Source organism: Hibiscus syriacus, unplaced genomic scaffold (genome assembly GCF_006381635.1).
Source record: "Hibiscus syriacus cultivar Baekdansim isolate YM2019G1 unplaced genomic scaffold, ASM638163v2 tig00110391_pilon, whole genome shotgun sequence".
Taxonomy (NCBI): Eukaryota; Viridiplantae; Streptophyta; class Magnoliopsida; order Malvales; family Malvaceae; genus Hibiscus; species Hibiscus syriacus.
The window spans coordinates 816800-888888 of NW_024062719.1; the positions used below are offsets into that span (position 1 = coordinate 816800).

At 34.4% G+C, this 72089-nt stretch overlaps 3 protein-coding genes and 2 pseudogenes across 3 annotated transcripts in view; 4 read left to right on the forward strand and 1 right to left on the reverse strand.

Moving 5' to 3' along the window:
• Positions 1-7068: 7068 nt before the first annotated feature.
• LOC120123148 lies at positions 7069-9956 on the forward strand (annotated as a pseudogene).
• Positions 9957-10561: 605 nt separating this feature from the next.
• Positions 10562-12918, forward strand: LOC120123151 (partner of Y14 and mago-like). Its single transcript, XM_039142108.1, is given in 5 exon segments — positions 10562-10733; positions 10735-10855; positions 11255-11371; positions 11748-11993; positions 12574-12918. Coding segments are annotated over 5 exon segments (696 nt in total). The 5' UTR covers positions 10562-10665; the 3' UTR covers positions 12718-12918.
• A 1077-nt stretch (positions 12919-13995) lies between these two features.
• Positions 13996-17484, forward strand: LOC120123150 (annotated as a pseudogene).
• Positions 17485-29206: 11722 nt separating this feature from the next.
• LOC120123186 lies at positions 29207-31228 on the reverse strand. The gene is made up of 5 exons (XM_039142132.1): positions 30948-31228; positions 30101-30702; positions 29915-29961; positions 29364-29763; positions 29207-29226 (listed from the first exon to the last, which is right to left on the reverse strand). Exons 1-5 carry the CDS (start codon positions 31226-31228, stop codon positions 29207-29209), a joined length of 1350 nt encoding a protein of 449 aa, XP_038998063.1.
• A 39529-nt stretch (positions 31229-70757) lies between these two features.
• LOC120123202 (kinetochore protein NDC80 homolog) overlaps positions 70758-72089 on the forward strand; it is a 3301-nt gene continuing 1969 nt past the window's right edge. Inside the window, exon 1 of the mRNA XM_039142141.1 lies at positions 70758-71959. Coding sequence (XP_038998072.1) covers positions 70875-71959 — 1085 coding nt within the window. The 5' untranslated portion in view covers positions 70758-70874. The remainder of the gene's footprint in view (positions 71960-72089) is intronic.

Genomic DNA, 72089 nt, shown 5'->3' on the forward strand with positions numbered 1-72089 from the left:
ACATACTAAGTATAATAGATTACACCCCTATAGTTTCCATTTCAAATACTCAAAATTAGGAAAACTGGTACTTGAAGGGTTTCTTCATTTATTTTCAGATAAAAACATTGTTTTAGTATAAATTTTTATTTTGAAAAGGGAAAATAAATATTTTAAGTCGAAACTCTAAGTACCAACTATAATATTAAGTGTTATCTTTTGTAGATAATTCATATGACACCTCGTAATAGTTTTCATTTAGTGACCAGACAAGGTCTAGGTCATAATGTTCCTGCTAAAGTTAACCCTCCACCCCCATCAGGTCAGACCTAGAACCTAAATAAGGTTAATGAGATTGAACGAGATGAGTATCTTGTGTATCAGAGTAGAGTTTAGTAGGTTGAGAATAAAACTCGCTCGCACATCTGACTTAGGGTGATGATTTATGGGAATCTGAGGGTGGTGAAATTGTTGAAATTGATAATGTTGCTTTGAATCGGGAGTTAATACTCTACCTTCGTTGGAATAAGTGTGTTAGGAAACCCATATCTACTGAGTTCTTAGCTGTTGAGATGATTGTATTTGTGGGTAAAAACTGGATCTAATCCTACTAATGTTGAATATTGGTTGAAGCAGCTACAACGACTGTTTGTGAAAATGGACTACCTGACTAATCGTATGTTGAGGGCTTTTATATCATTGTTAGTAGGTAAAGCTCGAGACTGGCAGGAGTCTGAGTAGGATACTATATCTGTCGGAAAGTTCACTTAGGAGTACTTTGATAGGTTTTATAAGATCGCTATGTGGGGACTTAGTATTTGACAAAGTGTCAGGAGGATTTTCTGAATCTAAAACAAAATGATATGTCTGTGACCAATTATGAGATTGAGTTCCTGAGATTGATCAAGTATGCTCTGGGTTAATTTCAAATGAGAAGGAAAAATGTGATTGATTCCTGAAAGGTCTTCATCCCTCGATTCAATCAGGTGTTGCCTTACACCGTGACACATTGTTTAATAGTTTAACTGCTCGAGTCAGGACTGCTGAGAAGATTACTAAAGCAGGGTATGTGAACCAATTTGGATAAAGATAGAAATATGGTTATGATTTTCAAGAATATACTTGAGTTAGACCGGTGACATCTACCATTCCGACTATTAGTGCAGAAGGTTCGACTGATACTCGAGGGGGTACCACAATGTTTATATTGTCAGAAAAGGCATGTGGGAGAGTGTTGGAGGAAGACTGGAACGTGTTTCCATTGTGGATCTCTGGAGCACCATTTCAAGGAATGCATCTTTTGCCTACTAGTGTCTATGTTCCTAATCAGTCACAGGTTTAGTTCAGGTATCGAATCGAGTTAGGGATCATGTTAGATTGACTAGTTCTAGTTCAACTAGTAGAGGTAGACCGACTCAAAGTAGAGGTTCAACTAGATCTATAGTGAGGTAACCTAAGTTTATATATGCTACTTGGAGATATGAAGATTAGGATGAGCCAAACAATTTTGAAGTTATTTACCTTACTCATGTTATTTCTATTCTAGTAAATTTTGAGGTTGAAATTTTATTTAAGAAGGGAAGAATCGTAACACCCCAAATTTACTCAAATCTTAAACCTTAGAATTTGAGAATTTCTCTTTGAATCCCTAAATTGATTTCAAGGATTAAATTGAATTAGTAGTAAATTCGATAACTAAATCATAAGAAAGTTAAAAATTGAAGTCAATTTTGAAAACCCTAGGAAAACCAGGACTAACCCTAAAGTTTACCCATGTTTTATTAGAAATCAAATATCACATTGTTGAACTAATTTTTAATTTTGATATAACAAGATTTTTTAAATGATTTAAGTTGTTAAAATTTGCATTTCATAATTTTATAAAGAATTCATAAATGATTTTAAAATGTTTTTAAATGCGAAAAATAATCACAAGTGTTCTTAAATTTCACAAATTGTAAGTTTTGTTTTAAAGCTCAAAACACTTGTATTTTAGACAAAACACCTCTCAGTCTCCAGACCAGTGTGCTAGTCTCAAAACCAAAGTCCAGAAGGCTTTTCAGTCTCAAGACCATAGCTCTAGTCTCGATATCGGTGGTTGAGTATAGATACTCATTCAAATAGTATTGATACCAAAGGTTCAACGACTATAAATTTGATCATTAGAATGCTCTGTCTCGATACCAACATTCTAGTATTGATACCAAATATGTAGGTGAGCATTAAATGCGCAAAATTAATGATTCAAACGACTCAAATAAATCCCCAATGGCTCCAAATGACTATATTGATGTTAGAAGACATAAAAGGTCTAATATTCAAATAGAGAAAAACAATAAAGTCAATTAAAAGATCAAACCAATATCAATAGAGTTTAAGAGCAAAACTTGTCAAATTCTTTGTAACACACTTGTAAAGGTTTAACAACCTTAAGAAGGTCTCCATCAACGGTTTAACAATTGGTATCAGAGTGGGTCTCTATAGATGGTTTAACAAACTTGAGAAGGTCTTAGGAGAGCTCTATCAATTTCCTCTATCAACCGAGAAAGATAGCTTCAAATTTGAAGATTCTCAACCGATCAACAAGCCACCTTATTTCAATGGTGCAAATTATGCCTATTGGAAGAATAGGATGATACTCTTCATTCAAGCATATGATTTAGGAGCTTGGGAGTCTATCATGAAGGGTTATTCTACTCCAACTAGAACTTTGGTGGAATGGAGTGAAAAAGAGAAGAAATAGTTCCAATTAAATGCTAAGGTCATGTACATTTTGTTTTGTGTATTAGGCCCGAATAAATATGGAAGAGTCTCATATTTTTCAATTGCCAAGGAGATTTTGGACAAGCTCCAAGTCACTCATGAATGAACCGATGGAGTAAAGGAAACAAAAATCAGTCTTCTCAACCATAGTTATGAGAATTTCAAGATGAAATCGGATGAAGACATCAAAGCTATGAAAGATAGATTTCCCGTAATTGTCAATGGCCTTAAGTGATAAGGATAAATTATCCCTAATGAAAGCTTGTGAGGAAGATAATTTATTCTCTTCCAAAATCTTGGCAATCAACGAAGACATTAATCATCGAAGCAAAGAACATATAGTCACTCAATATTGATGGTTCCTTACTAACTCATGAGTTGATGGTAAAATAGAATGAGCAAGAATAAGAAAACAAAGAAAAAGGAAATAATGAGAAGAAGAAAAAGGATGTTGGTATTGCTCTCAAATCTACCAATGAATACAAAAAAGATTTAAGTGAAGAGGTGGATGATGAAGATGAAGAGATGGCCAAGATCTTCAAGAAATTCAAGAGATTCATGTCACCAAAGAAAACAAATGAAGCATGAATCAAAGAAGGAGAATGATCCTATCATATTCTATTCTCAGGTCGTATGACTTAGTACTACTGATCGTGGGAAGCGTATGACTTAGTCAATATCGATTAGTTGTTATATGTGTGTCCCTTTGACCTGTTTGTTACCTTTAATATTGTTTGATGTTATGTTATATGATATTATGTGTACACATTTATCTATTATGGTTATGTGTATTTGAGTTATGACTAATATTTTATTATTGTTGCATCATTTTAAATCTTTGCATTATTGTATTCCTGTTTTTACATGTGATTCTCTATGAAGGGCATAATCGTCGTTCTGATTCTGCATAGAATTATTTCATCGTTCTGATTATGCATGAGATTTTATCCTCGTCCTGATTCTGTATGTGATTATGTCCCCATCCTAATTCTTCATGGGATTATATCTCCATCCTGATTCTGCATGGGATCCTCTATGGAGGGTAACATCTCTGTCATATTTCTGATGAGTTCCTCTTGGAAATTAACTCGAGCTCCTTTTCGAAGGGTAACGTCTTTATCCTGATTTATGTTTTCTACTTTGGGTCCACTTTGGAGGTCTCAGGTTCCTTTTAGTAGATAGTGTTTTTCATTCTGTTCGCCTAGATGAGAAGTAAGGTGTTGAGAAACTCTGTATGATTTTCTGGTAATAAATATATGATTCTATTGTTACTTAATTATTTTTTTATTTTTATATCATGCGTGAAGTATCTGAATTATTATTTGTATTTGTAGGGAACATTGAGCTTTATAGCTCACTCTATTTCTATTTTTATTTTCAGATTATCCAGATGTACAACCAGTTTGGCTATCGGAGGAGTAGTCTTAATTTCATATTGTGTGAGGTTAAATTTTTGCTTTCAACCTCTTTAAATTATGGCATGAGTTTATTCTGATCTCGTATTTGGTAAATCTTTTTAAAATGGTTTATCAACAAAATTTCACTTTTAAACTAATTCTAGGGTCAGCGTGATTACTCTGATTCAGTTGTAGCTCATAGCACGAGTCTAGGGGTTACATCGATGATATACAAAAGGAGATTATCTTTCGAGATTGTAAATAGTTAAAGAAGGGAGGCTGGGTCTCAGAAATTAAACATACATGGAGGAAGGGAACTGTTGTGCCGGATCATCTTACGAACCTGACCTTCGAGAAGGAAGAAGGAATCCACACTTTACTAAATCTATCAGAGGAGCTCATGAGCTTGCTTCAAGAAGATAGAATATGAATAAAACTTGGGTAAAGTATAATAATGGTCACTGAATTTTTCTAAAGCTTTCATTTAGGTCCTCTAACTTTTAAAACTTGCAATATAGTCCCTCAATATTTAGTCCATTTACAATATGGTCCCCGACGTAACCAGCCATTTACAATATGGTCCCTGACATAACTAGCTGTTTGACGCCGTTATACTGTCGTTAGTACATTTGCAATATGGTCACTGAGCTTTTCATGCGCTTGCATTTGGTCCCCCAACTTTTAAAACTTACAACATAGTCCTCAATTTCATTCTAAACCCAAAGTTCATTTTCAATCTCAAATGTCCTTTTTCACTTCTTTCTTCTCATTTCCAGCGTAACGTTTTAGTCGGGGATGCATGGGAAATTCTAATCTAAATTTGAATTATATAGAGGTGCTGACTTGAATAAGGGTTCATTGATAGAAGACCTGACCAAGGGACTATCGGGACCATCAACGATTCAAGGTGTTATGTTAGATACAGGTCATCTCAGGTGAAGCATAGATGTTCGATGAAATGCTTGTGAGAAAAAATATGGTTAGAAATACAAAGTTGATAAATACAACTAAGATAAACTAAGTATCATTGTTGAAAGTCACCAACAAAGCTGGAATTATTTTGTATAAATGGCATATAATAATTTCTTTGTTTAATCCTTGTGGTTAAATATTTTCCAGTAGATGATCAAATATAATGAAATCCCAAACAACATATTCACCTCTCAGTCTCTTTCGCTCACATGCACTCTCGTTTGGTTTTTCTTCTTCAATTTTCCACCATGTAAAATTGTAAACCCAATCAGTGCTATGTCTTTCAGCTTTTTATTTACAAAGAAAAAATGGAGGAAAAATTGTTGGAACGCAACACCGATTGCGTTTATTTCTTATCCTCTCCCCTCACTTGCAAGAAGGTATTTATTTTCTCTTTTGGGCTATCTGAAAGTAAGCTTTACCTCTTTCGCAATTTCCCATTTTCAGCTCACATTGTGTGTTTTTTGTTGAAATTTTTATGTTTCTGGAACTGCATATCAATGATCTAGATATTCAGTGTTAGTTTTTAACCAAAACCATATAATTTTCTTTTTTTTCTTTTTAATCAAAACTTTTAGTACTCATTATGAAAGATATTTAGTCCATCAGAATAGAAGTGAAATAGGATCCTAGGCTAATTTTTTTTGATATTCTTGTTTGGTTGTTCTTTAAATCAGGGAATTGGTTGTGAGTATCAACATAGTGAAATCGCCAGGCTCAATCCGAGAGACTGTTGGTATTAGTTTACTGGGAATTGTATTGATCCAACCTGGCGTCGTGTGAGCTCGTATTCTTTTTAATACGTTCATGTTGATTATGAGACTGATATATCGTGAACAAATTGGATTTTTTACATGTTTTGGAAATTTTACAGTTGAATTGTATTGAATTATAGCTTTAGAAGACAATTATGCATGAACGCAACTCGAAAGACATCTTGACATGGTAGTATATTTAGAGCAACTACTTGACCCTGTCATGATGCCTTTCGAGTTGCGAAAGAGACTGAGAGGTGAATGCGTTGTTTGTGATTTCATTATATTTGATCTTATGTTGGAAAATCTTTAACCACAAGGATTAAACGAAGAAATTATTATATGTCATTTATACAAAATAATTCTAGCTTTGTTGGTGTCTTTCAACAATGATACTTAGTTCATTTTAGTAGTATTTGTCAACTCTGCATTTTTAATCCCATTTTTTCTCACAAGCATTTCATCGAACATCTATGCTTCACCTGAGATGACATGTATCTAACATTACACTTTGAATCGTTGATGGTCCCGATAGTCCCTTAGTCAGGTCTTCTCTCAATGTACCCTTATTCAAGTTAACATCTCCACATAATTCAAAGTTAGATTAGAATTTCTCATGCATCCCTGACTGAAAAGTTACGCTGGAAATGAGAAGAGAGAAGCAAAAAAGGAAATTCGAGATCAAAAAGGAATTTTGGGTTTAAAATGAAATTGAGGACTGTGTTGCAAGTTTTAAAAGTTGGGGGACCTAAATGCAAGCGCCTAAAAAGTTCAGTAACCATATTGCAAACGTACTAACGGCAGTGTAACGGTGTCAAACGGCCGGTTACGTCGGGACTATATTGCAAACAGACTAAATGTTAAAGGACTGTATTGCAAGTTTTAAAGTTGGGAGACCTAAATGAAAGCGTTAGAAAAGTCCAGTGACCATTACTATACTTTACCCATAAAACTTTTAAGATGGTAGGCTACAAAACGTAACCGTTTCTGATGTACCAAAAAATAATAAATAAACTAGAATTAAATTTTAATAATGTTATTCTTTTCACTAAATTCTAAACTCTAAATTTTAAATTGACACACGCGTTTCTTGGCACGTTAACCATACTTCCCTCACACCGACAGTGTAAAGCTGTGTTTACTTGTTTTGCTTTGAAGCCATAGCTTCAATTTTACTCACTCTCTTCCGCCCCTTCGAATTCTCCGATCTGTTTTCTCTCCGATCAGTGCGGAAGATTAGTTATCCAAATTCTTCGCCATGGATATCGCTTTTCGAATAGACATAAAATGCGCCTGTATTTTAATCTTTCTTCTATTATCAACTCTATTAACATCGATCGATGCTTCGATTCACATATACCAGAAACAACTCTTCAATGAAGTCGGCAATGCTTACCTTCTTCCCGGAGGAAGCGAAGGCCTCGACGCTTCTCTTTCTTCCGATGACTCCGCCACCGACGGCCGATCTTTTATTTGGTAAAATTAACGAAACATTTCGTCCTCTTAAGAGTGTGAATTGTTTTTGTCTTTTTGAGAGTAGAATGTTATAGTGATTTTATCGATTTCGGATTAGATCTGTTAGAAAGTCAAGTCATTGATGCTTACCGCGTTTGGTGATTTACTATTATCTAAGCCTTCCTTGTGTAGTTTTAGTTATGAGGATCAATGAATGATGCATTACTCTTCTGTTTTCTTTTTTTTTCTTTTTGAAATTAATAAATGGATTTTCTAAATATTACTATTGTTAATTGCATATTGAAGTTAAAATGATTACCTGAGCAGATATAAATTTTCTGTGATGTTGTCACTTGATAAAAATATATAATTAATTTTGCAATTAGAAAATTGTTGTAGCTGTAGATGTGAAATAATTATGGTTTTCCAGAAGTAAGATTAGAATTTTGGTAATGAATCACGGACTCCATCTTCAAAATTCGATGCCTTGATTGTGAACTTTATATAGGTTCGAAAATATCACATTCTGGAGGACCCAGGATGCTGCATATGCACACAGTGAGATGGAACATAGCACCGGATTGATACAGGTTGTAATTTTTGAGGCTGCTGATAGGAACAATATAGGTGGTTCAGCTTATGGTGGACAGAGGTCAATATGTTGCACCCCTGATCTTGCTAAGCTGGAAGGTTGGAAGCAAGGTGAAGTCATTAGGATACCTTCTGCAACAGAGATTGATTGGCCAATTGTTTTAAATATACAGTTCAGTGGGAATGATTTATCAACAGATAAGGCGAATGCAGAGGTACCCATCAAGAAAACTGGGATGTATAATTTGTTTTTTATAGTATGTGATCCGAAACTAAAGGGAACAGTTATGAGCGGGAAGACAGTATGGAAGAATCCTGACGGCTATTTACCTGGGAGAATGGCTCCATTGATGAAGTTCTGTGTACATGGCAGTTGCTTATTTGTTTCTCAGTGCACTTTGGTTCTCGCAATACGTGAGGTTTTGGGAAGATATCCTACAACTTCAGCACTGCCTCGCTGCTGTCATTGGTCTGGGTTTGTTCGAAATGATATTGTGGTATTTTGATTATTCAAATTTCAATAAAACAGGAATGAGACCTGTTGTACTTACAGCTTGGGTTGTAACAGTTGGAGCTTTAAAGAAAACACTTTCTCGACTTCTCATACTTTCAGTTTCTATGGGCTATGGTGTTGTACGCCCTACTTTAGGTGGTCTTACCTCAAAAGTGCTTCTTATCGGAGCTACTTACTTTGTGGCATCTGAATTGCTAGACATTACTGAGCATGTAGGGACCATCAATGACCTATCGGGAAGAGCAAGACTCTTCCTAGCCCTTCCTGATGCCTTTTTGGATGCTTTCTTGATATTGTGGATTTTTACATCTCTTTCAAAAACACTAGAGCAGCTACAGGTATTTTGTAATTTTAATTTTTTTCCTGATTGAATGGTTGGAGATGTTAAGTTTATCCTTTGAGATAACCGTGGTTATTCTTTTCCATGACATTCATTTTTCATCCAGGCCAAGAGAATATCAGTAAAGTTGGACCTCTATAGGAAATTTTAAACTGCACTAGCTCTGGCAGTGATTGCTTCAGTTGCATGGATAACTTATGAGGTTTGGTTTGTCTAGGGTTTGATTTCTTTCTTGGTTGAAACTTTGTTTTCATAATTCATCGATAAATAACATTTGTAAATTACTGTGAGAAAGATTGTACTAAAAAACTGGTTTAGTAAAACTAAAATGGTGGATCTGATTTGTTTGTTATCACAGGTATACTTCAAAGCAACAGATTCTTTCAACGAGAGATGGCAAAGTGCTTGGATCATCACAGCTTTCTGGGACATACTTTCATTTGCACTACTCTGTGTTATTTGCTACCTTTGGGCTCCATCTCAGAGCTCCCAACGGTGCGTTTTATTCCTGTAAAAGTCTATTTGTGTCGGTTGAATAGGGTTAACCCTTTTTCCTTTATCTCGATTTAAAAAGGTATATCTGGCACGTCACCTAAGAAAGGGCACCTTATGGCCATACTTTTATTTGTGGACTAACCTTTTGTAGTGAATAGGCATTCATAGACATAAGCTTACCTTATAAATAGATTGTCATGGGCCATATGGTTTGAGGGGTATCATGTAGCTTCAATTCTTCTGTCTTTTTGTCACTTCTTTTCTGCAACATACTCAGTACTACTACTTGCTCTCAGTTATGCATGCTCGGAAGATGTGGGGGACGAATTCAACGATGAAGAAGCTCAATCTCTAACTAGGGGGCAGTCGAATGGGGATGTGAGTTTAGTCAAGCAAGACCGGAAGAATGGAAATGCCGGTATCTCTGACGAGGAGGATGAGTCTGAAGAGGATAAGAGGGAGTAAAATCTGTGAAACCAACACGATCAGAGCCCACGCAATGAGAAGCATGTTATCCTCGGCGGACGATTCCAAATTAGCATGCAAAGGGAAAAAAAGTGTTGCCTAATATTTTTTTGTCCAGATTTTGTAGCATTCTTCAATTGTACATGAGAAAAAGGGATCCCGGTTGGGCACGTATTCTAGCTTAGAATAAAACAGGTAAATCGAAATGTCATTATAGATCTCATATGACGCCTGAGCTTGGCTGTAATCTTTATTTATTTTTTTCTAGTCGAATCAAATCAAGTTGGAGTTTTGCTAACATTTGGTGATTTGAGAAAGGATTATAAAAAAATTGGAAATCAGAGCTAAAAGTTTTAGGTTGAAAAGGATTAAATTAGATTATTAATATTTTAAAGGGGTCAAAAATATTTAGTGAGTTAAAAATAAGGTATTAAATTATCAAAGGAACTAATAATGTAAATTTTTTTCAAAATAAGTCATCAATATTTTATCTATTTTTACTTTCTGGTATTCCTTGAATTTAATACGGCTGCGGATGCACTTGCTAAAAAGACAGATTAGACTCTCTTCACTTGCTCTCCATCAAGGTTCCTTCAAGACCTACTTACTCGATATTCATCCTTATTGTAAACATGCTCTAGCTTAACTTCTTAGCTTGACTCCTTTCAATTAAAAAAAATCAAAAAGAAAACAAATCAATAATGTAAATGATTGAGACATAATTTTTCAAAATTTAGTGATCAAAATACGATAAAATGAAAATAAAAGTGACATACGAGTAATTTACCCCTTTTAGTAATTTCTTTAGGGTTTTATCTGATCGGAAGGTGCATAAGTTAATAAGTTTTGATTGATTTCGGCCAGCTAAAGCATTGATTACTTCGAATTCACGAGGATTATAGCGGAACGAAAACCATTAGTTTCAAAATATACAAATCAATGGCTGGAAATATCGGTGGAGGTGAAGAGCAATTGAAGAAGACGACGGAATTGGGCACCACCCTAAAAAGGAGAAAGAATTCTAGCGCCCACTCGAAGACCCGATGGTACCTTTCGAAAACCCGTTCGAATTCGGGCCGGGTATGTTCCCCAAGAGGAAGTAGCCATTTACCAGTCCAAAGGTGCCCTGGTATGTCAGTTGCCCGTATATGTAATGTATGAATATATGTGCATGTAATTCCTCACCTTTTGCCTTGTTTTTAGTAGTTATGATATGAGGAAGAAGAGTAGGATGGCATTTATTTTTATGTGTATGCTATGCGTTTGCTTATATATGATGCTTCATTGTTTATGTTTGGTGTTTGTAAATGTGGAACTTTTTGCTGTGGTTCTATGGTTGGGTTTTGGAGTTAAAAATTTAATGTTAAAGTGACTCATTGTTGATATTCTTTTGTTGAATGAGCAGAAATTGAGCTTATAGTATTGCGACTGTCTCATTCAATTCAGCTAAAATTCGATGTTGTTTGCTGTTATCGGATTCTAAGATTGCATGTTAAAGTGATATTGATCTTTGTTTTATGTGACGCAGTGGAAAAAGGAGATGGCTTCCCAATTAGGGCCTCCTGGTTATGATCCACCTATGGATGCGAAACTGAAGAGTAAGTCGGCAAAGAGAAATGAAAGAAAGAAAGAGAAACGTCTACAGGTACGAAGCTTGTTGCTGCAATCTTGAATTAGTTTTGGTTTAATGGTTTATGCTATTTTGTGAAGACATATATGGTCTGCCAACAGCTTCCCGGGTTTTTATATTTCATGCAGGACTGTAGTTTATCATCTCTATTTTGACTAGTTTGCTTTGTAATTGAAAAGATAAAAAGACGAAGACTTTTACTTTTGTTGTGGTTCATTTTCACTTGCATTGTTGCTCGATGCAACAGCGATTTGTCGCACCTTCAAATTTATCTGAATGCATATCTACTGAATTAGCGAGCTGATATATTTAAACTGTTCTATACATTAGGCCGACAAGATTCTATATATTAGCACTTATCATTTCATATACCGATTTACTTATATGGCAGGCTGCTCTTGAAAAGGAGCAGAACTCAGACGCAGCGGGTGATGATGAGACCAAAGAAGATGATTTAACCGATGGGAATTTGGATCGCGGATCAAAATCAGTTGAATCATTGGCTTCTCAGATGACAGATCTCGCTGTTTCGCAAAATTCTATTCTGGCCTCTCCTTCCTCAAACTCAGTGGAGGCCTCAGATGCTGGAACAGCAGCTCAAGATCTCGATAAAAAAATTCGGGCGCTTAAAAAGAAGGTATGGTTCATTACACCTTTGTGTTAACGTGCAAGTAATGTGGTTATTCAGCAATTTTGCAACCTTTGTGCACGAGAAACAAAAGACTTGCGCTAGCGAATGTGACCATTAATTAAATCATCTGAAATGGGAGAAGGGCAATGAACAATATCCTCTCTTATTATTCTTCTCCATGTTCCAATAAATCTCGATTCCCATTCTTTCATTCTTTTTCTTGGATTCAGATGGGCATTACCGTGTACTCGAAAAGAATCAAGGTTACAACTGAATGTTTAAGTGACAACTGGAATCTTTGTTATAATATGTTGTTTATACGAGTTTCAATTTCGGGTTGTTTAAACATGTTTGAGGACTTTGAGTGACTTAAGCATAGAATTACTTCTTTACTTGGCACTGCAACATGGCAAGTTAATCGGTTACTTGAGTATCTATCCCGTTCCTTGTACTGTAGGGATGGTGGTTTTATTCTTTTCCCAAGAATCGTTTTAAATCTGACATGCTTTCCGTGCATAAAGCATCTGGCATACATAAATATTTATGTAATGTTTTTTATTTAACAAAATGTGGTTTGCATATCTAGATCCGGCTAGCAGAAGCTCAACAGCAGAAAACTCCGCAGCAAGATATGAAGCCAGAACAATCGGAAAAATTCGCAAAACTAGACAGTTGGCATGAGGAGCTAAAGCTTTTGGAGGACAAAAAGGCCGAACTGGCAGCATTGTAAGTTCCGTCTTCGTCTCCGTGAAGAAACTGTTTGGCTGATTTAGAATCGGAGAATTTGTTGTAAAAGTGGCACGTTGGTTCCGATCCGGATTCTTGCATATCGCCATGTTTAAGTACTACCTTTGTAGTTTTAAAACCTGTACGTTTGCCAACTTAGATTAGTAGTTTTATCAGCATAATTTGCCTATCATTCCATTATACCCAAATTGTGACAAACTTGCATTAGATATGGGTAAAACTAACATAACAGTTCCTATTCATTACGTTCTATTGCATTTTGATCCCTATTGGAAAATGGACATTTTTTAAAATTTTGGTCATTTTTTTGTCGAAGTGCTGATAAAGTAATTTATCATCAAAGCAATAAACAATAGTCTATTTAAAACATTTTTTTTGTTTTTTATTAGTAAATTGGCGCTTGGACTACACCTTAATTTTCATATTGGTAATATCTAATTATCTTCTTTTACTAATTTTACTCGAAAGTGAGTGAAATCCAATGAAGGCATGCTACATATTACGTTCTTATTGGCTTGTATGTATTAGTTGGGTAAGCTAGGATCAAATTGTATGTTTAGAGATAAACTAGAAAAACATGAGAATCGAAGTATAGTTTAGGGACCGTTTTACAATAAAACTATTTACTCTTTAGAATTTAGAATAAAGAAAAGCATAAGGCCGCCCCGCCCCCTTTACTCAACTGTGATAGGCACGTGAACAGTTAATAACCCCATTTTTCATGGCAGGCCACCGGCGTGAACCGCCAACCAGGCTGGCGTCATCTACACTTAAACTTACCGAGGGCGCGTCATTCAACAACCACCCCAAGATTCACGTAAAACCCGCGAAAGCGTGATCTTCAAGCGCGCGTCTACCAAGCGCCTCCCGCAAGTGTATTTTTGAAGAAAAACAAATTGGAGCGTGAATTCTACAACCTTTTAACGACACGTGTGAAATGCCCATTGACCCGACCCGAATTCGGATTCCTCGAGTCATTTCTACGCTACTCTTTTCCTTTTCTCTGAAAAATCATCCTTTGGCGCTTATCGCCCCCTCTCTTTCATTCCATTCCATCGATTTCGTCGCTAATTCTTCCGGTTTCGTTGCTAAAGAAACAAAACCCTAAGTTCATCTCGCTCTCTTTTTCTGACCCTAATTTCATTTCAAAATTCTCAAATCCATTTCCCTGGTACGTCTGTCGCTTTATCTTTGCTTTTCCCGTCGAATTTTAATTAGCTTCACCGGAGAAGAAAATAATATAGGAAGCTTCATTTTTACTTTTTAAGCTTTGAAGATCTGTTTTGGATTTTTTCCACTTTTTAAATGAAATTATTTGTAACTTGAATACTTCCAAGTTCCTTCTTTTTTTGTCTTTTATTTTTTTTAAATTAAATATCGAATTCGATAATTGCAGATCTTAGATGGATCAAGTCTAAAAGTCCCATGTGGGTGAATTGTAGTTTCATGTTCTCCTCTGATTATTTAGTCAGATAATTAACTGTATTATCGTGAGAATCTATTGCTAAAGCACGTTGTTTCGATTCATTTAAGTTTATCTATCTATATAAAGAAATATATTAACTCTGGGTGTTCTGTTATCAGATGAGACTTGGTATCTTCAACTAACCCGTTATCTCGATCTAGATTTGCACAGCTTTTTTCCCCCCGAAAACAGGTGAGATTCTGTGAAATCCATCCTTCTGAATTATGAATTTTCCCGTCGTATTTGGGTTGGCCATTGATTAGGGTTGTTCATTTTTCGAAGTTCAATGAAGGATGATCTAGTTCACGTGGATGATGGGACATGTATGTCAATTGTATCAAGGAATTTCTGTTCTGTTGCTGATTTGATTGATTTGTTATTTTTTTACGGTGGATGATTTAATTCACTTGTTTGATGAGAACATGGGATGTGAATTTTTATCAAGGATAAGGTGCATTCTGGGTTTTTGTTATGCTTACGGTTTATGGATCTTGAATTTTCTCATTTTTAGACTTTGCTTTAATCTTTAACTTTAATATCAAGTCATTGGTGGATTGCTCTTTAGCAATTTGCAGGCATAGTGAGCACAGGGAGGTCTTCATCCCCGATGATGTGAGAATATCTTGTGGTTTGGAAACGAGGATTTACAGTCCTCCTAGCCTCGGTTTTGTTTGTTCAATGTTAGTAATTTGTGTCTCAATTACAAACATTTCATTATTAGAAAAGGGCGTATCAGTGTAATAGAGAAGAGGCTTAGGGTATAACGTAGCTAAAGTACGTTTTGATAGATTTGGTCATAGACTAATTGGCTGGGCGCAGGGAGCTTTTGTTTCCTGATGGTGTGATAATAGCTTGTGGTTTGGAAATATTGATTTACAACCCTCCTGGTCGCCATGATTTAGTTCCTTCAATGCTAGAAATTTGTCTCAATTACAAACATCTATTACCAGGAAAGGGCATTCAGTGTAATAAATTAGAGGATTGGGGTATAATGTAGCTAATTTTTTTTGTATAGATTTGTCAAAGTTCGCTCGTAACTGGCATTACGAGATTAGAATAGGGTTACTATTGTATCTTATTTGTGTCGTGCGACACAAGGTACTTAGTGTTAACAGCTGGATATCGTTTGTTTTCTGTTAATTATCAATTTTTGTGCTCAATTTAGCAGCCAAAAGGTTACTTGCAAGTAATTCAGAATTTTTATATTGATCAAGATTGCATGCCACCTTCGATTTATCTTTAGATAGCCTTTTCTATCAAGTTTGGGAATGTGAAGCCACCTCTTATACCAATTCCCCCTTTAGTGTTGATGAACATTGTGTGGGTTGGGTACAAAAGAGAGAGAACAAGAAAGAAATGTCCCTGTCTGCATTTTATGCGAGAAAGAGAACTCAGGGTGTCTGTTGCCTCAATAACCATAGTATCTCATTTTTCTTTTAGGACATTGCTGGGAGTGAGTTTATAAGAGAGAGAGAGAGATTACCGTGAACATGCATGATCTGTTTCACAAATATCTTTGATATCTTCAAACAGAATGGCCCGATGTGAAAATAAAACTACTGAAATGACTCAGAGGGCTTTTTTCTAAACCATAACAGAAACTACGGTTTAGATATTGTGTTTTATTGGCCTTAAGTTACCATTAGTTTTAGAAAAATTACAAGCACACTTGAGTAATTGATATGTTTTTACCAGTATATGTTGATTTAAAGATTATTTCTACTGTCGAGATTTTTTTATTGTGAAATATTATTTTGAGGTGTAGTTTGCAAATGGCAAAAGGAAGCAAAGGACAACGTAGAACTGCTTTCCGGCAAATCAGGGCAACCCCATACCCATTGTCCTCACATCGTCGAGGGATCTACGGGGATTTGTACCACAAAAAATGTTCCAAACCTTTGGATAAGAAAGATTGGGAAGATGTAACATGTTCTGTTTGCATGGAGTGTCCTCACAATGCTGTTCTTCTTCTCTGTTCATCTCATGACAGGGGCTGCCGTCCCTACATGTGCGGAACTAGCTTCCGATACTCAAACTGCCTTGACCAGTACAAGAAGTTCTACTCTAAAGTAGTCCCTTCCAATCATGAAGAATCTTTGCATAGTTCCATTGACAATCCAGTTCTAGCACCAGGGGGTTGAGAAGTGTGAAATGACAGAACTTGCACGTCCACTTTGCAGGGGTCAAGTGAAAGGATGGACTGTGGTGGAACCTGCAAGGGAATATTTAAATGCCAAAAGGAGAAGCTGCATGCAGGATGACTGCACCTTTGTTGGGACTTTTAAGGAAATAAGGAAACACATGAAAGCAGATCATCCTTGTGCTAGGCCACGCGAAGTGGACCCTACGCTTGAACAGAAATGGAGAAGGCTCGAACGAGAGCGTGAGAGAGAGGATGTGATCAGCACAATAAGATCAGCTATGCCAGGGGCAGTGGTTTTTGGGGATTATGTTATAGAAGGAAATCATCGTCACTTTGAGACAGATGAAGAGGATGGTCTTGATGCAGATCCTGCAGAAAGGAATGGGAGTTTTGAAGTAGGCTTAGATAGTAGTAATTTTGTAAACTTCTTTCTTCTGCTGCATGCATTTGGGCCATCAGGTAATTACGATCTTGCTAGACAACCAAGGCAACCCACACATGCAGCAAATGAGGATGCTGTTGATATTTGCTACACCTCTCCTGTTGGGGATCCAGGTTCCTCTGGTCAAGATGATGATGAGGATGATGGCGGCGATACTTCTTTGGTTAGCCGCCTTCGCCAGCATGGCAGACTTATTTTAGGACGATCAGGTAGAAGACGTAGACGTAGAGAAGCCACCGGAGGCCAAAAGAAATTTATACCTAAAAAAGGAGGGGAAACAAGAAAGGTTACACATCCTCATAGTGTTGGGAAAAAAATTAGGTAAAAACACAAAAGAATAGACCTTGAATTCACAGCGATGTACTATCTCATTCATTTTAGAGGGCATTATCACAAGGTTGGCTAGGAAAGTAAATGGTGGAAGGAGGATGTTATATCATTTGTTGTTGTGTAATCATTTGGGTGTATTCATAATTCCTTTCCCTTATGTTTAGTTGGAAAGCATGTAATTTGTTCAGTTAAACTTCTGCTAATCATCTGATCTTTTGTATATAGACTTGCATTGTCAAAAAAAAAAAAAAACCTCAGGCCTTTTCACAGGATGGGGATGCAGGGAAGACTATGCACAGATTGAGAAGTCTTCAAATGCAAGTTAACATTTAATTGTACTTTTGGGTTCATTGAAATGCGCCCTCTAATTTGTTCAAACAATCTTTCTATTGTTGTTTGTTCCCCTCTTTTTACATACAAGGTTGTATTCGTAGGTTTACTATGACTTTTGGTATTTAATTTTGGCATTGATACGGTGCTCAATTCTTTTTGTGCAATGAGGTATATCTAATTTTTTAATGGTGCAATGAAGTATTTATTTATTTTTATTTAATTAAGAACTTAACTTTTTATGTGTGATGCAATTAGATATCTTACATTTTTAATTGCATATGTGCAGTTCTAGTTGGTTTAACTTATAAAATTAATTTCATTTAGTTAAAAGACTAATACATGTCATATATTTTAAAGTTAAGCGTTAAATTTCCAAGCATGATTATCATGAAATATAAGAAATATAATTTTTAATACTGTTTATCATGAAATATAAGATATATAATTTTATTAAAAATGAAGTTGGACACTTATTAGTTGCACTAAAAAAATTAGTAGACTTAAGCGATCATTAAAAATAGTAATTATACAAAAAAAAATATTGAGGACCACATTGCACGTCAATGCTAAAAGGAAGTACCAAAAGTTATAATAAAAAAATCGAGTTGGGATCCCTACGCCTAGGGTTGTAAATGAGACGAGATAGATCGTGAGCTACTCGAGATCGACTCGATCAAGGCTCGATAAATACTCGGATCGAATGGACTCGACTCATGCTCGAGCTCGACTTGAATTCTTAACGAGCCGAAACGAGCTACTTGATACTTGACTCGAAAAGCTCGTGAGCAACTCGAAAATATAATATATAAGATTATATTTTTTTTTATAAAAAAAAAAAAATTATTAAAAATATTAATATTTATGTATTGATTTTTTAAAAGAGAATACATTAAGATTTTCATCCATTTAAGGTTCAGGTTCGAGTTTGAGGCTTCAATCGAGTTAAGTTTAAGAATTTTTTTTCTTCATTTCGAGCCTTTTCAAGCTGCTCATGAGCTTTAGTTCATGATTTCGAATTCGAGTCGAGCTTGAAAATTTTAAGCTCGCGAGTTTTCGAGTCGAGTCGAGCTCAGTAATACTCGAGCTCAACTCGACTCGTTTACACCCCTACCAACGCCGCTATTCAGCGGGAAAATGAAAAGCTGAATAAGTGTGCATTCCTCACAAAATTAGGGTATTCGCTATCAGGGAATTGGTTAAATTTTTTTAATATTCAATTAACGATTAATTTGATTCGAAATCAATTAATTAATCAAATTAACCAAATTAATAAAAATTATTAAATATTATATATATTAAATCTATATTTTAAGTTTGAACCATTAATTTTTTTTTGAAAAGATTGTTTTGTATTAATGAAGTGGATTTAATACAAAATGGCCATCGACTCGATATCATTGAAAAATCTCTCTAATCTTAAGTGGATGAAAAAGAATGTCAGAACCAATGACAAATCAAGACTACAAAACCATAAGACGCACATATACCGGAGACTGAAAAAGTCGGCACTTACACCACCCTGACTATTCTGTCGATTCCCCATCCAAGATCTACAACCCCACTACGGTATAACTGGCGATTTGACCAAACTGACACATATTTAACGAATATTTACCTTTTTAGCACCGTTTAATATATATTTCCCGAAGTGGCACCCTTTCGGCTGAGCTGGCGAAAGGCGCGTCCCCGGGGACGCGCTTTACCTGTGTTTTCGCTGAGTTGGATGCCACGTGTGGAAGGCGCATCCCCGGGGACGCGCCTTTCGCCAGCTCGACTGCCACGTATTTTGTTTAATAATAAATATTTTATTTTTATTATTATTATAAATTAGTAATATATTATGTAAAGTGTTTCGATTATAATGTAAGAATTATCAAATGTATTTTGTTAATGTGTGTTAAAGGTGGAGTGAATTATCTACATTAATATGATAGAACAATATATGAAAACCAGTTTTGATTTTATTGTAGTTATAGGAAAAATGTATGAAATTATAATATAACACATATGATTATATTATTATTTTTGATTTTGATTATCGATCTATTAATTTTATCAGTTAATTATTTAAATGTTATCAATCTAGTCATCGCTTATCAATATTTAACGAAAATATTGATGCATAAGTTAATAAATTAGTATAATTACATATTTACTCTTTAAGACTTACATATTTTATGAAATTAGTCTTATTGAAAATTTAATTTAATAAATTTAATCCTCCAATCAGAACATGAAATGTGTCATCGTATACATAATTTTTTTAATAACTTTTAATTTGTTTAATTTAATATTTTTCTCTACTTAGAAGGTGGAATTATTATTATATTTTAAAAAATTTAATAACTAATAATATTAATTATTATATTAAATAAATATATTAAAAATATTTATGTATTTAAAAGTTAAAAAAAATTATTTAGGTGTACATACATTGACAAATTATATAAATGCAATAACATTAAATTATTAGAAACAAAAACATTCATTTTAATACAATATTAATTACATAAGAGTTAAAAGTTATATGATGATAACAGAGCTGGATATTTTTTTCTATTGTGCCCGATGTTTCTACAATGTCCACATCGTTTTTGTTCTGTTGACTTCTCCCGAATATCCATATCACAATGTATTCTAGTAGATTTTTGGACGACCAAAGTCCCTCAATAGCAACGGATCTGGTACAATTGTAAGCCAAGTTTGAATCTCATTTGGGTCTCTTTCGTTTCCTATGGGCGGAAACTCAAATTCATATACCTTGAATACTTGTGAAAGTTGGTATACGGGATCAACATAATTTTTGTAGTCCAAATGCGAATATGAGCAAGTTGCAATGACATGAGAGCATGGATATTTGAGTGCTTGAAAGAAACCATTGAACTTGAAGTCGAAAACATTGGCAGATGAATGTCTTCCCCTTGAAGTAGAAGAGATGTTGCCATATGGATTATTGGTGAAGCCACGTGGGTTGAGATCATAAGCAGTTGCAGATGAATGCCTTCTTATTGAACTTGATGGCATGGTATCTGGCGTTGGATCCGCCATTAATGATGTGAAATCATTACAGATCAGTTGTGTCGGGCTATCAACTTGATCACCTTGACATGCAATGCCAAAGTGAGAGGAATATGAGAGACAACGAGTTGCACGAACCTCAATAAATTTCAATAAGAGATTGTGAACTCCCCATATGAGCATCAACCATCATAGAAACATCATCATCGTTTGAAAGCTAAAATGATGTATACATGAGCGGAAAAAGTTCAGTAGGAAATCTGTACTGAAGTGAAGATAGTCTTCTCTGGCCTGCTACACGAATCCTTAACGAAATTTTTGTGATTAACTCCTCAATTGTGATGTTTCTCTTCAAGGTTAAGGGGATATAATGATCTGACTCAAAAATAACCCCCTCTTCAACTTCCTTAATTTCTCCATCATACAAAACAACAGCAGAAAGACGACTCATTTTCAGAGAATTTGAGAATTTAGAGTTTGGGAATTTGAGAATTTAAAAGCTTGTGAACTGAAGTTTGTTTTGAAAGTTTATAATACGTTGCATATAATAATGTCTATAATCGGAGTACTATTCATATCAGTACCTATTATTTCTCAGGGGACTTGAAGACGCGTTCCCGGGGGCGCGCCTTCTATTATTTTGTCAGAGAATATGTTATCATTGCCCTATTATGTCACTTATGTCCCTCGGGGACACTATTCATATCAGTATCTATTATTTCTCAGGGAACTTGAAGGCGCGTTCCCGGGGGCGCGCCTTCCATTATTTTGTCAGAGAATATGTTATCATTGCCCTATTATGTCACTCATGTCCCTCGGGGATACTATTCATATCAGTACCTATTATTTCTCAGGGGACTTGAAGGCGCGTTCCCGGGGGGGCGCCTTCCATTATTTTGTTAGAGAATATGTTATCATTGCCCTATTATGTCACTCATGTCCCTCGGGGACACTATTCATATCAGTACCTATTATTTCTCAGGGGACTTGAAGGCGCGTTCCCGAGGCGCGCCTTCCATTATTTTGTCAGAGAATATGTTATCATTGCCCTATTATGTCACTCATGTCCCTCGGGGACACTAGATGGATTGTGAAATCATGTAAATTATAACCAAAATTTAACTTCTTTTGAAAGTTCAGCAAGTTAAGAATAAATTATACATATAGATTAATTTAAGTTCATAACTTAAATTAAAACGTTATGTGAAGTTTGAATAAATTAGATAAAATGTTATGGATAAATTGAATAAATGTGAAGTGATAAGTTGATTGTGACATTGAAATTGTATGGAATGAGCATCGAGATGTTTTTACGAATAAATGTGAAGTGATAAGTTGATTTTAATGTATACGTTTTAATATATATGTTAATGATAAAATCATATGTATGGATAAATTTAATTTCAATTTAAGTATTGTGAATTATATTTGGAATATAACTTTTAATTTCGAATACAATTAGAATATTAAGTTAAAATTTAATGTTAAATTTCGAATACTATAATTTATATTTTAATTTTAAATTTTGAATAATATTATTTTTATTTTAAATTTTGAATAATATAATTTGTATTTTAAAAACATTTATCAAACATTTAATGTTAAATGTGAATAAAAAAATAGCATTAAAAATATGTATGTAACAACCATGAAACATTTAAATAACATAACCAAATTACATAAAATTATGAAATATAACTATTTAAATAACATTAAAATACAACTGGATCACCGATGTCGTCTTCTCGAATGAGTTCCACATGGCGGTGGTTGTCTATTTCGTGGAGGATTTCTTCGTGGAACTTGTTCTTCAGTCTCCTCATCTTCACTATCATCATCAGCAGCATTTTCTTCATTTGGTGTAGATGACGCTGAAGGGGCTGAAGGGCCTGTATAAAATAACGACCCTGGAGGAGTGCTAGTAACAATCCCACCGCTCCCCGGGAACTGTGAAAACTGTGGAAACATTGGCATCGATGTCTGTGATCCAGATGGAGATTGAGGTGTCTGCGGAGAAGCAGCACCAGCCAAATAAGATGCATATGAACCATATGCTGGATCATTAAACATAGTCGTATATGCACCTCCATATGGTATAAAACCCTACGGGCTAGGCATGTAACTTGGCGGGCTAGGAATGTAACCCTGCGGGCTCGGAATGTAACCCTGCGAGCTCGGAATGTAACCCTACGGGCTCGGAATGTAACCATGCGGAGATGGCATATGAACTGGTGGGCTTGGTATATGAAGTGGAGGGCTGGGCATGTACCCTTGCGGCATCGACGGATAAAGATGTTGTGGTGGGACTGATGCAGAACTGGTAGCGCCTTCTCTCCATCCACGCGTCGGGGGACGATGATATTGAGACGGTTGACGTCTTTCTCGGCACCTAGGAATATTAACCCCTCGTGCTTCCGCCGAAAGTAGAAACGGCTTCCCATTTTCATTAAACCAGTCCATATAGTTATCCGTAACCATATGACCAGTTTCAGCGTAATATTGTCGAGGGGCCAATAGTGTATATCGGTTCTCCCAAAGCGCAATACAATCTCTGTGTCTCACCACCCAGTTAACATCTTTCTTTCCTCGTCTATCTATGTTATGCACGTCGTCTAAATTCCTAGGTGCTCCAGGAATATATTGCGTACAACCATACTGACGGAGCACGCGATCAACTGGATGCCACTCAATAATAGCATAACATATAAGAGGCATAACCGATATCCATACCTCTAATGACCCACTAAGGTGGGGTGGGATGCAAGCTTTCACTTCATCGCTCGCATAAGGTATCCACTGAAACTGAAATATAAATATACAATTCAAATAAATAAAATATTCTAATTATATCTAGCATTTTAAATTAAAATATTAATAATTAAACAAATTTAAAAACATACCTCAGACCCAGCTTTCGTATCAATAAGTAAACGAATTTCCTCTAACCAGTAGGTATACTTTTATGGTCCTTTCTTTTCATCGACCACCTATGAAATATAATATAAACTAAATATCACCCTATTTAATTGACAATATTTAAATCAAAATTTAGTTCGAAAATTACCTCAATAATAAGGGGAATACGTATAGTTCATTCACGATCGGGCATAAGAAAGGCATGCGGAACCACGCCCATGATTGTAGAAGCAGGAGACATCCACCGATAGCAGTTTTCTTATAATTCGTCGCCCGACACATTTCTCTAAAGAGAAATGCCAAAACTGCAATGCCCCAAAATCGATCAGATGCCGCAACCACATACAATGCACCTGGTTGCGAGATTTGTCGGGCATCAATATTCCTCCAATTATTCATATAATATATGCCCGAGCACATGCCTTTGTTTGATCCTCTGAAGTATTTTCATTTAAAACCTCAAAATTAGCTTTCAACCAAGATAAAGCTATTCTACCTCCATTAAACACTGGCGGAGCAGCTCCAAGATAATCAATGCACATTGACTGCCAATCACCATCCGCCATACCACACATCATATTTCCGTCGACGAGAAGCCCCAGATGCATAGAGACATCCTCCAATGTAATTGTGACCTCTCCACATGGAAGGTGAAAAGTGTGTGTCTCGGGCCTCCACCTCTCAATCAGTGCAGAAATTAGGACAGATTCGAGTTTGCAACCGCCAATAATTGTTGCAATATACCCGAACCCGGCAGAAGCCAAATATGGCAAAATACGTTCCGGTGTTAGTATACGTGGATTTTTAATAAAAGTCTCTAAAATACGATCAGTATCCTAAATAATATACATCATAATAACTTTAAAATAAAAATAAATTTAAATATTAACATTAATTATAAAAAATATTACCATATCGCTAAAATGTCTGGAGATATGATCAATATCCAATCGCAACAGCATTTCGTTTTCCATTATAATTGTAGACAAAACAATATAATTAGCACAAAAACAATTAATAATTCTAAATAAATAATAATTATATAAATATTATTTTAATAAAAAAATAATATTTACATAAATATATTATAAAAATAATAACTATTTAAAAAAATACTAACATAAAAATAAATTTCTTACCACTAATAACAAATTTAAAACTCAAATAGTTGGAGAATTTGAGTTATATAAGAGAGGAGAATATGATTTTGGTGTGAAGAATGAGGGAGGGTTCAGGGGGTTTATATAGGGGAGGAGGAGGGGTAGTTAGGGAAAACGGATGGGGGCATTTATGGCATTTAATGGAAGGCGCGTCCCCGAGGATGCACTTTCCACACGTGGCAGTCGAGTCAGTGAAGGCGCGTCCCCGGGGATGCGCCTTCCACACGTGGCATCCAACTCAGTGAAAACACGGGTAAAGCTCGTCCCCGGGGACACGCCTTTCGCCAGCTCAGCCGAAAGGGTGCCACTTCGGGAAATATATATTAAACGGTGCTAAAAAGATAAATAATCGTTAAATATGTGTCAGTTTGGTTAAATCGCCGATATAACTCCACTGTCGCAATAACACATCCACACCACACAATACCCCCTTGACAAAATCAATAAACCCCATCTTACATAACGAAAACAACAACCAAAAACACCGACATAGCTATAAAATCAAGCATGGGATGCATGTTAACACGCAGGTTTGAGTATTGCAACCGGATTTCTAGCAAAATCGAAGGATGAGGAGATGATAATGGCCATTTACACTTGAACCAGTAACCTACTCTCAACAAAATCAACTCTGAAATTTTCTCTTCACTCAACCTTTGCCATTAAAAACAGAATAATTCACACACGTCCAAATGGTCCAAATGGAAACGAAAAAAAGAAGTGTCCATAAAGATTTATCATCTTTCCTATTTACCAATGTGTCCCAAATAAATAACCACTCCTTAACACTACCAGGCATAACCATCGAGATATTCGAGAGGCAACACCACTTTTTCCAAATACCCCAAATGATCGGGCAATGGTAGAAAAGATGATTTACGCTTTCCACTCCATTATGATAAAACACACAAGATGTTGAGTTTAAATTTGGAATACCCATTTTAGAGAGTTCAAGAAACGAAGGTATTCTATGTCTAATAGCTCTCCAAACAAAACTCTCCACCTTTGGCGGAGCAATGTTAGCCCAAACTAACATCTAGAGTGACGCATCAGAATTTACCCCATCAGTAACTAGTATGCAATAATTTTTTTTTGAAAATGATCCATCGGGGATCCCATCCAGACTAGCTTATCAACCTCGTCACATCCAATTGTAGCATGATTTAAAATACTCATGAAGGCCTTCTATAGGTCATTTTCCCAAGAAAATAATGCTCTTCGCATTTCAATATTCCAGGTCCATGTCCCGTCGGACATAACTCCGAAATCTGCTACCTTCTCATTCTTACGAACATCAATGCTAAACAAATGAGGAAAGCTAGCTTGAGAGATCTAACTTCAGTCCACCACTCCTCCCAAAACTTAATCGATAAACCATCACCTATAACACTCTTTAGATTCTCGAAAACCACACATTCCATCGATCTTATTGGGCTAGTACTGTTTTTTCATATCCACGACACTTTGATGTTTCGAGTCAGGTTATATACCAAGGAATGTTTCTCACACTCATATTTAGCATTCACAACTTTTCTCCAAAGACCCTCCAACTCACTCCCAAATCTCCAAACCCATTTTTTCAACAACGCCCGATTCTCGCACCTCAAATCAACCACTCCCAAACCCCCACTTGCTTTGGCAAACAGACTTGGTCTCATTTGACCCAATGGATTGCCCTACCCTCTTTTGCGCCCCAAATAAAATTGGCAATCATTTTATTTAGCTTATTTACCACACCCGCAGGCATAAGGAACAAAGATAAGTAGTAAACTGGAAGGTTGACCAAGATTGAATTCACCAGTGTTATTCTCCTAGTGAAAGATAGCATTTTTCTTTTTTACCCATCAAGCCTCGACTTCAATTTCTCCAACACAGGATTCTAAATCACCATAGAGTTCCTAACATGCCCCAGCGGTAGTTCGAGGTAGTGTGTCAGAAAAGAATCCATGCTACACTTAGCCGCATCAGCCAACAATTTTGTTTGCTCCACATCAACTCTAATACCATATAAATTCATTTTACTCAAGTTTAGCTTGAGACCAGAAGAAAGCTCAAAAACTCAAAATCACCTGTTAAGGTTTTGAATCATGTCACTATTAGCTTCGGAGAATACTATTATATCGTTCGCAAATTGGATATGGGACACTCTAAGGCCTGACTTCCCTACTGGAACACCCAGAAATAGTCCAATCTCCTATGCTTTTCGCGACAGACCGCTAAGAGCCTCACCCACCACCAAGTTAAACAGCATCGGCGACAATTAACACCCATGCTAGAGGCTTCTTTCAATTTTGAAGCTTTTAGAGGGATATCCATTCACTACAATCGAGATAGACGATTTCGAGATACACAATCTTATCCAATTAAGCCACCGAGGACCAAAACCCATGTGTAGTAAAACCAGATCCAAAAACTTCCAATCCACCGAGTCGTAAGCTTTTTTGAAATCGACTTTCAAGCATACAACTACTCTTTTTCTTCTTCTAATGTCATCTATAATTTCATTTGCTATCAAAGAATAATATGTTATTTGTTTTCTAGCCACAAAAGCAAATTGATTCTCACCCATCACTTCTTTTAAACACCTTGTTAGTCTTCTAGAAAGCACCCTAGCAATAATCTTATATAAGCTTCCGACAAGGGAAATTGGTCTGTAATCGACTAATTCTTCTAGAATCAACTTCTTCGGATCAAGGTTATAAACGATCGGTTTATACTCTTTACACACAGCCTCCCATTAAAGAACTCAGATAACATAACCATAATAGCTTTTTTAATGTTTGGCCCTTTGTTTTTTGAAAAAATCAATATTAAAACCATCTGAACCAGGAGCTCGTGAACCATCCGTCAAAATAATTGCAGCCCACACCTTTTCGATGGCGAAAAGGCCCTCTAGGTCCTTCCTTGATGTAACACTAAGCTTTTAGACTTGAATGTCAAAATCCCCAACTGGCAGAGTATTACACTCATTATTGCTTCCTTAAACTGCTTTGAAAAAGCTTCAGCAATTAATTTATTCTCCTTAATCTCTACTCCTTTCACTCGAACAGAGGATATAGAATTTGATTGACCCCTACTAGCAACCATCAAATGGAAATTTTTTGTGTTTTCTCCGTCCTCCTTAAACCATCTAAGTCGGTGTTTCTAGAGCCACTCCCGCTCTTCCCTACGATATCTCATCCACAACTTGGCTTTCAATACACATATCTCCTCTAGTGTAGCAGCCAAGTGATTTGATGAAAAAACTGACGCCTCAAGAGCCTCAATATTTTCTTCTAAAGTTGCAATCATGTTTGGATCATGTTTAAAAGACTCTACAACCCAATTTTTGGCCACTTTCTTTACACTTTTCAGCATGTTAATAATCCCCTATGATAAATGACTATCATATACTGACCGTAACATCCCAAACACCAGGTTAGTGATCAAATTGTAAAATTTTAGAATTTAGTGACTAAATTAGATAAATTAAAAAGTTCAAGGACTTAAGTGAAATATCTTTGTGTAGGACTAAATAATAAAGAAGGATGAATGAAAGGGCAAAATGGTCATTTGAAAAATAAATGAATTAAAAATTTATCATAGGTATTTTATAAACACGTGGAGCCAAAGAGAAGAGGAGAAAAAGATTTCCAGAGAACTCTTCATCTTTCTTCCTCCTTCAGCCGTGAACCCCATTTAACAAGATATCGAACATAAGCAAGTTCCGGAACAATCGGAGAGTTAAGATCGATTGAGAGAGAAAACAAGTTATAGGAGTTGATTGAACTAAGTGAGGCTAAGGTGAGTGCATACTATATTAGATAGTGTTTTATGGAAATAAGACTTGTGATAAGTCTATTTCCTACGTTGATTTCATGGTTCTATAGTTATAAGCATCTATATGTCATGATTATTATGAGTATATGCATAAGTGGTATATGTTTATATGTTATGATATATGTTATGTGATCTATGTGAACATAAGAGAACAAAACATAAGCTACATGATACAATATAAGTAGTTTTATTCACATACGATATATGTTATGAGATAGGACCTATGAGATTACATGAGAAATTATATGAGTTATATGAGTACATGCATATTTGATGATTTGGTTGACTATGTGAACATGTGGAACATATAAGTTGTAAAGCCCATGTTATGTGATATGAGAGCTGTGTGTATAATTGGCATGCCAAGAGTCGAGGGTTCTACGAGGTTATTCGAGACATATATGTGGTCCTTCGAGATAATTTTATATGGAACTCAGTGCAAATTTATACGAGATATGGTGACAACATTTGTGCACAACCTCAATGCACTCACATACCTCATGTTTTCAGTAATATACATGGGCTAATAAAAGATATAATATGAAATAATATTGAATAATGTGATAGGTTACGATTATTAAATGCATGTCCATGTATGTTCGTGTTAAGTAGATACAAAGTTATCAAAGGCTCAAGGCGCATCGAGGCGCAAAGTGTCCTGGAGCCTTGAGGCGCGAGGCGCATGAAAGGCGCGGGATTCACGAAGGCGAGGCGTATGATATCCAAAAAATTGTAACACATGTATATATTAATGCAATCAAACTCAAATATCATAGATACCCAATATTAGGCTTCAATAGAGTTTATTCTCAAATTCAAAATACCAACCTAACGTCATAAAAGTTATCAACAAGCATAATCAAGTACTAAGTTTAACAAAAACATTCAACATGCAAAAACAAAACATCAAATAAAGTCACTGATAATCATCATCAAACATCAAACTAATCCTCATCATCATCGTCAAGTGGTATGTCATCATCTTCCTCCTCATTCGTCTCACAATCCCCAATGTCTTCTTCTTCAGTGTCACTCTCCTCTAGCATAACAACTTCATCATCATCTTCATCTACAAGGTGTGGTCTAGATTTTTCCTTTCCTTTCGAGCTTGAACTAGCAACTTTCTTTCTTCTAGTATTATGGTCACGCTCATAAGCTCCGGAAGCTATACCAACATCCTTCCATGTCAAATCGTCATCATCAAACACATAATCTTCATTTTCTTCTTCATCCTCATCCATTCTACCAAGCAACCATTCGTTACTTTCATCAATGTCATCCAAAGAGATTGGATCAATGACATCACGATGATTATAACGCCGCTTTAACGCTCGATTATATTTCACATAGACTAAATTATTGAGCTGAGTTTGCGCAAGTCGGTTTCTTCTTTTGTTATGAAGCTGCCAAATTATAACAGAATAATCAAGAGTCAAAAAAATTACTTATGATGTTTTTTAAATGATATTTGAGTTACTTATGAGGCTAAAAATACTCCAATTTCGCTCACAACCACTTGCACTACACGTAAGGCTGAGGACTTTGATGGCAAACTTTTTTTAATTTCGGTGCATCATTGCCAAAATAAGCCCACCACTCGGCTGTAAATATATATTTTAGAACAAGTTTTAGAACAAGAAAAAATTAAATTTGATTTATATTATTTTATATATGTATAAAGAAAGTAACCTGGTGACTTTGCTTCTCTTTGACGTATGCATATTGCCATCCTAAATATACCTTCGGCGTTCCTATAAAGTGACAATTGGTCCTCTATTTTACCTTGATCAACAACACTCGGCACTAATCTCTCAATGCATTTAAGCAACCCGATCATCACCTCCTTATCCTCTTGAATTTGGGGATTTAAGTTGAATAACTGAGGATTCAAATAACACCCGGCAGCGTGTAATGGTTGATGGAGTTGACATTCCCACCTTTTGTCAATAATTGCAAACACATCTTTGTACTTGTCCTCTACATTATTAAAGGAGTTTGCAATTGCTTCTTTTGCCCTATCCATGACCTCATATACATAGCCTATGGCCGGCCTTTTTTCACCATCAACTAACCTAAGCACTTTTATGAGAGGACCCATCATCTTAAGGATATACACAATTGTACTCCAAAAGGTAGGCATCAAAACAATGGATGCGACTCTTTTACCGCTATGCTCTTTTGAGTATTTACTCTTCCTCCATTCATCAGAAGTAAACATCTTTCTAAGGTTTGCCTTTTGAACTTGTATTGAACGAAGAGTGATGTAAGCGGTGGAAATCTGGTTATCGCGGGTCTCACCAACTCTCTTTTCCCGGTAAACTTCCTCATCATGTTTACAACACCTGTACGGCTATATATAAACCCGTTTAAGGCCATTGCTCTCTTCAACGTGACACGAACTTTCGAAATCTTTCTTATGTCTTCAAGCATCAAATCAAGACAATGAGCAGCACATGGAGTCTAGTATAAATGTGGACGTTTCACCATCAATAAACGTCCTATAAAGACATAAAAATTAAAATAGTATAAAACTTCAAGTCTTATATAATTATATAAATATATACAAATATAATAATTTAATGTGGACGTTTCATCACCTGCTGCTACATATGCAGAAGCATTGTCGGTTACCACCTGAACGACATTTTTCTCACCAACCTCCTCAACCATATCATCAAGCATAATAAACAATTGTTCGGTATTCTTCACAATGTCCGAAGCATCAATTGATTTGATAAAAACTGACCCTTTTGGAGAATTGACTAAAAAGTTGATAATGTCTTTGTGTGCAACCGAGTCTCTCCATCCATCTGACATGATTGAGCAACCATATTTAGCCCAATGCTCGTGATGTACTTGTTTCACCATCTCATCGGTTGCCTTAACCGCTTTAGTTAAAAAAGGAACTCAGATTTCGTGGTACGTAGGAGGTTTGAAACCCGTCCCACATTGTGCCACCGCTTCCATTGCTACTTTAAAACTATCATAATTTGCTGCATTAAACGCCAATCCAGCATCAAAGAACCAGTTTGACAACTCCATACATGCTTTCTCCCGTAGTTGTTTTTTACATGCTTCATTGATGCTTGGTTGCTTCATTTTCCCATCTTTTCTGTTTTTCACAACTTGTTCGGGTGGTGGGGTGAAAAACATATCAATTGGTCCTTTAATGCCCTTTTGCTTCTTTGATGCTTTACTAGTACTATTACCACTTTTGCGAACACATGTACCAATTTCATCATCCTCGTCATCCCCAAAGTTATCTACATCATCAAAATCATATAAAACTTCCGCTTCTTTTTTATTTTGACACTTTTTCTCCATGTATTCTCTAATCTCCTCGCGTACATGAGCTGGACATTTTAGACATCTTGTACTATTTCGGTATGCACCCACTATATGTTGTTTAGCCCTATAAATACCTCCGGAAGTGTTTTTGTCACAAAACATACATTTTACTTTACCTTTTTCCATGTCAATGCAATACTTCCAAGCTATATCTTGCTTTGAAGAAGTTGATGACTGATTTTCAGAAGTCATAAAGTCAAATCAGATTTTCCAAAAGCAAAATATTGATGATTAACAGCTGCAATATTGTCCCAGAAGCCAGAAAAATGAAAAAAGAAAATTAAATAAGAGAAACTGTGATTATCAAGAACAGACACATACGCAAACGAATAACTGCATACTTAAAAAAGGAAACAAAAACAAGAACAGACACATACGAAATTACGAATAACTGTATACTTAGAAAAGAAAAGAAAAAAAACAAGAACAAACACATACACACGAATTGTGGTGATTATCAAGAGAATTTGATTCAGAAAAACAAAATTCTTTCAACACAGATGGTTAACAGTATAAATCGAAAGATCAATCGAAGAACAGAATCACTTACGGGAAGAATTGAATGTATGAATCAATTAATCGAATTGTTGCTACTTTCTTGTTCAACGTCGCAGTCTACAGTCGAAGAAAAGGAGGAAGCGAATGATCGATAGATTAGTATGTATGGATTAGAAGGCCGATTGACAGTAGATTGAGGGTTTTAAATAAGAAAGGAGAAGGAAAAATAAGAAAATGAGACTCTTACGTGTAGTTAGAGCCTCAAAAGAAAAATCAAATTCAAATAATAATAAAATATTTTCTTTAAAAAAAATAAAAATGAAGATAAGATATGATAGGATAAGTTTATTTTAAAATTTAATATTAAAATTTGTGTTCTGTAAAATATTATTATTTAAATTAGTATAATGTAAATTTCAGAATAATTAAATTAGATTTCAAAATAAATAAATTTAATTATTTTAGTAAAATTCGAATAATTTAAGTATACATACTCACAAAACTTTTAAATCATAGATTTATATCCTTCACTTAGTTATTAATCAGTAAGTTAATTAAACATTCTTTTTAATCTATGCTAATACATAGAAGTATTATTTCTTTCCGAGTTTCATCAGTTAATCGCAATGCATTCCTATTATAGGTTTGCTTAATTTTTAGACTGTCACAAATTTTGATGAGCGGAAAAGAAAATATCAAATACTGATAGATAAATAAACTTAGGTGAAGAAAGGACCAAAAACGATTACAAAGCTTATCTGTTTGAAACAACATAACGAAAATGGTCGTTCATTTTTGCAGACCATGTATGCATAGAAGAGAAGGCCCTGTAGTAATAATTACAAGGTTTTAAGCCCACATCGCGCCTCAATTGCGCCTCGACTGAGCCTCGCGCCTCAGAGCATCGATGCGCCTCGCTGCGCCTAGGCTACGTGCCTCGCTTCAGTGTTGAAAAAGCCCCGTCCAGTGAGCCTCTGCGCTTTTGCGCCTCAGGCGCGCTTTTTACAACTATGAGTAGATAGATGATGATTGTCATTATACTTTAATATTATTGAATTGTATGTTCATGACTTAAGTATTGCATTATTGTATTATGCCTCACTAAGTCTGTGACTTGGCGTGTGAGTGTTTCACACATAGGTACCAAGAAGCAAGAAGATCAGAGTTAGGCGCTATCAAGGCAACATATCTTTTAAAGAAGATCAAATCAGAAGTGATTCAAACAATGTCATTTTGTTATATTAATTATGTTGGCATGTAATTAAAGTTTCAATCACATATGCTCTGATCGATTTTGTAAATATTTTTTATTATACCATGTAAATCATTTCACTTTTATTTTAATGAAAGTTTAAATTTAATTTCAACAATTTTGTAAGAGTAAACGTTTTGAAAAGTCAATGTGACATCACAGATTCGTATTCAGGTCGGATATGAATTGAGGGTGTTACATGGACTTAATCTTGTCCACATAACCTTCGTCATCAGCCCAGTGTGAGAACCACTTGAATGGGCGATGAGCATCCCTTAATACTATCAGGTTGTGGTCGGATAAGCTTTGTTGTAGCGCAAACTGAATCACTGATATGAAGCAAATCAAGATTTCTGAGGAAATAAGAAACCTGTCAAGTATTACTGCTGAAATCGAACTACCCCCTCTGAACCACGTGAAACCGCTACCCGACACTTGAACATCGATAACTTCTCTATTGTGTACAAATCCATCGAAACCACCCCAAATCTCTCAGCCTCTAATTTTACCACGTTGAAATATCTCCTAATGATAACTGGCAGCCCCAAGCTTTCAATAAAATTATTTAGCAAGCCAAAGAATTATTCTCATTCTTTAACTTTTTCCCCTTTCCCCAATCCTCTAATATTCCATGTTAAAATCGCACAATTCATAATTAACTAACACAAATACACTGACACAAATTTAAGCATACATGATTATCAAACTGGTTAGAGTCCTGGTCGATGGTTTCCTCATATTCCAGCAACTTATCCACCACTACGTCTTCACTTACAGTGAAAGCTACACCCAATCTTCTTCCTATTTCCACCGTGAGCCTCGCCTCGCCTCATCAACATCCTCTTGTGCTCGAGAGTGAATATTTATTTGTGCTCGATTCTGGTCAGGTATGGACTCCCAATTTGAGCACACGCCACTGGTCACTCCGATTTGCATGCTCTTCTCAGCCGATGGTCTGAGGTTTTTCTGGTTTTTTATTTTCATCGCTCTATGCTTTCTTGAATCAGATGGTGTACCCAACTCGTTTGAAATCTGTCTCAATGTTATTTTGGACCCACTGGTTCTTGGTCCAACATTTTCCAACTCAATTGGAATACTTACCAGCCTAGACTCATTGAATACTTCTTGGCCAATAAACTGATATGATTTTTTATCAAGACAAGCATTACCGGATCCAATATTTGGTTCCACGGGCCCATAAGACTCACTAGCTGGAAGAACAAGCATTGCATGCCAATTTTCATCACATGGAGAAAAAGACCTATCTTGGCGTGAATTACTCTCGAGGTTAGTTGTCTGCTGTCTATTAGGGACCACAATCTGACACAACACTCCCCTAGGTGTGCTATAGTCATCATGGGTCGTGGCTTCCCTATGCATTGTACCTTCAACCATCTTCGCGGGAATGCCAACAACCTCCCCTTCATAGGCACCCCACCCACCATGAACGGAGAAGAACATCTAAAAATAGCCTGTCACCTTCAAATTCTTCAGTTCTCAGTAAAATTGGATGCACCCTCCATTTCACGAGGACTGAACATCTATGAGGGATCAAGGAAATTTTCTAAACCCACACCAGCACTCTAGCGGATAGCGGTGGCCTACACTGTCGATCATCATTGTCGTTCATCACAAATTCTGGAAAGGATCGTTCAAAGCCATAGCATCAGTCTCTGTCGTTGTTGGATGGTAAATGTCACCGCCATTCCAGGAGCACTGCCACCCTCGTCCGACCAAACCCCTACTGACCACAGTCAGAGAACTATCGCCGTCTGCCGTGGAGAGCTCCACGAAAGCTTCACCAAAAAATTTAAAACCCGAATGTTATTTTCACAATTTTCGGTCAAACCCACCATCTGTGTACCTCACCGATTGTGCCATTGGGTTCATCAGACAGTTTCGATCAAAACCCGACCGAGTTCTTCGCCTTGCCGTAATTCTTTCTTCGGTTATCTTGGTAAGAACTCGGGTTTCTTTCTTAGTTCATTTTGCATTGTTTTGGATGGATTTGTTGACTGATTTGAGTTAATTGTGTTGAAGGAATATTTGGGGGTAATCGACCGACCTCAACAGCCTCCATTACCATTGCACGCGCTGCCCCTATGCGTTGGGCTTCTTTTTCAGCTTGAAGATTCTAGAAATCGAGTCAACTCAGAATAAATCAAATCGAGTTAATTTAGATCGAACTGAGTCAACCCAAACCAATCTAAATCAATTCAAATTAATTTGACCCATTGACTTTAACTCTGACTATTGACTTTGACTGACCGTTGACCTAGAGTTCACTTTGACTTTTGACAGTGACTAAAAAGTTAAAATTTCAAAAAAATCATATTTTATGTTTTTCGACATCCTGAGTCCGAATCTGAAGTTCATTTCGTCAAATTCGAACCCGATAAAGTGTTTTTCAATGGTTTATCTTTCGATTCGAATAATTTTCTCGATTAAGTTTCGTTTATGATGCAATTTGTTTTACCTTGTATTCGAGATACTATGGGACGTCAAAATCAATTTCAAAAGTGATCGAATGAGGTTATAATGGCCAATCGATGTGGCAAGGAAATCCTATTACCTTTTGTATGCTTTATAGTACGCATTAATAGTTGGTAAATGCATGAATGAGTTCGATTGATCTTATGGATGCCGTTAATTGAGGTAAATCTAATATGATTACGATAAGAAGTTAGTGAACTATATAAGACTCGGATGACTCGTGTAAGGAATGAGAATACCAATAAGAAATTATGAAAATACCCTTAAGATGTAAAAATGACATGTATTGACCCTAATAGTGGAATTTCCCTGAGAATCTGTATTTTGACTCGATAAAATTACTGATGCACCTATTAATTCGTTATCTATTTGAAAAATCTTTGATAATCAGTTCTTAACCTTAGAAAAAACATAAGACCTATAATTTCTGATTTCTTGAGCATAGATCAGAAGATTAATTCATCGGAAGTAATACACATAGTGGAATGAAATGAAACAACTGTAAGACACTTAAGCTCTGGAGTGATCTGAAGTGATCATAATACCCTTGAGTATTGAATTGATCAATATGCCTTTGAACCCTATAAGAGACAAAATACCTTGGACTCCAAATTGAATGAAATACCCTCGAGTAGTAAAATAACACAAATACCCTTATAACCAAGAAATAATTGGATGTCATTGGATAATTCTAGAAACACCGATAAACCTAAGTGTTGTACCGTCCCGTAAAGTTTGGAACGCAACCCAAGTACGTCGGTTATTCTAGATACTAATATATTATACAAATAAAATAAATACCATCAGAATACTTGTTCATTTCCTCAAGTTTTGTTCGCAATGATTCTGAATGTGATCAATTCTACTAAAGTTGTCAGTATTAGGAAATGAAAGATTGCAAAGTATCTCAATTCGAATGATTGGCAAGTATCATAATGTTGGATATGATTAGTTCGATTCAACTTGAAACCCTGATAATTCGATATATATCATGAATACTACAAATTATCGTTTACCCTTATTAGGTTAATTTACTAAGAATTCTTTCGACAACCAAAATGTCTAAAATGCCCCTGTGTGCCTAAATAATGGAATTACTACTATTATACTCAAATCCTAAATAGTTATGATATAAAAGTTCCGGAATACCTTCCTGATGAACTTAAATCCTAAATGGCCTAAAATATCAAATTCTAAAATGTCTGATTAGATTCAGTAGTAATCGAATATTTTTAACAGGGATCTTATTTTCAAAATTCGATCAACTTTTACAGTGTTCGTGCTTCCCTTTCTGATAATTATTATGTGTCTCTAGGAAAATAGTTGAATCATCTAGTGTGTTCCTTATGTACATAAACATTTTCTGTGATTTTAAAAGTATGACTCTAATATTTGAAATAAAAACTTGGTCTCTGATCTCTGATTTCTTATCTTTATTTTCTGATATCTAATTTCTGATACTAGACACATCTGGCTTCTGTATATGATATTACTATTTACTGTTTAACCTATTTTATATTGGGTACTATCTAGGATCTATTATGGAGTTCTGCAAGTTCAGCTCCGATCAAGCTGGTAAATCTTTATGGACCTAAGGTGACCCTAGGCGGGCTTCTAGGCCCAATAGGCCTAATGATAAGACCTTATGTGTAACACCCATAGCCCGCATACATCTAAAAGTACGAGCCATAGATGTCACATCAAACTAGCCATTATTTACTATTTACAATTGCTTAAAATTTTGTTTCTTTTAAAACATTCCTATTTTCAAATTTAAAACTATTTATATCTACTTGAATTTCCATACCATTTAAAAACATAATATTATATATATATTCTATGCATACCAAATATTGATAAACTAAACTAGTCAAAATGAACAGTCTTAATTTACTATTACAAACCATTTAATCAAGACCGATAAAGCAGATTGATAACATAATAATATATACCACTACTAGTCAAAATAAACATCAATGATGTCTTATTAATATTGATATTATAGATGATCTTCAAAAGATGCTCGGGAGACTCCTTACAGTACGTCCGTATCTCTATCAAAACCTACGCATGAAAATCATCACGCATTAAGTATAACTTAGCGAGACAATAATACTAAATGTGAGAATAAATAAATATAGTATCAAAATATGTAAAAACATTTAAAATAATACAAAAAAAAACTTTCAAAACATTTAAACTGAATATCTCATGTTGTTTTTTTATCAGAAACCTGAAAAGAATCATCTTATGATTTTTACAAAATCATAACAAGTTATATTAGACAAAATAATAAGTCAACATTTCTTTTCAGTCAAACACTTTTCAAAACTTTATATTTAATTTTTATATCCCAAAGTATATTTAAGAGAATATAAGGTACGCGAGTTAGGCGAGTGTACGCAATAAGCATCTCAGTGCTATCATAAAAAATTGGAACATATAAGCACACACAATGCTATCACATCGGAAATCACAATATTCTCACAAAGTGCAATAGCATCGATATATATATATATATATATATATATACACACTAGTGTACCTACCGATAATCCACAATATATCAGAATTAGTACATAATCACTCCACCTTATGGCATACCAGTTGTACCTTTGACTCTCAATACAACATACAATGGGCTTTCAGTTTAATTAATAATTATTAGGATTTATAAAGCTCAATTGACAACCGAAAATATTTCCAAGAGGGGGTGAATTAGCTTTTTTGATAATTTTAGGGAGTAAGGAGATTTAATGGGATAGAAAAATCATGCACAAGGATTTTATAGTGGTTCGACTTCTCAACTAAGTCTATATCCACTACTTAAGCTCCTCACTTAGGATTTTCCAACAAATCCACTAATTTGTTATTTCTTTTTCAAGAACAAAGAGATAACCTTTACAAATTCCCTAACTTTTCAAAGGCTTATCTAGAACCAAAACCCCTTTACAAAAGGAAAAAGATGTAAACAAAGAAACCTCTAAAAATGAAGGTGTTTACAAATTAAATCTCTCAAAAACACAAATATTTACAAGAAAAAGAAAATAAAGAGTGAAAAATGTTTCTCTTGTGTTTGATTGCTTGGATAAGTGTTCTTACCCTTCTTCAAGTGTCTTGAACTTGTATTTATATGTTGGAATGTGTTTGTGTCTGTTTCTAGCTGTTGGGAGTGATTTGGAGCATTTGGGGATGTTTTCTCTGCAAAAATAAACTGCCCAGGACAGAGAGTATCAGTACTCTATTAATGAGTATCAATACTTCCTTTAATATATTTAAATAAAACTAGCTGTTACTAGTCGTTGGGCCGGTATCGATACTGTGTCCATGGTAATGATACTACTATGTAAAGTAGTATCGATACCCCTTTGGGTATCAGTGCCTATTTTGTATTCTGGAATTTGAGCAAGCTGGTAGTATCAATACTTCCATGAGAATATCAATACTTCTCTTACCTTTGGTATCAATATCATATGAACAGTATCGGTACTGATCATGAAGTATTGATACTGTAAGAACATTATCGGTACTGCGTACCCATAAAAGCATTTTGTTCTCAAATTAACTTTTAATGGACTTTGAATTATTTTTGAAGACTTTGAACAAATTCAATTCAAGTCCAAAAACATTTTGTCTTAATTTGTTATATCAAATTATTATAAAAACATAGTTCAACAATCTCCCCATTTTTTATATATCAAAACATTTGAAATATAATTTTTTTTTGGCAAAACTCCCCTTTAATAAAACATTTAATCAAAAAGATAAATATTTGGAAAAACATTAAAACTCCACTTTTTTCATACTTGAAATTGAATTTTTCAAACCTAACTTCTCCCCTCTTTTTGTTATATAAAAATAATTCAACTCTAAGGTTCAAAAAATAACAATAGAGAGTAAGTGGTAAATTTTATCATAAAATCATTTGAAAAATCAAAATCTCCCCCTCAATAAATGCATTCCAAACAAAAATTTGAATTTTAGAAGCATGACACTTAAAAAAATTGAATTTCAACAAAGATGAATAATCATGTTAGTAGCATATGAAATTAAATGTCTCCAAGTCTAAAATACTTTATACAATACCAAATGTTGAATTTAATTGCATGTGCATAAAGCTATCCAAAAAATGTTATGCATTTGAAAAATTGACATTAACTGTTAGACATATATCATTTACAATAAACCACATGCATAAACATTTAAATTATTTTCAAAAATTAAAATTTGTAAAGACAGAGCATTTGAAAAGTTGATATCAATTGTTAGAGAGATATCATTTGCATTTAAAACCAATTTTGACCAAAATGCATTAAGATGAACTAAAAATTGTGGGAAAATCATTAAAGCTTTAAAATGTTCATCATAATATACTTTTCAACATACATGAGATAGAAAACATAAAATAATTTAAAATCAAAAACTCATGCACGATTAAATCAAATGAACAACCAATTAATCAAAGCAAAAACATTAAGCTTAGAGGTTAACCATTCCTTTTCAAGTGTGGCTAGAGCATTTGAGTTTCTCTACTTTCATCACCATTACTCCCACACTCCTACAAGAGACATTTAAGTAGATTTTAATGTCAATATTTCTTTGGATCCTTGAACGTTAGTTTTAATGCCCCTTGTTCCTTTAGGAACCCACACTTGTCTAATTTTAAAAGATTTTCTTTTCTTTGTTGGACAAGTATGTTTCAAATGATCATAAAAATGGCAATATGAGCATTTTTTGCCATTTTTAAACATAATGGGTTGTTTATAGAAAAAAAATTTCTTTTGTTAAGCTTACCTTTCAAATCAAAAATTTCTTTTTCTAAATCATTGATTTTGACTTTTTGAAAGCTCTAAATCCTTTTTTAAATATTCATTTTGTTTTTCAAAATCAACTTTTGCTTTCAAAAGTAATTCATTTCCATCTTTAAGTTTTGAAATTACTTTCTTATATTTGGAATTCATGGTCTCAAATTCCAAATACAACTCATCATAGGTAACTTGTAACTCATCAAATGAATAAGAATATAATTCACGAGAGTTCGAAGTTACCATTGAATCTTCATTGATGGCCATGAGACATAGGTTGGCTACTTCATCTTCATCACTCCAAGCTGCCACGTATGCCTTCTTCTCACTTGGTCCCTTCTTCTTTAGAGGGGGACAATCATACTTGACATGCCCCGTTCTTTGACAATTGAAGCACACTGGGGGGACTCTTCTTTTTGATCGATTCATGCTTCACTTATTTATAAGTCATGAATCTCTTGAATTTTTTAAGAGCTTGGCCATCTCTTCTTCTTCATCATCTTTTTCATTCACCTCTTCACTTATATCTAGATTGCTTTCATTGGTGGATTTGAAAGCAATGCCTACCTCATTCTTCTTGTTCTTCTTTTCTTCATCATTTTCTTCTTCCTTTATTGTCAACTCATGAGTGAGAAGAGAACCGATAAGCTCATCAAGAGTGAGTGACTTGAGGTTATTAGCTTCAATAATCACTGTCTTCTTCGATTGCCAAGACTTTAGAAGGGAGTAGATCATCTTCCTCACAAGCTTCTTATTAGGGATTAGTTCTCCAAATCCCTTGAGACCGTTGATAATCACAAAAAATCTATTTGTCATAGCTTTGATGTCATCATCCAGTTTCATCTTGAAATTCTCATAGCTATGGTCGAGAATATTGATTTTGGTTTCCCTCACCTTATTGGTTCCTTCATGAGTGACTTGGAGTTTTTCCCAAATCTCTTTCGCATTAGTTCAAGAGGAGACTCTTCAATATTCATCCAGGCCTAATGCACAAAAGATGATGTGCATAACCTTAGCATTGAGTTGAAACTTCTTCTTTTCCATCACTTCAATAATCCATCTCACCGGTTGGAATGGAGTATCATTTCATGATAGAGTTTCAAGCTCCTAGATTGTTAGCTTGAATGAAGAGCATCATCCTATTCTTCAAATAGGCATATGTTGAAAACACTTTGATACAACAAATTTGAGCCAAATCAAGTCAACATTGTTCAATATTCTTTTTACTTTCAAAGAACACTTCTTGCGCTCATTTGTATTCATTTCTCAAGTGTTCTTGTTCTTGAATTATGCAAACACATTCCTAGTGAGGATTTTATAAGTTTGTAATTTGTAATTTTCTCTTTGAGAGAATGTCTCGAGAATTTAGGGTATAATTCTTGAGAGAGTTGTAAGGTTACACCTTACCCTCAAAGGTAGATACAAATTAGTGAATTTATGGAAATCCTTAGTGTGGATAGCCAAGGTAGTGGATGTAGACTTTGGTTGATAAAGTCGAACCACTCTAAATTCTTGTGTTCACTTGTTTACTTTTTCTCTCAAGCTTTCATCAAAAAATGTTAATTGTCAATTCACCATCTCTTGGCTATTTCATCCTTATGATTGACTCTACGGAATAGTTTGCTCCATTGAAATAAGTTGGCTTGTTGATCGGTTGAGAGTCTTCAATGTAGTAAGAGCCGGAGGTCGAAACCATATTCTTGTCGGTTGTGTCGGAAATCAATATAGTTTCTTCAAGGATTGTCTCAAGGTGATTAAATTGTCTAATGAGTCAAGATCTGATAGCAATTATTAGGATTTATGAAGCTTAATTGACAACAAAAAATATTGCCAATAGGGAGTGAATTGGCTTTTTGATAACTTTAGGGAGTAGGGAGATTTAAAGGGATAGAAAAATGATGCACAAGGATTTATAGTGGTTCGACTTCTCAACTAAGTCTACATCCACTGCCTAAGTTCCTCACTTAGGATTTTCCAGTAAATCCACTAATTTGTTCTTTCTTTTTCAAAGACAAAGAGATAACCTTTACAAACTTCCTAACTTTTCAAAGGCTTGGCTAGAACCAAAACCCCTTTACAAAAGGAAAAAGATGTAAACAAATAAACCTCTAAAAAAGAAGGTGGTTACAAATTAAAGCTCACAAAAGCACAAATATTTACAAGAGAAAGAAAATAAAGAGTGAAAAACATTTCTCTAGTGTTTGAATGCTTGGATAGTTGTTTTAATCCTTCTTCAAGTGTCTTGAACTTGTATTTCTATGTTGGAATGTGTTTGTGGTCGTTTCTAGCCGTTGGGAGTGATTTGGAGCCATTGGGGATATTTTCTTTTTTTTTTAAAAGCTGCCCTGGATAGGGAGTATCGGTACTCTATTAATGAGTATTTATACTTCCTTTAATATATTTAAATAAAACTAGTTGTTACTAGTCGTTGAACCTGACGGTATTGATACTGTGACCATGGTATTAATACTACTATGTAAAGTAGTATCGGTACCCCTTTGGATATCGGTACCTATTTTGCATTCTAGAATTTGAGCAAGTTGGTAGTATCAATACTACCTTGAGAGTATCGATACTTCTCTTACCTTTGGTATCGGTATCACAGGAACAATATCAGTATTATTCATGCAATATCGATATTGTAAGAACAGTATCTGTACTACGTACCCAGAAATGCATTTTATGCTCAAATTCACTTTTAATGGACTTTGAATTATTTTTTAAAACTTTTGAAAACTTTGAACAAATTCAATTCAAGTCCAAAAACATTTTGCCTTAATTTGTTATATCAAAATATTATAAAAACATTGTTCAACAATAATTACTTGATAAAAATCATATCAGAATCAGAATTATATTTAAATCATATTTGTAAAACATGACATGGGCAGTTTATACCCAAAATCATTCATAAAAATTATTAAAATATTATTCCATAATCAAAACATAATTCATATCTTTGAAATAAATTGTGTGAGTTGACTTATAGCAAGTCATCTTCGATCAAAATAATTAAATCAATAAATTGTACTCACCTTTGCCTCAGTACCGAACCTTTATATTCTAATTCTTTATTTGTATACTTTTTCCTTTCCTTTTGGGTCGTTGAGATCGCTAGATTTATCGTAGTCTGATAACATAACATAATAATATAAAATATTCAACTATATGTTACTATCATACTGACATAATTTAAACTTAAGATATAAAAGTCTATAAAAAATAAAAATCGATACAAAATTAGGTCATGCTTTCACCAAAAATTCAAACTTCTCAAAACATTTTTTAACTTCCATAAATATTTATTCCAACTTTTAATCCCTCGACTTTTACCAATTACACATTTAAACCATAAATTTTGAATTCTTTATAGAATTCACCTTAATTTTTGCATTAAATTTATAATAGCTCTTCACTATTATGATCATATCACATTATTCACATGAATTTCCAGCACTTTCATAAAATTCAAATCAACACTTAAACATTTAAAAGCTTGCAAATTCACCCTAAATTGTCTTAGACTTTTCAACTTTAACCATCCAATTTAATAAACTTACAATTCAATCCCAATTAAATATTTAATTCCAAAAATCAGCATACCAATACAGATTTCCAGCATTACCATAACTTACCCAAATGATATTCTTATATTTAATAACTTTCAAACAAGTCCCCTATTTTCTTGGACTTTTCAAATTCCACCCCAAATTTTATCAAATTTTGAAATTTGGTTCCAAACAACTTTCCAATCTTAATTTTCCAGCATCTCAATATTAAAAATTAACATTGAACATCCCAAAACTCATATTTAAACAACAAGGTCCCACAATTCTTAAAACTTGTAAACTAGCCCTTTTTCGCTTTCAATGTTCCAAATTGATCCAAATCAATCTCCAATTCACATAGAATACTTCTAATATCATTTCTAAACCATAGGAAACTTTTCAACATTTTCCTCCTATTTCTTCCCTATGGTTGAATGCTTCATGTCACCTAATGGGAACTTTTTGTTCAATTTCAAACATGAATTCAACCTCCTATGATCAAATTCATGCATTTCGAATCATCAAAATATCAAATTGAATCAAAATCCCATCATTCTTACAAACCCTAACATGACCAAACCTTATATACACATGTACAATTAATTTTAATCGTTATACATTCTTTAAAAATAATCACTAACATCAAAAACATAAAAATCATTCATCAATTCTTCAAGATAACCAAATCCTCCTTAAACCGTAATCATCAAATATCAACACACAAATATCCTCACCATGCAATATTTATATCAATTGATAGAGAATTTCATGTAGATTAATTTTCTATTTAATAGTTTAATCCAAAAATTAATCATGTAACATGAAAAATCAAAATAAAATTCTTACCGTAGGAGAGCTTGTAGTTTCGACCAAGAGCAAAATTGAAGCTGAAAATATGCTAATTGTTTTGATTATTCTAGTATTTAATGAATAATACACATGTCATTTATCAAATTTAATTGAATTTAAAATTCAATTAATGAGAAATTACAAAAATACCATTAATGAATCTTGGAAATTACCAAATGCCATTAAAATATTCCTTGGTCAAATATAAAACAATTTGGCTTTGACTTTATAATTTGTCCATGCAATTTTCAAAAATTGCATTTTAGTCACTAAAATTCTACTGTTAGGTCAAATCTGAAATATTACACTGTTTTGAGCCAAATTTCTCTAATATGAAATATGGAAATAATATTTTCTACCATTTTATAACATCTTTCAAATTTTCATGAAATTTTGGTTTGATCTGATTATCCGATTTCAATACCGAATCCTATTGCTTTATAGCTTTTAACACAAATCTCGTACTGAAAATCTGATTCTCACAAAAATCCTTGTTTTAGGCCAAATTGTTCATTTACATGATAAAATATACATAAATTTTAAAAATTACATTTATAGTTCCAAAACTTTTCAAAGTTTATACTTTAGCCACCAAACTTTCAAAACTTACATTTTAGTCACTAGATAAAATTTGGGGTATTACATTATGGAACCTAAGGCAATTCATTAGGGTGGTTCCTTTACTTTATGCTTAGGGTAAGTCCATATGAACCTGAGGGTACTCCCTTTAAGTGGCTCCAAAGTTTCGGCTATGGTAAGTCCTTATGGACCCAAGGTGTCCCTTAGGTTGGCTCCTACACCCAATGGTCCTATGGTAAGTCCTTATGGATGCAGTTATGGGGAACTACATATGGATTGTTCGGGTGGAGAGTAATAATGTGTTTTTTTTAAATATATATGTTTTAATAAAATAAATTAGTATTTTTGGTTTTATTGGAACACACTAGACTCCCTAACTCCATCTTCTGAATCTGTCTCTCTGAACGTTCTCTTAACTGTAAGATTCCAGACTGTTGTCTAAAGAATTAATTAGTGAGACTTCAATTCATTTATATGACTTGTATATGCCTGGATAACTAAGGAAAATTTCATGTTGCACCATATATCTGCTTGACCTTAAGCATTCACCTGGTAGTATTATATTACTTGGCTTCCCAAAAGTCACTCTGTTACTTACCATTTTAGGTTAAAGAACTTAGCATGTGCAGTTTATGGGAGTTTTCTCAGTGTTGCTTGCGAGTACGGTACCTGTATAATTAGGGGGCATGTAGGTTGTATTCATTTTCATACTGAGCCTAAAACTTGTATGAATTATTTTGGACTTACAATCTTTTAATGCTAGAGATGTGGAGAGGATGAAGATGGAGATGTAGGCTGTGGAGAAGGAAATTGTGGGACGCCGAGGTTGCGAGAAATTTGTGGGCAGATAAGTATTGGGATCTTGATTCTATTATAAGGAAGAAGTTTAAGGAGCTTACGACGCTTGCAATGGAATGAAACCAAGAAATTAGGAGGTTTCCTGAGCTTTCGTTTGCTTTCTTTATCGTGTGTCGCATATTTATATTTCTAATGATCTTTTTATGAACATATTGCCCATGCATTTGATGTGGAATTTGGTTTCCTCCAAGGAGCAAGTTTAATATGAGGATTAGTGAATTCTTCCTTGAAGTAGAAAGTGGAAATTTGATGAATTTGTTTTTAGCCATTGCTATTCGTTAAATGATGCTCTGTTTTAAACAATTTGTTGCATATATTACCTTATTCTTTAGGTGTATGATTGAATTTTTTACTCAAATTGTACCATTTTTTACTTGATTCGAAAGCATTGTGAATTTTTATTTTTGAAGTTGTAAGAAAAACAATGAACTTGTTTTAAGAACTATTCAGATTTATGATTTTTTTCCTCAAGGTTCTTATATGAATTCTTTTTTCCCTCCTGCTCAATATCATTGTATCTGACTCTAGTCTTTAATATCTGGTTAAGATTCTAAACTTGTATCGCTGTTTTGTTCATAGTTTTTGTAACCTTGACTTTGTTATTTTGAGTAGTTCTGGAGTTGCGTAGTTCTTTGACCTAATTCTTGGTAACAATTAACAGTGTTGCTCTTGTTATTTTATGGCGGTTTTAGGTTAAAGCTTGGTAATTATTTTCAGAATGAGCTGAATGCTAAAGGATCAATACCTGGTAAGGTCATGGGGATTGACTACAAAGCAACACTTAGGCCCAAGCTCAAAAGCTACGCTGACAAAATAAGAGAGAGTTCTAAGAGAAAGTTTGAAGACATGATTGTCCTTCAACAACAACCAAAAGAAATGGCTGCCAAGATTTAGGACAAGAAAAACAATATTCCCGCACCTCAATCTCGTATTGATGAAGTAAATAGTTTTAAATCAAGTCTGTACGCCACGATAGCATTATAACAGTACACTGTTATTATAGTTGTCTTCTACTTCATTTTGGTGCATGTCATCATCAACATTCATTTGTCAGGATTTTGACCTATGCACCAAGTTTTCTTTCTCACTCCAAAGCCTTGTTCAATATCGCCTTATGAAAATTAGAATTTTATAAACCATTCTTTGGGGGGCATATATGATAGTACGGCATGTGGATCTAACAATAGAAACTGATCGGGTGGAACATTTAGTTCGTAAAATTTGATGTTTCAAAGCTGAGACTTCATGCTTAAAAAAGCTATGCTTGATGTCTCAATCCCTTCTCTCTTGTTATATCAAATCTTTGAAATTCACTTTAATTATCCCCGAAAGATAGGTCATTTCATTGTCCTTAGCTATGACCAAGATATTTTTGCTACTTTAAGGTATGAGGTATCTAAGCTTGTAATCGATGCAAGATGATGCTTGTATTAGTTTTCACTTCCTGTAACAATTTTTTTGTTTAATTGGGCTAACATGTTCAGTTCCTTGTGGAAAATGTGATGAACAGGAGAAGAAAAAAACCATGGCTTTCCTTCAAGTTTTTCTTGTTGTATACCTCGAAAGGTTGGGTCATCCACTGAATATCTTGGAATCCAGAACTTCTAAATTTTGAAATAGAACTTGTGGAGTTACTCTATTCCATCTTGACCTTGTTTTGCTTTTCCCTTCAGCCTTCAGCTCGAAGATATCTCGAGTTTTTACCTTTTTTATAACTAATGTTTATGTGCATTCTATTTGATTGGTGCTAATGCTGAAAATGTAAATAAAATTTGTCAGTTCTAGTTTGCAAATGAACATTTATTTTTTGAAATTATCGTCCTAATGAATCTTTCTTTTAGGTTGAAACCAAATTAAATTTACTGAAGAAGGAGATGTAGGAATGTGTCTTCTGCAGGAAAATTGTTGAGGATGTCCAAGCTTATGCTCATAAATTAGATATCATGGAAAGAGAAAAGGTTTCTGTTTTGAAAACCGGACCGGTCGGTTCAACCGGTTCAATCGGGAACCGTTGCTTAGTCCGGTTCAATCTAAACCGGTTGAACCGCTATTAGTGAACCGACCAGAACCGCTGAACAGTTCGAACCGAATTGGCTGAAAATCGGAAAAAATCGGGAAAAACCGGGATTTTGTTTTTTTTTAAAAAAAAAATTAAACCAAACAACGTCGTTTGTTAAACGAGCCAAGTCGAACTCGAGTATTGCTAAGCTCGACTTGAACTTGAAAACTTTAAAAGTAAGCTCAACTCAACTCAAACTCACAAGCTAAAAATTATCAAGTTCAACTCAAACTCGAAATATAATATTGAAACTTGAACTCAAAAAGGCTTGAACTCAAAAAAAAATTAGAAGCTCGATTGAAGCCTAAAATTCGAGCTTGATTGAAGTGAAAGAATAGTTCACTCAATGCTCACCAAAAGGCTCCATGATTTTGAATGTCAAATTACCTCTATTATTTATAGAAGTTAGTTGTGATGCGCTTCTATGTTTCTTAGCAATGTGAGATTGTTTTGTTCTCATATTTTTGCCCTTTAGACTTTTAGAATGCTCTTCTATGTTTCTTAGCCATGTGAGATTGTTTTTTAAAAAAAAATAAACCAAACAATATCATTTTGTTATGATTTTTTAACCCCAAATTTATTTTTTAAGTATAGTTATATAATTATATTTATTATTTAATATGTTTTACCTTAAATATTATGTTGTAGTTAATTTGAATCATTTTGTTTCACTTGATTTTATGGTTTTTAACTTATATATGTTATGACTTGCTTTGAATATGACTTGTGATATAAAAAATTATTTTTTATTAAATATTTTTGATATTTTTATTTAATTTTTTAAATAATTATGACGTCGTCCGGTTCTTACGACCGGTCGGACCGGTTCGACCGGTTGAACCAGTGAACCGGTAGCATGATCGGTTCGCTAACCGGTCCGGTTCTGAAAACCATGGAAAAGTTAGAGGATCTGAAGATAGGCCTTTTGCCGCTCTTCTTCTTCGTTGGTTAATAATAAATAGATAAATAGAATGTGGAATGTTGTAACACCTCTCGTCCGATACAGGTGACCCGATTCGATACAAGGTGTCACATTAGAGTTATCGGAGCGACGCACTGTAAAAATACCAGAAAAATAAAAATTTTATCAAACCATTTAAAATATTAAAATAAATTATAAATAAATTTTACAAGTCAGAAAATATTTATATATCTAAACAAAAATTAAATATACACAATATCAAAGTTACAAACTCCAGTATAAAATCAACTATGACCTAACATGTCCCCTAGTTACACATGTATCGTACTTTACAGTAACACCAAAGGAACTCCCAATGATTTCGGTAACTACTCAAGACCGAATATTTAACCTGAAAAGGTAAATAATAGAGGGAGCTTTGGGAAGCTCAATAATACATAACTACCGAATGAATGCTACAGGAAAAGTAGATATGGCAAGCATAACATTTTCTCAGTTATCCAAGCATATACTGGTCAGAGATATGAGTTGAGGTTCCACTGATTAATTCCTCAAGTGAGAGACATGAAACTTACAGCTCAGAAGAAACACTTTAGAGAGAGGCAGATTCAGAAAATTGAGTTGGGAAGTCTAGCATGTTCCAATAAAATCAGAAAATAAGTTTACATATAGTCTAAAAATAGTAGTAGTTCATTTCAATAAAATAGATTTTGGAAATCACAATAATACCCTCTAATCGAACACTGATATGCAGTTCCCTATAACTGCATCAATAAGGACTTACCCTAGGTCAATTGGACGTAAAAGCCAACCTAAGGGAACACCTTGTGTCCATAAGGACTTACCCAAGCTAAAACCTAGGAGCCACCTGAGGGAGTGCTCTCAGGTCCATAAGAACTTACCCTGAGCACAAAGTAAAATAGCCACCCTAAAGGATTGGCTTAGGGTCCATAAGTTCTTATTACTAGGCCTATTGGGCCTAAGAGTCCACCCAATGGTCGTCTTAGGTCCACAAGGAATTACCAGCTTGATTAGTTTTGAACTTGCAGAACTCCATAACAGATCCCGAATAATACCCTAATGTAAAATAGGTTATCAGAATCAGGAGCTAGATGTGATTAGTGCTTAAATTAGTTAATATTTTGTTGATAATTACTCCTTGATTAGTAAATTTAAGTTATTGATTTGGGTGTTTTCATTCATTTTCTATGCAGGGCAGTAGATTCCAGAAATGGTGCTAAAATGGATGAAATTATGTAACTTTTTATTTTCTGGAATCAAGGTCGGCTTAGTGTCCATGAATTAGGGCATGACTGTATCTAACGTAGCATCCAATCAGCACCTTATAGAAGGTCTAGTCAGCATTTTCATGGAGACATGAGACTCAGTCGTACATCTGAAGTTTGAAATCAATATTATCTTTTATTTTTAAGAGTTGTCTTTTATTTTTGGGATTAAGTTTGAATATTTTCCAAGAATTGTCTATTTGTCATTTCTGCTACAGTTTTAGGGTTTTATGAGAATATAAGTACCCTATCGGGGTGAGCTAAATAACATATATCTCATTTCTCGATTTGTTTTCCTTTCTTTAGTTTTTATAAAATTAATTTTCTTTTTTGGTTTCTCTTTTCTTTATTTTTCTTTTCAAGTTTTCTTTACTTTTAAAATGCTAAGTATGGTAGAAACCATACTTAGCTAAGTTTTTCATAAGCCAAAGGCTGAAGCGATGACTCAATTCCAATCGTGGGAATTGAAAAACACCTCATACCCTTCGGCTTACATTTTTAGTTTTTTTGGAATCAAGGATTGGCAATCATCCATCCTTTTATAATAAAAAACATTTTCTTTTCAAAAAGTTCACGTTGGATTGATTATGATTTCGATTAATAGTTGGGAGGAATGATTGACTTGTAGCACTTTCGACTTCCTGTGAACAACTTAGTAGCATTCCACTAAAGGAAACTGAAATTGGGTTAAATTCTCATTGAGACAATATAATCCGAGTCGGATTTTTCCAAAACTAAAACGGAACTGGGATTAATAAACGATTGAAGTGGTTAATCCACTCAAGAAATGAGATCCAAAGATTGATTTTGGATGATCGGTTAATTGAGAGAAAAACAAGCTACAATAGTTAAGCCCTGTCGACTGTAACCGACATGAATACGAAGCTAAAATATTACTCAAGGATCGGTTGGAAGTGAGGAGAAAGCTAAAGCCTGAGGCTGGCTTTTACTAATAGAAATTTCATATTTACTTTCTTTAAATCACTCTCTTTATTTTCTTTAGATTAAATTTACTTCCTTTATAAACTATCAACAAATGTCCCATTTTCTTTATTTATTTAGCAATTTTCGACCAAATCACAAATCAAGAACTAAATTATTGACAACTTCCTTAGTCTCTGTGGATCGACCCTTACTATCCCTATTACTATCTTTTTTAGTTTACTATTTTTGAGATTAAGGTTATTTATTTGACATATAAACGATGCGTGTCAAATTGGCATCGTTTCTTGGGACTTCGGAAAAAGTTACTAATTTATTTCATTTTTTATTTATGATCAGGCAAAACCCATGAATAATAGAAAATTTTGATCCATAAATCAAAGCACGAGCAAGAAAAATTCAAGGTTAAACGTTTCGAGAGAAAAGAAGAATATGAAAAAAATAATGAAATCCCGAAGGAACAATCGACGCCATCTCCCAAGAAGAACCAACCAAATCGTATTCAACTCAAGAAGGAGCACCAATTGTCGAATCAAATCCAGTCGAATCACATTCTACACCCGACACCGCACCCACCATGGATCTAAGACCCAAAGACGTAGTCGCACCTAAAACCGATCACACATGAGATGCACAACCGATGTGATATCGCACCATTCACAAGTTGGCTGCGACCCCTGTGATTCAACAACCTCTTTGCATCACCTTACCACAAGGCAAAACTTTGTTTCAACTAAAAACGGGGTTAATTCCTCTTTTTCCTACTTTATACGTGCTTCCCAGTGAGAATCCACATAAACATCTCACAGAGTTCCATATGGTTTGTTCCAGCATGAAACCACATGGAGTATTCGAATACCAAATTAAATTATGAGCTATTCAATTTTTTTTATATGGCTTAGCAAAAAAAATGGTTATTTTATTTGCCTCCAAATTCAATCTACACATGGGCTGATTTAAATCGTATTTTTCTTGACAGGTTTTTCCTAACAACAAAGGCAAGTGAATTGAGAAGAAGCATCTTGGGAATTAAACAAAAAAAATAGGGAATCGTTTTACGACTACTGGGAGTGATTCAAGAAGTTTTGTGCAAGTTGTCTACAATACGAATTAACTGAACAAACGCTTCTCCAATATTTCTACGAATGATTGCTTCCCATAGAGATCAAAATGATCGATGCTACTAGTGGAGGAGCTCTTGTCAATATAACCCCAAACACAGCAAGGGAATTAATTTTAACGATGATAGCCAACTCTCAACAGTTTGGATCTACAGGCGAACCAATCCAATGGGTTCATGAGGTAAACATCATTTCCCATGAAAATAAAATTGACAAATTAATTTACATAGTTAATGCCCTTATCATAGGTAAGATTGGACCAACAAGAGTATACGGAATATGCATGATGTCAGATCATCCGACAGACTGTTGCCCGATGTTACATGAAGAAACAAAGGTACACGTTAATGTTGTGGGGAATTTTTTGGGACATCCCTAGAGGCTTTACAACCCTCAAGCTAATACATACAACCCGAGGTGGAGAGATCATCCAAACTTCATTTATGCACAAAACCCGAGGCCTAATCAAGGCTTTTAACCGAGACCACCTCCACAACAAACTTATTAGCCGCAAAGATCATCATGAGTCGATCATGAAAAAATTGGTTCTCTCCCAAAAGAAGTTACATAATTGCATTTAGTCATACTTACAAGAGATAAACAAGCAATTAGTCAATTGGATTAGGCTATGAGGCTCATAAAATCACAAGGTAAACTTTCCTCTCAAACCGAGACGAATCCGTGGAAAAATGTAAGCGCTATCACCCTTCAAAGTGGAACAATTCTCGAAAAACCAGTCTCAGAGGAGTTAGGCGTAGAATCCCAGAAAAAAGATGAAGAACCAGAATCTCAGAGGGAAGAAACATCAGTAGGAGTAGACTCCCATAGAAGACCTAAAAATGGTGCAGGATCCTAGAGAGAAAAAAAGATTCACAACTAGATTCGGCACCATCTCCCTATGATACTCCACCTCATTTCCTCTTAAGTTTTACAAAAAGAGACAAACAAGATGAATAAAAAGAGATTTTGGATGTTTTCCGAAAGGTAAAAATCAACATTCCACTTCTTGACGTAATATGGAAGGTTCCGAAGTATGTCTGGTTTCTTAAAGAACTTTACACTACAAAAAGAAGGCTTACCAGACATGAAAAAGTCAATTTAGGAGAACATGTTTTCGCAATTATTTAGCGAAGGCTTCCACCGAAGTTAAAGGACCAAGGTATGTTTACTATATCTTGTAAAATTGGAATAAACAGTACAATATGTGATTTGGAAGCATCCATAAATGTGATGCCTTTATCTGTTTATAACTTACTCTCTGTCGAGCCATTGAAAGATTGTAGAGTGACGATACAGTTAGCGGATCGCTCGGTTATTTACCCCAAAAGAGTTCTGGAGAACTTCTTATTAAAGGTAAATGAACTCATATTTTCGACAGATTTCTATATCATTGACATGGAAAATAATCGAACAAATACTTGTTCCGAAACTCTCCTTGGGCGACCTTTCTTTAGTACAGAGAACACAAAAATCGACGTAAGAAGTAAAATTCTTACAATGGAATTCGATGGTGTTATCGTTAGATTTAATGCTTATAAAGCGATGTGGTATCTTGATAATGTTCAATGATTAAATTTTGTTGATGTCATTGATTATGTAGTTGATGAACTTATAGAAACTAATTTTTTTGATGATCTATGCAGGGAATTTGACGAATTTGATTGGGAAATCAGGGAGTTCAAATTTTTTCTATTTTGCGGATAAATTTATTTTTCCTTCAAATTATAAAATTTTACCTTTGATTTTGTAGGCTCCTCAAATTGAATTGAAGCAATTACCAGATCACTTGAAGTATGCATTTTTGGGAGAAAATAATACTTTTTCGGTAATAATTTCAAACAAGTTGACAAAAGAAGAGGAACAAGACCCTGTAACAGTCTTACGTGCACATAAAGAGGCCATAGGGTGGACTATCACTGGCATTAAGGGACTTAGTTACTCGACTTGTATGCACAAGATCAATATCAAGGAATGAGCTAAAACGTCACGTGAAGGTCAACGCCGGTTAAATCGACCAATGATGGAAGTGGTAAAGAAAGAAATCCAGAAACTTCTTGATGCAGACATTATCTATCCAATCTCGGATAGTAATTATGTAAGTCCATTCCATGTGTTTCCTAAGAAAATTGGAGTTACGATAATTGAGAACTTGAAAGGTGAGTTAGTTTCATCTAAAGTTCAAAATGGACGGCTAGTCTGTATTGATTATAGGAAGTTGAATTCTTTAACTAGAAAAGATCATTTTCCTTTACCTTTTATAGATCGAATGATAGAAAGATTCGCCAGTAAAACACAATATTGTTGTCTTGATGGATTTTCAAGTTTCTTCCAGATCCTAGTGGCGTCGGAAGATTAAGAAAATATGACTTTCAAATGCCGCTTCGAAACATTTTCCTATCAAAGAATGCCCTTCGGACTTTGCAATGCGCCTGCCACATTTCAAAGATGTATGCTTAGCATCTTTTTGGACTACATCAAGAAAGGCATAGAGATTTTAATGGACAATTTCACTGTTTACGGTAACACTTTTGACGAATGCTTTCTTAATTTAACTAATGTCTTGAAATGATGTCTAAATATCAACCTCATTTTAAATTACAAAAATGTCATTTTATGGTTGATAAGGGGTTGATTCTAGGACATATCGTTTCTTAGGTGGGGATACTCAATCATGCATAATCACATGAAGGTACAAAATTGCATGAAATAAAAACTTGTTACCACTTGAATTAATATTGATTTCTTAGGTCTCCTTTTCTTCAAGTGTCTTTCCTTAGTGTGTTTTAGAGCTTCCAAATACATTTTCATTGCTCACCATTGCTCCAAAACACCTACATGAGACATTTACTTGATTTTGGTACCCAAATTGCTTTGGGTCCTTGAGTGTTAGTTTCAATGGCCTAGTTACCTTAGGAACTCATACTTGTCTAATTTTATAAAATTTTCTTTTCTTTATTGGACAAGTATTAGACTTATGACCATGATAATGGAAATGTGAACATTTTGCCATTATTGACTTTGATGAATTGTTAGAAATGATTTCTTTTTCTTTTATTAAGCTATCAAGCTTAATTTAAATTAATGTTTTTTTTCAAAATTTTCATTCTTCAATTTTGAAATCTCCAAATCCTTTTTTAAAATTTCACTTTTACTTTCAAAATCCAAATTCGTTTTCTAAAGAGAATCGTTTTTTGTTTTTAAATTTGGAAAGTATTTTCTTATATTTGGAATAAATGGTCTCAAATTCCAAAATCAATTCATCATAAGCATATTGTAACTCATCAAAATAATATGAATTTAATTCATTTGAGTTAGAAGAAACCTTTGAATCTTCTTGGATGGCCATGATGCAAATGTTGGCTACTTTATCATCCTCATCATCGGTAGAGTTTTCATCACTCCATGTAGCCACAAAAATTTTCTTTTTTGGCTTGTTTGATCCCTTCTTCCTCAATAGTGGATAATCATACTTGACATGTCCTAGTTTTTTACAATTATAGCACATGATGGGATCCTTCTCCTTCCTTGATTCATGCTTTATTTATTTATCTTTGGATGACATTAATCTTTTGAATCTTTTGAAGAGCTTGGCCATCTCTTCATTATCTTTTTCATCATCTTTATCGAAATTACATTATTCATATATAGAGAATCTTAAAGCAACACCAACATGCTTTTTGTTTTCTTTCTTCTCTTCTTTCTTTTCTCTTTCTTGCTCATCCTCTTTTACCATTAACTCATGAATTAGCAAGGAACCAATAAGTTCATCAAGAATGAGTGACTTTGGTTTCTTTGTTTCTATGCTTATCATCTTTTTTTATTGCCAAGATTTTGGAAGAGAGTAAATCATCTTCCTCACAAGATTTTCATTAGGGATAATCTCTCCATTTCCCTTGAGGTCATTGACAATTACGAAAAATTTATTCGTAATAGCTTTGATGTCTTCATCCAGTTTCATCTTGAAATTCTCATAACTATGATTAACAATATCGATTTTTGTTTATCTTACTTTATTAGTTCCTTCATGAGTGACTTGGAGCTTGTCCCAAATCTATTTGGCATTTGAACAAGAAGAGACTCTTCCATATTCATTCGGGCCTAATGCACAAAACAAAATGTACATGGCTTTAGCATTTAGTTAACTCTTTCTTCTCTTCTTCACTCCATTATACCAAAGCTCTAGTTGGAGTAGAATACCTTTCATGATAGACTCCCAATCTCCTAAATCATATGCTTGAATGAAGAGCATCGCCCTATTATTCCAATAGGCATAATTTGCATCATTGAAATAAGGTGGCTTCTTGACCAGTTGAGAATCTTCAACATAATGAGAGCCGGAAGTTAAAGCTATATTTCTCGATTGATAGAGGAAATTGATAGAGTTCTCATAGAACCTTTCCAATGTTGTTAAACTGTCGATAAAGACCCGTTCTAATACCAATTATTAGCTTTATCGATCAATCAAATAACGCCAAGAGGGGGTGAATTAGTCTTTTTAAGAATTTAGTGGAAGCAATCGAAAAAAAAAACTTTTTGTACATCGATTTAGAGTGGTTCGACTTTCTCAAACAAAATCTACATCCACTACCTTAGCATCCACACTAAGAATTTCTCAAATCCACTAGATTTGTTTACCTTTAAGGACAATGTGTAACCTTACAAACACTTCAAGGTTTATACCCAAAACCTTGAATACACACTCTCTTAAAGAGTAAATACAAATGAAGCAAACAAAGAGAAAACCTCACAAGGCAAATATGTTTGCACAATTTAAGCACTCACCCAATACACACTTGACCAAAATAAACAATATAGCTCATAAGTGTGATTAAAACAAAGAATTTGGTAAAATAAGTACAAAAAACAAAATTTTGATGTTAGTAGATTGGTTTAATATGTTTTTGTTAACCTTGGGAAGCTTTGACCTTCAATTTATACCTTCTCTATTAAATAACATTTAATGCACAAGGGATCAATCCTTTTGTGAAAGAGATCGATTCTTTTTCAAATAATTCGATTGTTGTAAGAAAGGGATCGATTCTTTAAAGGAAGGGATCAATCCTTTTCATTGAGGGGTTGATCCTTTTGGTGAAGGAATCGATGCTTTTACTCAAGGGATCGATCCTTTTTGTAAAGGGATTGATCCTAAACCTACTAGAATCCAAGGGATCGATCATTTTTCAAGGGGATCAATCCTTTGGTCAAAGGGATCAATGCATTTTCTAAGAGATCGATCCTTTGATCTAGAAAAGCTTGGAAACTTTACTTTAAAGCGCAAAAACTATCGAGAATATTTTTGAAAAGGTTCGAATAAGTTAAAAAACATTTAAAACATATTTTTCAAGTAAATTTGAACTTTGAATTATTTTTAAAAAGTTTTAATCAATTCAATTAAGTCCAAAATCAATTTTACAAATTATTGTTATATCAAAATCTTAATTCAACATGAAGCCTACACTTATCTGGTGGATTTTACTTCTTCGAGAATTCAATTTGGAAATCAAGGATAAGAAATGATGTGAGAATTTGGTGGCTAATCACTTAAGTCGAATTCATCTCTCCACGACCGACCCATCGATTAAAAAAGAATTCCCAGAAGAACAATTGATGTTGGCACAGAAAGGAACTCCCCCATGGTTTGCCGATATGGTAAACTATTTAGCTAAAGGTAAAATACCATCAAGAGAATAAATTAATCAGATTAATAAGGAATCTCGGTTCTACATTTGGGATAATCCTTACCTTTGGAAGCATTGCTCTGATCATGTAATCCGACGATATATTGCCAAAGAAGAGGTAAACTCAATCCTTAATTTTTTTCATTCATATTCCTGTGGTAGTCATTTTGACCAAAGCGAACATCTCAAAAAAATTTAGAATGCAATTTCTTTTCGCCGACTATTTTTAAATATGTTTATATTTAGTGTAAAGCATATGAAAAATGTCAAGGAGTATGTAATTTAGGCCGTAGGAATGAAATGCCTTTAAATTTGATTCATATTTGTGAGCTTTTTTATATATGGGAATCGATTATATGGGTTCCTTTACTTCTTCATTTGGAAATATGTATATAATTCTTACTGTTGACTACGTTTCTAAATGGGTAGAATCTAAAGCTACCCGTAATAATGATGTCAAAACAATTGTAAAATTTCTAAAAAAGTTTATCTTTTTTAGGTTTGGCATACCACAGACAATAATAAGTGATCGAGGCACCCATTTTATTAATCAGATTATCGAGCCATTCATGTAGAAATTTGGAGTGACTCAAAGAATTGCAACGGCCCTACCATCCGCAAATAAATGGGCAAGAAGAAGTGTCAAATCATGAAATTAAGGTGATTCTTGAGAAAATTATCAAGCCGAATTGAAAGGATTAGAGTTTTAAATTACCTGATGCATTATGAGCATACCGAAGCGCTTACAAAGGCCCCATCAGAATGTCACCTTATCGACTTGTTTTCGGTAAACTATGTCATTTTCTGGTCAAACGTAAACATCGAGCTTATTAATCGTTAAAACAATGTAACATGGAAATAGAAGCAATTGGAGAAGTTTAAAAGCTACATATTCAAGAATTGGAAGAAATTCGTAGAAACGCTTATGACAGCTCTAGGATATTTAAGGAGAAAACAAAAGAAGTCCATGATCGCAAAATTTCCTTTAAATTGTTTACTGTCAATCAAAAGATTCTATTGTTTAATTTAAAACTTAAATTTTTGCAGGCAAGCTTCGATCAAAGTGGCTCGGACCATTTAAGGTGACTCAGGTATTTCCTCATGGCGGGATAGAGATAGAAGACAATTCAAGAGCTTGATTTAAAGTGAATGACCAAAGATTAAAGTTATATTATGAAAAACTCCAGTTGGATTAAACGAGGAAATCTAGTTGGAAGAGCTCGTGCTTTAAAAAATTGAGTCGTCGAACTAACCACATTAAAAAACATCACTTAATGGAAGGTAACCCATTTTATTTTGCTTTAATTTTTTATTTTTGATTTTCGATTTTCGATTTACATTCAATTTACTTTATTTCTAGATTTTAATTTTGAATTTTTGTACCCCGTCAATTCTAACCATGTTTGGATGAAACCGAGAATGAGAGTCGACTGAACCAAAGCATGAAATCAGCTAAATATAAGCCAAGGATCGCGCATGGCAGTAGGTAATTATCCTCCAAATTCCTGTGCACATCGTTTAACTAACGGGCGCACGTTAGCAGCTTTCCATGGGGTCGACACATGTTAGTACAACCCTTTCTCCCAAATTTTTATTTGATTGTCACCGACACCCCCAAAATTCCCCCACCCCCCAAACACAACATTTTTTTCGCCGCCTTCCCTACTCAATCCCGCACGTTTGTAACACATTTTGGACCCCACCAAATCTTTGATCAGTTGAAGAAATTAAAACCTAATTAAACTCTTCTCTCTTCCCCTCTTTATTATCATAATCGTTTCCTAAGCAAAAAGGAAAGGAGCAAAAACGGACCTTTCCTTTTTGCATTACCGTATCGCTGCCCCATCGATTCCCTTGTGCCGTCGTAGGTGCTCCATTCACACTTACCGCCGTCTACCCTATAATGCTACTGTTATTTCTTTTATTCTTTCTCTGCTCAAGAACCTATGTTGATGATGAGAAACCAATCGGGCAATCCATCTCGCCCGTCGATCACTCTCAACAGAGGTCGTCGTCGACTTGTCACGCCACCGATAATTGACATTTTGAGCAGCTTTGATTCAATGTCGCTACCTCTACACGCTCACGTTCCCGCACCCGCTGCTCACCATGAAGGGTGATGTGCGCAACAGCCGAGTGCACAAACACCCATTCTTGAGCCGATGTCGTCTGCCTTCGCCACCTATTTTTCCACCGACTTCACGATGCCACCATACGATTCTACTGGTCCATTCGGACTCTTGTTTATGTTTTGTTATACGACTTCGCCAACGGGTTTTCAACTGATTCACTACCACAACAGACTACCGAACACTCCTCCTCTCACCAAACCTCAGATAGCAACCTCGCTCACCATCTTTTACTGCAAATTCGGAAGACGTACCCTTACACGATGCTCACGAACCCGAATATTTTCATTAATCCAAGTGCCATTATCATGGCCAAACTTATTTTGTTCCAATTGAGGAAGTTCTGCATGGATATCTGGACTTCAACGATAAGGAAATTTGGTGGTTCGATAGCATTCGACACTGCATATTTCAAGTTGGCAAATATATTCCCGATTGAACGCTTGATACTTTACATTTGCGTGAATCAATTATGACATATTTTGATGCGATTGGCTGGAGACTATATTCTGAAATTAGATACAGTACTTATTATGAGTTAGTCTTTAAATTTTTTTTCTACATTTACATTTTTACCCAATCGTATTGTTTTGAATGACACGCAAGGTGTAATTTCTTTTAGATTTCTTGGTGATTACTTTATTATGTCTTTGGTAGATTTCAATTTTTCTATGGGGTTCATGACGGATGTCACACATCATGATTTTATAACTTCTTTATGTGAGATTTCGTAGGATTTTGATGCAGGCATAGCTTATGAGGCACACACTGGCTCGGTGGGTGCCACTTTCGATGCTCACACCACCAAAGGGTGACACATTCATGATACTGCTCTCCGCTACATACACTGGTTTCTAGCATACAACCACTCTAGACATAATAATACTATGTCCTGCTTAAGTAAGGTCGAACTATTTTTATTGTGGTGTATGCAAACTGATGTGAAAGTAAATTTAGGTTTTTGGTTCACCCGCACCTTCAAACACGTTATGCGCTCTGATATCCCACTCATTCTTTTCCCTTATGTTACTCAGTTAGCATCTCGTTTATTTTCATTGACATTTGATGCTAACCAATTTATATATGCTTTTGCAATTGACCCATTAAATGCTAGGTGCTTGGGCTAGATGAGACTCCTGGTTGGTACTCCCGATGCACCGCACATTGTTCTTCTTCCGGCAACAAAATCATGAAGTGCACAGCCTCCTAGATTCCATCAAAACCAACCTTACCGAGATTCTCTCCTATCTTTGCCCCGAGACCTTATCGACGTAGACATGGTTGCGGCCGCAGTCGTCATTAATCGGGGAGTATTTTCACCCTCTCTCTTGTGCATTTTATTCTTTTGTTTATATTGGGACAATATGATTTAAGTGAAGGGTGAAATAAGAAATCAAATTAATTATTGCTTATTCTTTGTGATTGAAATTGAGCTTTTTCTTGATTTGAATTGTCGATAATCTTGGTTTCCTATCTTTTGTTTGATCTAATTTCCTTTTATTTTTTTATGAATTGATTCTTGTTCTTGTTGAATTTAGGATACATGATAGCATGGCATGACTAGTTTGTGTAAAATTTCTTGGTACTTCATGAATTCATTAATTGAATTGATTGCAAGACTTAGTAATTAAACCTTTCTTGTGAGTCTTTGAGCCTAACAAGCATCTTTTATTCTTGCTCTTTGTTTGATTGAGTGTGTCGAACTAGTTAATTACATTCTAGAACTTGTAGTGTAATGCTTGTTGAGACTACATCGATGATTATGATGCTTTAATGTGATAGGGGCATTAGGATTAAACCAATTTTTCTTTCCAAAAAATAACATACCTTTTTCTTTATTTTCCCTTAGTAAACCAATTTGAGCCTTACCCTTTTTTTGTTCACCTAATTCTTAACCCGAGCCTATTTCATTTTTATTTTCCCTTTTTGTCACCCTTTTCAGGTCAAGGTACATACAGAAAAAGGGGGAAAAGAGTGTCCGTAAAAAAAGAAAAAAAGAAAAAATATACAATGTTTGAACAGTACAGTTTGGTTCTAACAGTGCAACAGAAAATAATTGGTTTGGTTTGAATAGAAAAAAATAGTGTAGAAAATTCGAAACTGTTCGAATAGAAAAAAAATAGAAAATTCAAACAAAGTGCGAAAAGAAAAAAAGAGAAAAAAGAAAAAAAAAATTAAAGCTTCAATTGTTTCATCCTTCATTTCCTCTCTTTTTATTTGTATTTCCTTTAGAATAGAATTATGGATTATTGCATCATATTCATACTTAGTAGTAGAGATTAGATTTATCTACAAGCCTATATTAATGTGTTGATTAGTTTAGGACTGAGCAATTCGTTAACCCAAAACACTTTGAGCGGAATGAGTGAATCAAAATGAGGTCCTATGTCTTGAATCTTTGCAATTGACGGATGATTGGAATGCAATGATTTGTTTACATTTGATGCTTGTGCCTTGGTTGATTTATCTTAAATTTCTTCATTGGCTTGATTTAATTTGTTTAGAAATCTAGAAATTTTATGCAATAAGAAATGACAACTTGAGATTTTTGACATGAGAATTGAGGAATGCTTGAGGACAAGCATTGAATAAGTGAGGGGGAATTTGATTAGTGTTTAAATTAGTTAATATTTTGTTGATAATTACTCCTTAATTAGTCGAATTAAGTTGTTGATTTGGGCGTTTTCATTCATTTTTTATGCAAGGTAGCAGATTCTAGAAATGGTGCTAAAATAGATGAAATTCTACAACTTTTTATTTTCTAGAATCAAGGTCGGCGCATAAATTGGGGCATGACTACGTCTGGTGTGGTATCCAGTCAGCACCTTCTAGAAGGTTCAGTCAATATTTTCGTGGAGACATGAGACTCAGTCGCACATCCGAAGTTTCAAATCAAGATTATATTTTATTTTTAGGAATTATCTTTTATTTTTAGGATTATTTTTAATATTTTCCAAGAATTATATATTTGTCATTTCTGCGATATTTTTAGGGTTTTAGGAGAGTATAATACCCCATCGGGGTGAGTTGAAAAACATATCTCATCTCTCGAATTTTGTTCATTTCTTTAGTTTTTATACAATTACTTTTCTTTTACTTTCACTTTCTTTATTTTTCTTTACTTTTAAAATGATAAGTATGATTTTTATCATGCTTAGCTAAGTTTTCATAAGCCAAAGGCTTAAGCGATGACTCAATTATGATCGTGAGAATTGAAAAACACCTCATACCCTTCGAGTTATATTTTTAGTTTTTTGGAATCAAGGATTGGCAATCGACCATCATTTTATAAACAAAAACATTTTCTTTTCAAAAAGTGCACGTTGGATTGATTACAATTTCGATTAATAGATGTGAGAATGATTGGCTTGTAGCACATTGAACTTCCGTGAACACTTAGCGGTATTCCGTTAAGGGAAACTGAAATCGGTTCAATTCTCATTAATATGCTATAATTCGAGTCGGGTTTTTCCAAAACTAAAACGGAGTTGAGATTAACAAACGATTGACGTGGTTAGTCCACACAAGGAATGAGATCCAAAGATTGATTTGGATGATTGGTTAATTGAAAGAAAAACAAATTACAGAGGTTAGGCCCTGTAGACTATAACCGACATGAATCTGAAGCTAAAATCCTATTCAAGAATAAGTTAGAATTAAGGCAAAAGCTAAAGCTTGCGACTGATTTTTACCAATAGATTTTTCATACTTTCTTTAAATCACTCTATTTTCTATAGATTAAATTTACTTTCTTTATAAGCTATCAACAAATCTCCATCTTCTTTATTTATCTTGCAATTTTTGACCATATCACAAATCAAGAACTAAATTGTTGACAACTTCCTTAGTCCCTATGGATCGACCCTTACTCTCTATTACTATTTTTTCTATTTTACTATTTTGCGATTAAGGATATTTATTTGACATAGAAACGACACGTGTCAAGATGTATCTAGTATCAGAAACTAAAGATAAGAAACCATGTTTTTATATTCAAATATCAGAGTCTTACTTTTAAAATCAGAGAAAATATTTATGTGCATAAGGAACACATTAAAGGATTTAGATATTTTTTAGAGGCACATAGTAATTATCAAGAAGAGAAACATGAACTCCTACAAGTTGATTAGATTTCAAAAATGGGATCCCTATTAAAAAGGTTCGATTACTGACGGATCTAATCAGACATTTAGAATTTGATATTTTATGACCATTTAGGGTTGGAGTCCATTAGGATGGTGTTTAGAAACCTTTACATCAGAATTAATTAATTTAGATATACATGAGTGATTCAATTATTTGGGTAATCAGGGGCCTTTTCTAACATTACAATTCTTGAAGAATTCTTAGTAATTTAACCCAATAAGGGTAAATCAATGACTTATAACACTCAGAATTTATATCAATTTAGGATTTCGAGTCAACTCGAACTAAACAGATCTCGACATTGATATAGCTGTCAATTATCCAGACTGATATGCTTCATGAATATTCACTTCTTAATACTAACTGCACTAATTGAACTGATCACCTTCAAAAACATCATAGAACGAGTCTTAAGGAGACATAAATTTATCCTAATAGTATTTATTTGTTTCTGCATAGTAACAATATTCAAGGAAGAATGACATGCTTAGGTCGTGCTAAAAACCTTTAAAGGCAATACAACAATTAGGTTTATCGGCGTTTTTAAAATTTATCCAATGGTATTCACTTATTTCCAAGTTATAAGGGTACTTAGGTCATTTCAGTACTCGAGGTTATTTCGGTCATTTTGGTCATTTCAATCAATTCAGTATAAAAATGTACTTCAAACAAATTGGTCTTCAAATATTTTAGAAATCAGAATACTCATGCATGTTGTGATATCAAGGGTTAGAAATCTAATTATTAGGATTTTTATGCAGATTCAGAATTAAATAAGTGAACACTATTTTTAAAAGTCAAGAATCAATTCCTAGGTCATTTCCACTATTAAGGGAGATCCAAGTCCATTATTCATCTCAGAGGTATTTAGTCTTTGCATATATATTGCTCTGCATTACTTTCGGTAAATTAGTCTCCATGTGTTTATTTTGGAATCAAAATTCTAAGTCTTTTCATCTCAAAGGTCAAAATCGGTTATCGAGATTTTACTAAGCAAAACAAGCATTTAACATGTGCATCAATAGATTTATCGGATCAAAAATATCTTTCTAGGGTTATTTTCCACTTTCAGGGACAATCATTGTCTTTATATATCATAGGGTATTTTCGTAATTTCTTATCATAGTATTTTCGACATTTAACCTTTAATAAATTAATCTGAATTTACGGATCCTAAGATTAATTGATTTACTGATTAATCACTGAACTTGAAATTATTTCTTATTAGTCTTCTAGTTCCTTACACAATTTAATCGAGTCTTATTCAATCACTGCCTTTATATGAATTTAGTTCGTGTCCCGCAACAAATAACCTTACATAAATAACCTTATAATTGATCAATCATTTCCATTGCATTTACCAATTATCCGAGTTCTGTAAAGCATAAAAGGTAGTAGAATATTATCTCGATATCTGAGCAATCAATCGACCAATTAAACTCCATTCGGTTCCATTGAACTTGAATTTGACGTCCCATAAAGTCTCGAATACATAGCAAAACAAATTACGTCAAAATAGACCTTAATTGGAAAAACTATTCGATCAAAAGATAAAATGCTGAAAAATAGCTTATCAAGTTCGAATTTGGTGAAATGGACTTTGAATTCGGACTCAAAACGTCAAAAAACATAAAATATGTTTTTTTTAAAAATTTTATTTTTTAGTCAAAGTCGACGGTTAACGTGATCAAAGGTCAAAATCAACTTTGGGCATGTCAACGGCCAGACCATTTCGAGTTGACGCAAGACTCAATTCTGTCTGAGTTGACTCATACGCCTTCTAGAAAATTCTCGGAGGAGCAGTTCCCACGTGCATGGGTGTCATGTGCGACAGCGATGAGGTTGTTTTCGGCATACCAATTGCTCCAAATACATTACTACACCACAAGCAACCCAAATCAACACAAATAACCAGCCAATCCACGCTGAAATAATTCAAAAATGATCGAAAGCTTACCCTGGTGACATATGACGGAAACGACGATGGTGGAACGACCTACCAGTTGGGTTTTGCTCGGAACGACGCATGGAGTTCAATGTTAAAAGCGTTGATGCAAACGAAGATGTCAGAATCACTCTAAACAGTAGCGTCGATGAGGTTTCTAACAAATTTCAAATGGTTCTCCACCGCAAATGGCGAGGTCTCACAACGAGCTCTCGACGGGGTTTTGATCGTGGTTGCTTGGCTTTCACACTGGCACCAGTGGTGTACACCACGAACGACGGGAAAGGCTAACGGCAGTGAAGTGGTGACGTTAAAGTTTAAACGAAAATAGGGATTTTGGTTTGGCTTGATCATAATGAGGGGTTTGATTTGGAGATTTTAAAACTAGGTAACTTTAAGAGATATTTTCATTATTATATTTTTTAAACAGTACCAAGCCTACATGGTAGAGGTGTGGTTCTCCATGCTTTCTGACGTAAGTTGAATGAAAGAGAATTCTTGCTAATAGGTCGTTTGAATATGTGTTCATTCATAAAAAAAATAGGATCAGACCTAATTGTGTATTGATACTTGTTGGGTATAGAATAGATATGCTTTTCTTTTCTTTTTTGAGCCAAAATTTTCCCTTGTTACTAATGGAATATAACAAATATTAATCATTTCTCTAAAAGAATCACCTAAAAGGTTGATATTCCAATGTAATAAAGTTATATAATGTCTATTTTTCGTTGATAAAAGAGTATTTTTCATGAGTTTACCTTAGTATCGTGTTCATACTGTTATATTGAATGATCCAATTGCTTGTTTTCCTTTCATATAGTGAATTATGTATCAAGTTTAGATGGAAGTTTTGAGGTCAAAGAAAAATGGGTAAACCCGAGCCTAAGGCCTTGACTAGCTGGAAGTTTTTAAAACTAGCCTTTTGTTTTCAAAAACTCACAATTTGGTCCCATTTAATAATCGATTAAAAATTATAGAAAACAATTAAAAATTAGGGTGATGCAAATGTCACGTCATTGTACAAGTTATGTGCATTACTGTATCAGTAAAAAGCAAATTTTATATTTTAAGGTGAATACCCCCAACATTTTATTTTGCGAGAAATTTACGAGGACCTTAATGATCCCTGATCAAGATTCTTTTTTCCCCTGAATAAAGGCTTCACCTGAATAAAGGCTTCACAACTGAGGTCGCAAGAAGCAATTCAACAAACCGAAGAGGAAATTCAGATGCATGGTGGCCGATACGGTGTCTAAATATAAAGAAAACGTTGACTCCACAGTTTCTAAGACGAGGGTTAGTCTCCAGAAACCGCTGCGGCTGTATCCGATGCTTAAAGGGTTCATTGTCAACACAGTTCACTGTAGTGCCAATGCAAGTAAGTAGTATTAAACTGAAATTCTGCAGATTAATGATTGAGGTAAGTCTTTTCTCTTGTTGCTCAAACGACTGGCTTGTTTTTTTATAGCCGATTCACATAAATCATGACATTTTAGTTATTTTAAATTACAAATCCCATTTCATCCTTTTATGTACAGGTTTTGTTTTGACTAAAATGTTTGATGCCAGCCAGTGCTATTGGTGAGACTGGAATCTTGTAAAGTGATAATGAATACTCAATCAACTAAGTCAACTTATGTTGACTTTTCGGATACTATATAGAAAAATTGGTAAAAGATAAGGGTATTAATAAGGTTGTGAATGACAATAATTTGAGGTTCATTAATATATATATTAGTCACATACTTCTAATTTTTAATTTTTTTAAAAAATCGTGTAGTAAATAAAATGTTGTCGGTTTTTGAATCTTCTAATAATATTATGTAGTAGAGAAATCAAATTAAAAAGTTGAAATATATGTAAGTAGAAATCAAATTATATCAATTCAAAACGTTAGCAGAATAGAGGGGTTATAACTGTAATTAGGTTTATTTACTTTAAAATTTGGCTTATAATGTGTTCCTTACCTTTAAGAAAGTGAATGAAGCGACGCCGTTTGTGTTTAAATGGGTCCCGGTGGTCAGATGCATTTTTCAATTTTGAATTCCAATAAAATTACAAAGGGTAAACTACACATGAGACCACTAAGCTATTGTCAAAATCAATGTAACTAATGAACTTTCAATTGAATCACTCAGACCACCCAATTATTTAATTGATTCAATCAAACCACCGACCGTTAATTTTTAACAGAGGCGGTGACGTGTTCATTAATAAAATTGACATAATTATATATTTTTTCCTTAATATTTACATATTCTATCAATTTAGTCACTATTTTAATTCAATTAAATAAATTTAACTATCTAATTAGAATGTGACACGTCTTAATACATGATTGGAAATTTTTATTTATGAATTTTAAATTATTTAATTAAATATTTTTTCTATCCAATCAGGTGGTAACACGTGTCACCACCAATTAAAATAAAAATAAAGGGACAAACATGCTTGCAAGGAGAATCGAACCTGTGCCAATGGGAAAAAACTACCAGACGCCCAAACCATTGAACCAAAATTCAACAATGGTTTAAACTTACAACAAATTGTATTTTACTTGTAAAAGTTTGTTAATGATAAAACATTAAACAAATTATTTGTTTAAACAAATTATTATTTAAATTAATTGAATATGTTTTTTTGAATTAAAAATATTCAATTGTTATATAAATTAGAAAATTTTGGTTAATTCAAAAATTGACTGAATTAATCGAAATTTGTTCGGTTCGGTTAATAATTTTTAAATAAATTTTTGTTAGATTAATGGTTAAAGAAAAAATTCAGTTAATTCTGTTCAGTTAATAATTTTCAAATAATTTTTTATTCGATTAACGGTTAAAGAAAAAAATTTGGTTAATTAGGTTTGTTTAATCGAACCAAAATTTATTTGAACATTATTAACCGAATTGAATTAATTTGAAAATTATTAATCGAACCAAATTAACCGATTTTTTTAATTATTAACCGAATTAATCGAAGAAAAAATTTGGTTAGTTCGGTTCGGTTAATTGAACCAAAATTTATTTGAAAATTATTAACCGAACCGAATTAATTTGAAAATTATTAACCGAAGTGAATTAACCGTTTTTTTTAAATTATTAATTGAATTAATCGAAGCAAAAATTCTATTAATTCGGTTTAGTTAATCAAACCAAAATTTATTTGAAAATTATTAACTGAACCGAATTAATTTGAAAATTATTAACCGAACCGAATTAATCAAATTTTTTTCTTTAACCATTAATCTAATCAAAATTTATTTGAAAATTATTAACGGGACAAATTTCGGTTAATTCAGTCAATTTCTGAATTAATTAAAAAAATTTAAAATTTTCTAATTTATATAAAATTTGAATATTTTTAATTCAAAAAAACAGTTTACAATTAATTTAAATGATAATTTGTTTAATTTTTTTATCATTAACAAACTTTTACAAGTTAAATACAAATTGTTATAAATTTAAACCATTGGAAACCTTTGGCTTAATGGTACTTTACTCCCTTACCTTGGTTTGATTTCCCTTGCAAGCAAGTTTGTCTTTTTATTTTCATTTCAATTGGTGGTAACACATGTCTCCACCTGATTGAATAAAAAAATTATTTAATTAAACAATTTAAAATTCATAAATAAAATCTTCCAATCATAAATTGACATGTGTTACATTCTAATTGGATAGTTAAATTTATTTAATTAAATTAAAATAGTGACTAAATTGATAGAATATATAAATATTAAGGACCAAATATATAATTATGCTAATTTTATTAACAAACACATCACCACCTCTTTAAAAATTAACGGTCGGTAGCTTGATTGAATTAATTAAATAGTTAGATGGTCTGATTGATTCAATTAAAAGTTAGGTGGTCACATTGATTTTTAACCATAATTTAATATTTTCTTGTGTAGTTTACCCAATTACAAAAGGCTCCAAACAACTATTGAGCGGGAAAATGTAAAGCTGAACGGTGAGAATTCCCATAAACACAAGACAGATCTAAAACTTAAGGAAACTAAAAATTCAAACACCCGCCGGCGCCTTGACGGATAAAAAAATGAGGCCCACCGCACGCGGCCGCAACACTGACTCCTTCCATCCACCGGCGTCACAACAATCGCGTGATTCCGATGCCAGTTTTGCCAGTAGCCGGCCATCTTCAGTTGCTATGGGCCGCGCCGTCTCGGCCTCCGAGCCCTACGCCGACCGCTCGTTCCAAGCGGCGACCATCCGTTCTATCAACGTTTTCTTCTCCTCCCACTCAATTCCTCCTATGTCCACCAAACACTCTCAAGCACCATCCGCTAAAGAGCTCTTAAATATTCTCACCTCCCTTCTTTCTCTTCTTGGTTTCCCTTGCACCAAACTCGAAGATGACCTAGGGTTTCTACTGAAATCTCTTAATTGCCCCTTCAAATTCAACAAATCCACCCTCCGTGCCCCTAATACTCCCCACAATTGGCCTAATTGGCTTGGTATCATTCACTGGCTGGTCCAACTTGCAATCTACTATGAAAATTTATATCAGAACTCCACATCTTCTTTTGCTCAAAACAATAGCATGACTGAATATGCTTTGGAATGTTATACACGGTTTATACGAGGGGAGGATGATGTAGTGGAGGTTTTGGATAAGGAGTTCGTGGAGAAGCTTGAGAAGGAGAGGGAAAATGTGGTGGAGAACTGCAGGGCTTTGGAGAAGAGTGTTGGAGAACTGGAGGCTCAAGCCGAGCGGTTAAGGACCGGGCCAACGGAGAGGGAAAAGCTAGAGAAGGAAAAGAATGTGTTGGAAGAAGATGTAAAGAAGTTTCAGGCGATGATTGCTGAGTTTACAGGGAGGGTTGCTGCATTGGAGAAGATGTTGGAGGAGAAGCATAAGGAGTTGAATACGAAGGAAGAGGAGAGGAATCGGATTTGTGAGGAGACTGAGGAGCTTAAGAATAGAGTGGAGTTGCAAACTTTTAATGCTAGAGATGTGGAGAGGATGAAGAGGGAGATGCAGGCTGTGGAGAAGGAAATTGTGGACGCAGAGGTTGCGAGAAATTCCTGGGAGGACAAGTCTTGGGATCTTGATTCTGCTATAGCGCAGAAGTTTAAAGAGCTTATGGCACTTGCAATGGAATGCAACCAAGCAATTAGGAGGTTTCCTGGGCTTTTACTTTGATATCTTTATCCTGTGTTTTATATTTACATTTCTCATGATTTTTTTTGACATCTTGCTTATGCATTTGATCTGGATTTTGGTTTTCTACTACTAATAAGTTCAAACTAT

Bases quoted from the DNA above. Each gene is read 5' to 3' on its own strand.
- LOC120123186 (XM_039142132.1), bottom strand. From the start codon at position 31,228: ATGGTGAAACAAGTACATCACGAGCATTGGGCTAAATATGGTTGCTCA. The intron at 29,962-30,100 runs GTATATTTAGGA...ATATATTTACAG, and splicing joins ACTTTATAGGAACGCCGAAG to CCGAGTGGTGGGCTTATTTT. The intron at 29,227-29,363 runs GTGAGACGAATG...TGTTAAACTTAG, and splicing joins AGAAGAAGACATTGGGGATT to TACTTGATTATGCTTGTTGA.